The sequence below is a fragment of the Rutidosis leptorrhynchoides genome, unplaced genomic scaffold, assembly GCF_046630445.1.
Source record: "Rutidosis leptorrhynchoides isolate AG116_Rl617_1_P2 unplaced genomic scaffold, CSIRO_AGI_Rlap_v1 contig252, whole genome shotgun sequence".
NCBI lineage: Eukaryota > Viridiplantae > Streptophyta > Magnoliopsida > Asterales > Asteraceae > Rutidosis > Rutidosis leptorrhynchoides.
This window is the reverse complement of record NW_027266500.1, coordinates 30-72,118: the sequence shown is the minus strand read 5'-3', so window position 1 is coordinate 72,118 and position 72,089 is coordinate 30. Positions and strand designations below refer to the sequence as shown.

General features: G+C 33.3%; 7 protein-coding genes across 7 annotated transcripts; 3 read left to right on the top strand and 4 right to left on the bottom strand.

Annotated features, from left to right (window-relative positions):
- The first annotated feature begins 734 nt into the window (after positions 1-734).
- On the top strand, positions 735-1,241 carry LOC139882275 (uncharacterized mitochondrial protein AtMg00810-like). Its single transcript, XM_071866632.1, has one exon. It carries the CDS (start codon positions 735-737, stop codon positions 1,239-1,241), a length of 507 nt encoding a protein of 168 aa, XP_071722733.1.
- Positions 1,242-15,410: 14,169 nt separating this feature from the next.
- Positions 15,411-16,427, top strand: LOC139882279 (VQ motif-containing protein 9). The gene has a single exon (XM_071866637.1). The coding sequence runs from the start codon at positions 15,411-15,413 to the stop codon at positions 16,425-16,427; it is 1,017 nt and encodes a 338-aa protein (XP_071722738.1).
- Positions 16,428-19,632: 3,205 nt separating this feature from the next.
- Positions 19,633-21,958, top strand: LOC139882278 (serine--tRNA ligase, chloroplastic/mitochondrial-like). Its single transcript, XM_071866636.1, has 8 exons — positions 19,633-19,681; positions 19,767-19,915; positions 20,033-20,125; positions 20,540-20,719; positions 20,918-21,084; positions 21,274-21,408; positions 21,505-21,598; positions 21,677-21,958. The coding sequence occupies exons 1-8, from the start codon at positions 19,633-19,635 to the stop codon at positions 21,956-21,958; spliced, it is 1,149 nt and encodes a 382-aa protein (XP_071722737.1).
- Positions 21,959-22,358: 400 nt separating this feature from the next.
- LOC139882274 (thylakoid lumenal 29 kDa protein, chloroplastic-like) lies at positions 22,359-24,723 on the bottom strand. Its single transcript, XM_071866631.1, has 11 exons — positions 24,634-24,723; positions 24,408-24,518; positions 23,982-24,066; positions 23,873-23,907; positions 23,696-23,761; positions 23,568-23,608; positions 23,252-23,382; positions 23,013-23,119; positions 22,796-22,933; positions 22,570-22,704; positions 22,359-22,469 (listed from the first exon to the last, which is right to left on the bottom strand). The coding sequence occupies exons 1-11, from the start codon at positions 24,721-24,723 to the stop codon at positions 22,359-22,361; spliced, it is 1,050 nt and encodes a 349-aa protein (XP_071722732.1).
- Positions 24,724-36,653: 11,930 nt separating this feature from the next.
- LOC139882273 (uncharacterized mitochondrial protein AtMg00810-like) lies at positions 36,654-37,328 on the bottom strand. Its single transcript, XM_071866629.1, has one exon. The coding sequence runs from the start codon at positions 37,326-37,328 to the stop codon at positions 36,654-36,656; it is 675 nt and encodes a 224-aa protein (XP_071722730.1).
- A 6,456-nt stretch (positions 37,329-43,784) lies between these two features.
- LOC139882272 (uncharacterized) lies at positions 43,785-46,199 on the bottom strand. The gene is made up of 9 exons (XM_071866628.1): positions 46,045-46,199; positions 45,752-45,869; positions 45,542-45,619; positions 45,016-45,376; positions 44,783-44,898; positions 44,512-44,676; positions 44,253-44,398; positions 44,078-44,170; positions 43,785-43,944 (listed from the first exon to the last, which is right to left on the bottom strand). Exons 1-9 carry the CDS (start codon positions 46,197-46,199, stop codon positions 43,785-43,787), a joined length of 1,392 nt encoding a protein of 463 aa, XP_071722729.1.
- Positions 46,200-63,218: 17,019 nt separating this feature from the next.
- Positions 63,219-65,633, bottom strand: LOC139882277 (uncharacterized). The gene is made up of 9 exons (XM_071866635.1): positions 65,479-65,633; positions 65,186-65,303; positions 64,976-65,053; positions 64,450-64,810; positions 64,217-64,332; positions 63,946-64,110; positions 63,687-63,832; positions 63,512-63,604; positions 63,219-63,378 (listed from the first exon to the last, which is right to left on the bottom strand). Exons 1-9 carry the CDS (start codon positions 65,631-65,633, stop codon positions 63,219-63,221), a joined length of 1,392 nt encoding a protein of 463 aa, XP_071722736.1.
- Between the last annotated feature and the right edge of the window lie 6,456 nt (positions 65,634-72,089).

Below are 72,089 nucleotides of genomic sequence, written 5' to 3'. Positions count from 1 at the left end.
CAGACATTCATTACTAGATTGGATGTTATTCAAGAGCCTACTCATTATGAGGATGCTATTAAGGATCCTAGATGGATTGGGGCCATCAACACAGAATTACAAGCTTTGTAGAATAATAATACATGGTCTATTGTGGTCTGCCTAAATCAAAGAAGCCTATTGGTAATAAATGGGTTTTCAAGGTCAAGTATCATGCAAATGGTGAAATAGAGAGATTCAAATCCAGATTAGTGGCTAAAAGTTTTAAACAGAAGTATGGGGTGGATTACAAGGAGACTTGTTCTCTTGTGGTGAAGCATGTCACAGTCAGGACTGTGATTTCTCTTGTTGCAACACACTCCTGGCCACTATATCATCTGGATGTTTATAATGTATTTTTGCAAGGGGATTTGGAAGAAGAGGTTTATATGACCTTGCCACAAGGATTGCTCAATTTAGGAGGGGACAAGCAATTGGTTTGTAAATTGAGCAAATCCTTGTATGGCCTTAAACAAGCATCAAGGCAGTGGAATCATAAGATCACAGCAGCATTGACTAATTTAGGCTATAAACAAAGCAAGCATGATTACTCTCTGTTCACCAAGAATGAAGGAGAAAGCAAGGTAATTCTACTAATCTATGTAGATGACTTGGTAATCACAGGAAACAATGCAAGAATGATTGATGCGTTAAAATAAATTCCGCATAATCATTTCAAATTAAAAGACCTGGGTGACTTAAAGTGTTTCCTGGGAATGGAAATCAGCCGTTCTGATACAGGGATTATAATGAATCAGAAAAAATATGCATTGGAACTCATCAATGATACATGGTTAAGTGCAGCAAGACCAGTATCCACACTATTTGAGCAGAATATGAAACTCACAATCAAGGAATATGATGATTTGGTAGAAAGACAGTCAAATGGAAAAATTAGGGCAACATACAGATTGCTTGATGATCCTAGTAAGTACAAAAGACTAGTGGGAAGGCTCTTGTACTTAACTATCACTAGGCCAGATATAGCATATTCAGTGAATCGCATAAGCCAATTTATGCATCAACCAAAGGAATCACATTTTCAGGCAGCACTCAGAATTATTAAATATGTCAAGAAAGATCCAGGGAAAGGTCTGTTTATGCAAAAGCAGAACTCAGTTGAAATTCGAGCTTATTGTGATTCAGATTGGGCGTCTTGCATACACAGCAGGCGATCAACAACTGGATTCTGCATTAAAATGGGTGAATCAATCATTTCCTAGAAGTCGAGGAAACAAAAAACAATTTCAAGATCATCAGCTGAAGCTGAATACATGGCAATGGCAGAAACAGTTTGCGAACTAACCTGGATTCGAGGAATTGCTGAAGAATTGGGGGTAAAATTTAGTGAACTGATTGAACTATTTTGTGACAATCAAGTTGCAATTCATACTGCTGCAAATCCAATATATCATGAAAGAACAAAGCACATAGAGATAGACTGTCATTTGATCAGGGAACAGATTCAAATGAAATTAATCAAAACCAGTCATATACAAAGTGAAGAACAGCTTGCAGATATTTTTACAAAGGCATTGGGAACCAATCAATGCAACTATTTGACTTAGAAAATAGGAATGAAAGATATTTTCAAACCTACAATTTGAGGAGGGGTGTTGAGAAAAGCAAATTGCAGGTTACGTTAGAAGAAGAAGGAGCTGATGATGTGGTGCTTTTTTGATAAAAGGAAGACATGATGATCCGGTGCGTTTTGATCAAGAAGAAGGCAGAAAACTGAAATGGGCTGAGAAGAAGAAGTCAACCCAAATACATGTCAGTCCAATACACACGCAGCCCAACACTTTGTAATTAGTTGAAAAGGGCGGGAAAATTAGTTTTAGTTTGTTAGGTTAGTTAGCAATCAGTTAGAGCTAATCTATAAATAAGAGATGTGATCAAACATAATTAATAAATGAAATTAGTTGATTACCTATCAATTACGTCGTTTTACAAATGGCGGTCTCAGAAAGGATGTGAAGAGTTTATTCGGGAAGTATGGGAGAGAGGGGTTGGTTCCTCTACTTTGGGCGAGATCCGGAGGAAGCTTGAGGACTGTGCAGTGTCCCTGGTCCGATGGAATAAATCCACAAGGCCTAAATTTGCCTCAACTATAGAAGATAGGCTGAAAAGGATGGAAAGGATGCGTTTACTTGATCTTGGCCTGGCTAGAGGGGCAGAATTCAGAGCTCTTTATGAGGAAGCAAAAGAAGCTCTCTGCTTGGAGGAATCATATTGGAAGCAGAGGTCAAAAGTAACTTGGATGTCAGAAGGCGATCGGAACACTAAATTCTTCCATGAAGTCACGTCTAGTAGGTTCAAACGCAATATAATTGAGGGTTTGGTAGGCTCTGATGGTATATGGACCCATGACTCTCAAGCCATCTTTGATCATATTTCGGAGCATTTCAAAATCATGTTTTCCTCATCTCGCCCCTCTCGAATTAATGAAATTACCCGATGTCTGATGAAAGGTCTGTCGAAGGAGGATACCGACTTTCTGGATTCTCAGTATTCTCCGGATGAAGTAAAAAGCTCTCTTCCAGATGTATCCCCACAAATCGCCAGGTCTAGATGGATTTTCTCCTGTTTTTACCAGAGTTTCTAACATATCATTGGCGGAGAAGTTTATGCAGCGGTCATCAATTTCTTAAATCATGGTGGGGATGCTTCAATAATGAACCAAACTAATATAATCTTAATTCCCAAGACTCAGAATCCTTGTTCGATCTCGGATTTTTGCCTAATTAGCCTCTGCAATGTGCTTTATCGAATTGCGGCAAAAGTTCTTACAAATAGATTGAAATCAGTGATGGGCTCGGTCATTTTGGAATTCCAGTCGGCGTTTATTCCTGGAAGGCAAATTCATGATAATGTTCTTATTGCCTTTGAACTAGCTCACTAAATGAAGACATCTAGAGCCAAGAGAAATGAGAATCATATGGGGGTAAAGCTCGACATGTCAAAGGCCTTCAATAGAGTGGAGTGGAATTTCTTAGAATCTTTTATGCTGGCTTTGGGTAGTTCTAGATGGGTGGCCATTATTATGCGTTGTGTCAGAACTGTCACGTTTTCAGTAGTTATTAATAGAGAGCAAGGAAAATCTTTTAGTCATCAAGAGGGTTACTTTAGGGAGACCCTCTGTCCCCCTTCCTTTCCCTGATATGCGTCGAGGGACTCTAAGCTTTACTTCGCAAAGCTGAGATTGAAGGTAATTTGAAGGGACTAACAGCAGGGGTGGGAGGACCTTCTATATCCCATTTGTTTTTCGCCGATGACTCCTTGCTCTTTGCTGAAGCCTTTCTGAGTTCTATAGAGACAGTAAATCGTATCTTGGAGCTATATGAATCAGCCTCGAGTCAAAAACCAAACAAGGTGAAGTCAACAGCTTTGTTCAGTTCTACAGTAGCCCAGCCCCTTCAAAGTCAGATTTTGGCCTCGCTTCAAATTGAGGAAATCATAAAGAAGGGAAAATACCTAGGAATGCCTCTTCTCATTGGGAGATCCGGAATTAGTGCATTTAAAGGCATACAAGATAGTGTCTGGCACAAAGTCAACAGCTGGTCAAGTAAGCTCCTCTCCAAAGCAGGCAGAACGGTGCTAGTGAAATCAGTCACCCAGGTTGTGCCCTTGTATCTCATGAGATGCTTCAAGCTTCCTAAAGGCGTCTCTAATTCAATCGACTTGGAGACTAGGTGCTTCTGGTGGGGAGGTAGAAGCAAAACTAGATGGGTAAAGTGGCCGATAATGTGCAAGTTGAAACGAAATGGGGGTCTGGGCTTCCGAGATATGGAGGCATTTAATGTCTCCCTTCTGGCAAAGCAGGGATGGAGTGTTTTCCAGAACCCTGAAGCGTTACTCTCTCGTGTGCTTCAGGCCAAGTATTATCCGCATTCCACCTTTCTAAATGCTGATGTAGGCGCCTAACTTTCTTTTATTTGGAAGAGTCTATTGGAAGGAAGGGATGTATTGAAATCTGGTGGACGATGGGCGGTGGGCAATGGCTCCTCAATCAATGTTTGGCATTATTCTTGGATTCTCGGAATGAGTAGTGCATCCCATCGAAATCTTGAGAATCTAGGCATGGATTTAGTCTCGCAATTGATTGACCATGGCGAATGAAAGTGGAACACGGTCAAAACCAGAGCCTGCTTTTTTGATGAAACAACAAAGGAGGTTGAAAAAATTCGTATAAGCAGATTTTCGAGACGAGATCGATTTATTTGGCCGCATACGCATAATGGGTCTTATTCGGTGAAAAGTGGGTACTATATTGCCTGTGATTTGCTAAGGAAAGATACAAGCCTGGTGGGTGATAGCAAGTACTGGAATTTAATTTGGAAACTAAACTTGCCCCTTAAGTTTCAACTTTTCTTATGGCGCCTAGGGCACTTCTTCCTACCGACAAGAGTAAACCTATCAAAAAGAGGAATGTCGATAGCATCTCTATGTCCTGTTTGTTTAAATGAGGATGAATCGATGGTCCACTTGTTTCGCAATTGCGTGTGGGCTTGGCGCCTCTGGTGTATTGCTTTGAATGGAATTGTCCGTTCCTTTTCGGAAGCAGATGCTGATTTTGTTAATTGGTTCTTGGATGTTGCTAATCTCCTCTCTAGTATGGAAAAGGAGAACTTTTGTTGTATTTTGTGGCATATCTGGGATAATCGAAACAAAGTTGTATTTGATGGAAGCTGTAGGACTATTGCCTCTGCACTTGCTACCGCAGACTCTTTCATCTCCAGCTTTCGTCTGTTAGCTCGCAGTTTATTCCATCTATCCCAGCACGTCGAATCGCTCCCTGGTCTAAACAGAACCAAGGTTGCTTGAAGATTCACGTCAGTGGAGCTCTCTTTAACAATGGTATGATGGGAATTGGAGTGGTTCTGCGTGATTGTGAAGGACGAATCATGTTGGCCAAGTCAATCTTTAAGCAAGCTCAAGGTGATATTCGGCTTATAAAGGCTCTGGCCATTTTATCTGGTTCAGAACTTGCTGCTTTTTATGGACTGAGAAGCTTCTCCCTAGAATCAGATGCTGCAACCGTTGTGAAGGCGATTAAAGATCAAGGAATTTGTTTTCTTTCTTGTTGTAGTATTATAGATGACATCAAGTTGCTTAGTAGTACTTTTGAATTTGGTAACTTGCCATCAATTCAGAGAGATGAAAATCACCTTGTTCATGATCTTTCTAATGAAAAAAGCAACTTTTAAGGTGGCATCTGTTTGATGTAGCTATTCGAGATTTGTTGCAATGAAAATCCCGATTACTGTAAGAAAAAAAAAGACGAAAAAAATATCTGAAGAATATATAGATAATGTTCGCAAAAGGAATGGTTTGGAATTTGGGCACCGGATGTTGGAAGCCTTTTTTTGCAGCCTTTGGATTACACTCGATAAGAGAATTTAGCATCGCTAATTACTTTAGAATCAGTTTTCTTTTGCTTGCTTCAATTCATTGTGGACACAACACATATCTAATGGATCGAAGTTTGAGACGCAAGAAAATATAAAAGAGTAAATTTCATACACCCCGTTAAGAATACACTCTTAAGTGTGAAAGAAGAAGGTATGTATTTGGATACATTTAATACAAACAAGAATAACTGGGAATTGGGTCGTGATAAATTGCCGAAATGATTTGGTTTAGAAAAATTGTTAGTTTAAGCTTTTCTTCTTCTATATCTTCTAAATCTTTCATTTTTTTTCATATTTCTAATACGATATTCTATCCGTTCAAAATTCGTTCTTTTAAAAGTCGAATCCATGATCTTTCGAAAAATAAAACGTATTAATCATTGAATCACGTTTTGATTGACAATATTCCATTTATTTTGAGAAAAAAGAAGTCTTTCATTTTATAGCTCTCTTAAGTCAAAGTTCATTTCACATTATCATTTGCATTATACCAAACGTTTAGAGATATATGTTAATTAAAATCCTTTATATGGGATCGGATTTCTCCGTTTTAAGAAAATTATTACATATATTTTTTTCGTCTTAAAATATATATAAATTTTTACATCTAAATTATATTAAAAAAATTTTATTTTAAAACGGAGATAATATTGTTTATTAAATAAAGAGGTGGAATTAAAATTGAACTCCATAAAACATAATGAAATCCGCCCCCTCCGCGCGAGTAAACCGTACTCGAGCGTGTCCTTCTTTATTTTAGCTTCAATTTACATACAGGTCCTCCAATAAATTATCATTAATCATTTCGATTCCTGCCGGAAAACAAATCCCTTTCAGCGTCGATCCATCACATACAATATCATGGACACGTGAACATAAGGTCGAGTTTAGTCACAGCCACGTGTAACAAGGCTCACAGATTAAACATATGGCGTGCAATTCTGTACAAAAAAAATACACACAGGTCCCCATGCTTTTCGTAAGATACAGTACAAAAGTTTCATACCAATTACACATTAGTCCTTAATATTTAACTTACTTTTGAAGTCCACAGAATCCAATGTGAGTCATGCGTACGTGGAAGTTATCGGGCGAGCCTACTCATCATTTAGTAACACATGACTATAGCATTACGTAATGACAAGTGGATTGAAGACAATTTTTTTTCTAAAAAAAAATCGATGTACACTTCAAAATGTTTTTTCTTTTAAGAAATACACTTTAAAATGTTACGAACTTACTCATCACATTTTCATGCATGTAATTCTTTAAAACGACACGTGGTCATAAGAAGAATTAAGAAGCCAGTGACACAGACACACATATATACATGTACGGATTTAGAATCTAAACTGGAATTGCGGCTTCAAAATTTTAGAGAATTTTGAATTTGAAAATTTTCGTAGATAAAATATTCTACAAACCAATATTAAAAAATTAATATTTTTTTATCAGCAAACGATGAAAATTCTTATAAAAATGATTGGTTGTGTGTATATATAATTATATCTTTCTTATTTTTATGAAAATATAAATATATCAATGGCACAGGTTAAAAGTTGGGAATAAAAAAAAAAAATCAAAGAAGAGCGTTTCAATTGGGCCTCATGTAAATCCCACCCAAAAAAACAACCGACCTCCCATTTGATTAATTTGGTTTGTCAAGTGACTAAGCATTCATTTATAATCAATTAGAATTTGAGATTCATGCGTTTGCAATTAGTACTTAAAAAAATTTATTTGATACATCGAGTAAAATACTATTTCCGTCTCAAAATAAATACAAATTTTTACATGTAATTTATATTGAAAGATTTATATTTATTTTAGGACGGAAAAAATATAATAAAATATATTAAAAATTATGAATTTAAAACGTAAAAATATTAAATAAAGAACAATTTTGTTTTTTCTTTATTTTTAAAATCATCGAATATTCGGTGATGAACATTACAATTCAATAAAATTTATTTGTATTGATATATGGACATTTTATCATCGGTCGATATATATCAATTATATTTAGATGTAATTTTTTTATTTATAAGTTGGACAATTTGTATGAATAAATCGTTATAATTAAAAAAAGATTGAGAGAATTGTAACGCGTCAAATAAATATTATGATTTTTTTGCAAAAATATTAAATTAAGAGCTAAGTAAAAGTTTGGTTGGTCCAATCGATAAAGTAATTTTTTAAAATTTTCTTGTTCAAAGGAATGGGTAACCGAAATATCCGTTTCCAAATGTCGATCGCAATATTCATTCTTAATTTAGAGCGTTATTCATCCTGCGAGACACATAAATATTTTGGATTAATTAATTCGCAATATATATGAGATTTAATGAAATATCAAACATTTTTTTCGCTTATTCATCTTCCTTAAACACAAACAACTAAATTAAATTATGATTTCAGACTGCGAATAGTAATTCGTGTGTTATGTGCTAAAATTTTTAGGTTAACTACTTCTAGGAATATCATGGAAGGAGAGTGAGTATGTGGTATAAAATTATCAAAGTTGATCGTTAATAACCTTGTTATGTGCAAATAATACCGATTTACAATTTGGTTGTGTCAATTATTGTGACATTGCTCTAATGCTCTTACAACATATGATCATGGGGAAGGTATTTTATTTATTTATTAGTTTCATTTTATTTACACGTATGTTTTTACTACATAAAGGTTATTGAACTGGAACCAATTGTTTTCAAAGGGCAGTCGTTTAAATTGAATTTTCTGTTAGAATGATAAATCTCTACATGAGATTGTTTAAATATAGGTTAATGGAGGGTCAATTCTATAATTCTAACCGGAATACAGACTTAGCATTTAAGCAAAAGAAATACTATAAGTTTACTTAGAGTGATGGATAACTATTTGAAATTTGTTGATTGCGGGTGGAATTTTTGCATTTATTCACTACTTTGCAAAAATAAAAATGATGGAATTCTTTCTTTAAAGCCTACGGTTCAGACTCGAGGATTTTACACTCTTCACCGATCGGAAGATGCAATTTGTAGAGGAAAATATATACTTGTAGGCAGCTTGATCCTTAAGTTGTGTGTTTTAGAGGTACCTGGCATTAGCTAGTATCTACTACAATTCATTTGAGCTTCGAGTATTTATCCAATTATTTTGTATAATTAAGTATATTTAATTTTAAGAGTAAAAATAAAGCTTTATCACAGACTCTCTGAAAACACAGGCTGATGGAAACAGAAGTTTGAAATATGGAAGCATCAAGTTGTAAAGTGTGAAATTTTTATTAAATTGTGGAGGCCAAAAGGTTCCACTGTGTAGGACTTGTGTTTATTGTACAACTGAAATAAAATGTGTGGACAATAGCGTAAAAGTGAAGTTTGATTTGTTAGAAATGTGCCCTTAGAATCAATGTGATTGGCTCTAGATTCGTTAGTATCTGGGCATTTCTATAATCTTATTTTGAATAGTAATGTAAGTTAAATATTAGTATTTAATAAAAGCGCCTCTTATCAATTTACTTGTTGTAAATATATGTGATATATTAAGTAATTTGGATAAGGTCTTAAGACTAATGTGGCTCATGGAACATGGTTATGCATAGCGATGATAGTCGTGAAATATGTTCCTTACTAGCCTAGATCTTAAATATACCTAGTCATAGAATCATTGAGACGAGACATTAATGATTCGGATAGACTAGCACATATGATGCATTTTCAATTGGGAAGATATCTCATTCCATGGATATCAGTGTGGAGACACTAATGTGCATATGTGGGTGCTAGTTAGAGAACTAGTTCATTGTATTGACCCAACGAGAAATCTTATGTGAAACTATGTGTCGAAAATAGGATTCTCACGTTACAATTGTGTGTCATTAATCCTTAGACTTGAGACACCACGGTAATCTTATATATAACAAGTTATGTTTGTAACCACTACCCTGATCATAGCATCACTAAAGGGCATGACTTCGGCATGATTTGTTATATATGAAGATTTGTGTGTGTCAACAAAGGATTCGTCAATTATCGAAATGATGATGATGTCCTATGTTTTCATATTAGCCATGACTTTAAATCCTTGGCCAAGGTAATGTGGAAATTAGAAAAGGAGTTTTCTAATGACCTAAAGTCATGTGTTTGAATAGATACATAGTTATTGAACTTATAGAGTTTCGACTAATTATTCACGCTCTAAGTTCAATCGGGACATAGATTGATCGTATCACATGGAAATTGTAAGCGGAAAGGTTCATTTTAAACTCACCTATATCTAGGTCTTCATGGCTCGTTGCTAGACGATAACCATGACTTATAGAATACGATTCTATTACTAGCGTATCGGTGAACCTAAAAGGTCACACACTAAAAGAGAAACCTATACCTCGGACATGATATTTAATTTGGTTAATCGTAAGTATACGATTGAATCAAATTAAATTATTCTAAGTGTTAGAATCGAAATTGAAAATTTTCTATGATACGAAATAGATTCGATTTCATAATTTCAAGAGTTGAAATTAACTTGAAATTCCAATTATGTTCTAGGAAATTTTTTTGCATGTGTTATATTATCTTATAACTAATTAATATGATTAATTAGTAATATAATATATAATATTAATTAATGTGATTAATTAATTAATGCAAGTTGATTAGAGAGTATGGCGGCAAGAATTTTTGCCTCAATCCTTTAGTCAACAATTCAATCTTTCTCTTCTTTTCCTATTGGCTAAATTGTTGACCAAAATATCTTATGCATATATATTGATATGTTTTGACGGGAAGAAAAAAGAGATTGAGCAGAGAACACAAAAACCTTGAATAAGCTTTGGAAGCTAAAAGAAAAATTAGAGAATTTTTCTTTGTTCATCAAATTGAAGGCTTTAGGTGTTCTTGGTGACAAGGAGCATATATATAGAGTGAAGGAGATAAAACTTGAGTTCTTCAAGGGTAATTTCTTATCCTCCTTCTCTTTTGTTGAATTGATATGTTAAGTTGTTAGCGTATGATAATTGGTTAATCGTTGAAAGGAGTTTCGACGATTATATGGAGTTCTATGAATTTATCGTCTCAAAAGGAGTTTTGAGATATCATGTTTGTGAAATTGTGTATATGTGATCTAGCATAGCATATACATGAGTATGGATATTTTCTCTTGTATGGATACCGTTAGAGGAGTCACACGTGAGGCTCTTGAACCTTTTCCGTTTGAGAAACGAGAGTTAGGATTTGGAACCCTTCTTGTGCAGGTTGGAGACTCGGAGGCAAGAAGATTTTATTTTCTATTTGGATGTAATTTTCGAAGGATGTAAATCAATATCGGATTGTATAATTTGGACATTGGATATTCTTTCATGTGCATGGTTTTGTCATTTATATGCTTTATATGATGATATATTTGTTGTATGTGTAATGCTAGATTGAATTAGAGTAATTCAATTACATGCTTGATATGACAAATCATGGGTTTCCGCTGCGTGTTAATTGATCACGTAAGTGTTACGTGATAACATTTCAATCTGATCGAAGCAAAATTTAAAATTCTTCCGATTAACACGTTGCCACGTTTTGGCTAAATTCGATGTCCACGTAGATTCGATCCTCCAACATGATTATCATTAAATACATAAAAATTACAAATTTGATGACAACTCTGAAGATACCGACTCAACTTTTAATCTATTGAACAACAGGTTGGCGGCCTAGTATCAAAACCACATTCCATTCTCATCAAGATTCCAAAAAGATTCTTCAAGCCTCTTTAAAACACAAACTGATTACGACATACATGAATTATAAAAAAAAAAAGATGATTGGTTTATCTAGTTAGCTAAACTATATGACTAAGCTAACTTAGCAAGTACAAGAAAGAGAATAAAGCTTACATCATGGCCATAGAGACCTGTTAATTTAAGTCATTTATGATGTTTCCCGTGTTGATCAGTGGTTGTTTTCAATATTTCTTGGTCATTTTTGCTGACTAAACAGTCTCAATGCGTGTAGATTTGGCTAATTGGACAAAGTCTAGCAGCTTCTTCTTCCTCTTCATATGAACGGCTCGTGGATACCTCAAAATAAGGCTGTCAAAAATAAGGAACGCAAATTGCTTACTCAACCGCTGCAATATTTCTTGTCCTTTGTTCGATTTTGAATCTTTCTGAGGTAGTCTTTTAATAAGTCAGGATCCAATACAAGTACCTCCTACAAGCTTCAAAAAGAGAAAACAATTAACACCTGAAAAGTGACAGCAACAAAATAACTAATAAAAAAATAAAATATAATCAAGAAGCAACCTTGTTATCAATTACGCGAACGATGTCACGGCTACGGTCTGTCATTCGATTTTGAGGACCCTTTGAGATTGACAGGGTATGTTGCAGATGAATGATGATGACTCACCAGCTTAAGTTTACTATGAAAAATCAACCAATATCTTACCAATGCACCATAGATAAAAGTTAGATATCAGTATTTAGTGACTCCGAAAATACATAGTACCCATTACATTCACAATGATTGATAATGAATGTTCAGGATTCATACCTTCCAGTTGATCCATACACAAACACAGTTGCATTGAATCCTTGAACAACACCAGACTCTACAGAGCATATACTTTTTGTATAGACTTCTTGAAAAAAGAAGTAAAAACCCAATTAAAAATTTTATATTAAACCAGCTCATTGATCTATAAAATTGACTACACAAAGATGATAATGATCGATATTTGATATTTTATTGGACATGATAGATGTCAATGCAAACTCCATTACAACTAAAACCTAACATGCCAATCCTGCTAAATAAACCATAATATCGTTGTTGAGCTCATTTCAAGATGATGCTAGCCATATTAGTTTTAGATTCGAAGGACTATTACATATCGAGTTAGTACATTCGGAACCAAATGCTTAATCAAAGCAATATTTCTTGTCCTTTGTTCGATTTTGAATCTAATTGAGGTAGTCTTTTGAAAAGTCAAGATCCAATGCAAGTACATCCTGCAAGCTTCAAAAAGAGAAAAACAATTATCATCTGAAAGCTGACAACAACAAAATAATTCATGAAAAATAAAATATAATCAAGAAGAGACCTTGTTATCAATTACGCGAACGATGTCATGGCTGCAGTCTGTCATTCGATTTTGGGGACCCTTTGAGATTTACAGGGCACATAGCAGATGAATGATGATGACTCATTCCTAAATAAGATAATTGATACGTTAATACCTACAAGTGAATTACATTGTTCATACGAATTCTAAACAATTTTGTGATTTCTGCGCATGTTAGAACATATACAGCTTAACACTAACCTTCAACTCAATCAAATGCCAAGTAGCAAATGCGCAAACCGATTAAGTTCAACCTCCAATCAGGTGACAAATTCATATAGAAGAATATGCATTGTACAAAATGCCTACATAGGCAGAAAAAACATAGCTCTCAAGTTTATGGCATCAATAGGTAAAATTCAGGTTTTCACAAAATTGAAAGTGGAATCATAAATAGTGAATCTAAGTAAACTCTAAAAATAGCAGCTGCATCCTTTGACAAATCATTTTCTCATAGCTTGTAATCAATTTTTCAATGAAATTGAATATAATTCACGATAGAAAACCATTAAACCATTAAACCAGCAAAACACATTGACCAATTTCTTTAATTATCAGCTAAACACTATCCAAAAGCTCGTCAACCAAGTTATAGTCACATGTTAAGCTGATTTATAATCCAAAGAAGAAACAAAAAAGCTCCAATCTACTGCAAGCTCGTATTTAAGAAACCAACCTGATTATCGAGAAAATCGAGGATGTGAACGGTGCTGTCATGTGGTCCTTTCCGATTAAGCTTGAATGATACATAAACCCTTGAAATTCTCCCAGAAGATTAGAGCAGAGAACACAACCATCCGTGATTCATATCCAACGACAAATTTCCCACAAACAGCTTGAATAAAGAGAAACTAAAACGCTTGATTTTGGAATTGAAATCGGCCTTGATTCCGACGACCCTGCGGTTCCTCCAGTAAAAACCACCAGGAAAAACGCCTCTCGGATCCGCTACTACTTATCTCACACTTAAAGTTGCAACTCAATTCTGGATAAAAAATCTAATATTCCCTAAAAAAATAGTTATATATATACCTATTGCTATCTCATATTTTAATTTAATCAAAAGATAAAAAAAAAATTGCAGAAACCATTACAATAGACAGAAGAAAAAGAAAGGAATCAAACGTATACCTACTATTTCGAATTTTTCAATTTTCAGATTTATACATGAAAAAAAAAATCAAATCCATGAAAACCAAACAAACGAAATCGGTTTGGCTCGATTCCTCTTGAACAGAAAAGCAAAAATTCAATATACACATTAATTTTTTTTGTTGAATATGAAATTCAATATATACAATTAAAAAAATAATCAAATAATAAAATATATATACATTGAGTTTCAAAAAATATATATACACACATTGAACCTCATAATTTTCATTAAATACATTAAGTCCTACATTACTTACACCTCATTTTAGACAACCCAACTTCTTTATGAAAGAAAAAACGTCCCAATTAATCCTGAGCTATTGCGTAGGCGCTCCACTTGTTATAGTGAAACGCCCCCTTTTGACCAAGTACGGTTAATAGGACTAGGAGTAATAGAAGATTCGAAGGCAATGTTAATTACTTGGCTTAGGAGAAAACAGATTGAAAAAAACAGCCCCCATTCAATTTCAATAGCCAAAATTTAAATGAAAATTAGAGATTGAAATTTGGAATCAACTACATTATTGTTATTTTTGAATGTAGCAATCAATTACTAATATTATTGGTGGAAAATAGTTGCATTTGTATTAAAGCAAAGCATTGAAAATCACATATTATTTTTTTGATGGAAACACATTACTTTATTAGTGGTGTTATTTTTTAAATTCTCATTAACCACTCATCATTGCTTTGAACATAATTTTAAAAATCCCAACTTAAAATAAGGTTCAAATTATATTGATATAAAGTACTCTGCGTGTAAATAGATATTTTTAAATTATTGTAAATTTGATGTATTTAAATAATAATGATGACTAAATACATCAATTTTTCAATAAATTTAAAAAATAAAAACGTCTTCTATTTATATACGAAAAGAATAATATTTTTATCTTTAATTAGTTGACTTTTAATAATATTAATGGATTTTTTTATTTTTATTCTTCTGCGAAATTTAAATCACATATAAATAATAATTTAATGAAAAAATATATAATTTTAAAATAAAGATAATTATACATTAAAATTAATAATATTAATATATAGAAAAAGCATCTTTTCGAATTCAGAGGTTTATTATTTCAAAGGGAGTGTTAATATATGGACAAAAACTAAAGGGAGTGTTAATATATGGACAAAAACTAGTCAAGAGGGTGGACAAAAATGACATAAAGAAGTAGTTTTGCTATGAAAGGAAATGGTTTTGGTACCAATCAATCAATTGATGCAATGCAATTCATAGAGAGAGGGGTTTGAGTGTGAGTGACAATGGTTTGGGAATATAATTGGTCGTTTGACCAGGAAAAAATGAAAAAGTCCAACATTTGACTGATAGGATGGAATGGGAAGTAGTAAGTATTTAAAGAGATAAGAATTGAAAAATGTGAGATGTAGAAAGAAAGAGAGAGTATTTGCTTTGCTTTCTTTTTTACCGCTCTTGTCCCTTTCCTTCTAAAAAGAATATCATATCATAGAGCATAGCATAAAACCAAACAACAATATATAATTTTGAATTTCACTTCTCTCTCTCTCTAATGGCGTGTCCCTACTCGACGCCGACCCTTTAAAGAAAGAAAGACGATACACACACAAAATTAGCTACCCAGTATCTGAAACTTATAGCAATTATTAGATAGATAGATTAGAATGATACTAGTAATAATCATCATAGTTTGATAGATATAGATCGAATCGAGTGAGTGAGTGAGTTAGTGAAGAATGGAAAAAAGCTGTCAGTCAAGTGAGCAGCAGCAGCAGCAGCTTCAATCCAGTACTAGTAATGGTGGAAGCAGTAGCAACAACAACAACAACTCAGATCAGTATCTCAAACAGCTAAACAAGCTTTCTCATAAGATCTCTAAGCCATCCACCACCACGAACACTACTCTTCTTAAGAATGCAAACTTTGACCACAGTCAAAATCAAAATCAGAACATCCAACCACCACCACCACCACCATCCTCTCTGATTCAATCTCAGCCGTCCAATCTACACCAACCTCAGCACCATCAGCCTCCAGTCTACAACATCAACAAGAATGATTTCCGTGACGTCGTGCAGAAGCTCACTGGTTCGCCGGCTCACGACCGCTTCTCTAACCCGCCGCCGATTCAGCAGCCCAAGCAGCATAGCTCGAGGTTGCACAGAATCCGACCGCCTCCTCTTTCCCATGTCACCAACCGTCCGCCTCCTATGATGGGGTGTCCGCCGTTCCCTCAGCCTGCCAACAACGCTGACTCGGTCAATGGGATGTTGGGCGCCATGAACCCTAACCATTCCATGCCGAGTTTCATGACGAGGTCATCGGCGCCGCTATCCCCGCTTCCGCCATTCCCGGCGGTCCATGCGGCGGCGGAATCTCCAATCTCTGCTTACATGCGGTGTCTTCAGTCGTACGGGTTCGACCCAAACCCTAGACAGCAGTCGTTTTCTGGGTTCTCACCGTTGGCACCGTTGGTTTCTCCCCGCTGGAACGGCTTAGCTCCACCACCGCAGCAACACCAGCCACCACCGCGAACACCTCCGAACCAACAATTCGCAGCGGTTCCTCCTGGAGCATCGTTGTCCCAGCCGCCACCGTTCCAGTTTCAGCCGCCAACCTCACCGCTGCCTTTTGGTTGCTTAGGCTCCCCAAAGATGCCGTATCCTTGCCTATCTCCAGGTGCCGGTCAGTCAGGATTTCCCCTCTCGCCGACGGTGGCCGCCGTGCCAAGCCCGAAATATAGAGGGATTTGATTGTTCTAGGTAAGTTCCTTGGACAGAACGGTGACGTTTTAGGCTCTTAGAAATTTGTATATTGGGGTTGGGGTGATAATATTATTAAGTTAAAGTTACTGGTGGGTGCATGGAAAGATTGTACAACTCAGCTGGTTGGATTATAGTAGAAGTTTGCTTGGTTTCATTTGGTAGTGGGACTGAATATTGAACTCTGATGTGTAAAAAAAGAAACAAAGGGAAAACGATTAGACCTGGTTTTTTTCAATGGGAGGAGATTAGGAAAACTTTGTTATTGTTATACAGGATACTATTATCTTTGGTTCAAAATTTCTATATACTTTTGTCAATTTTGCATTATATTACCAAGTTGTACGAAAGTGAGCCTTTTTTTTTTTGTGTGTGTTTCTGTTTCCCTGAAAATGTATGGATCTCTAAAGTTGTTAGTCAGTGCTACTTTGGAAGGATTTGCTATTTAAGTTTATGATTATCCTTGTTACTTCCACCGGCCACTAATTATATTTTGTGGATAGAATCCTTGTATGTAGTGTGGTCCAATTTATGTTTGAAGTTGAAATGTGTCTCTAGCATTGAGTTGGTCTGGCAGGATTTGGCAAAAATATCCCAACTATACATTATAGGCTGTTGTCAGGACTGGTTAGGACTTTGGAGATGTGTCCATGATTTCATTCTTTGTGTTCAATTTTCAGGAAAAACAAATTAGCACGTATTTACACATGTATAACCAGGGACCATTTCCTTATTGAAAAGAAAACTTAATAATTAGGGACCATTTCTCTTTTGTGTTAACTTCTTTTTATATCTATAATTATTTGCTCTTGTCCTGTAGCCTGAGCTCTAGAGCTATGCTCAAAATGGAATGGTTTGTCTTTGTTGATGCACGTGCTAGTTTCCTGCCGGAAGCTTTTCCTTCAAGCTTTTAAATTTTGAAGGGATTTGTTTTAAGTTTTTAGTTTGGGGACATGTACTCTTCTACTGATGTCGTACTTCAATCATATTTGTATTCTTTGTTTTAGATTCTGTTTTTATACATGCAAACTGACATATCGAGTGGAGTGCTGGTCAAGAAGAACGAATTCATGTATGATTGCCATCAATTTAGTGTTATTTTGTAGTCCTTGTAGTTAAGTCGAAGAAATCTCGTTATCTCTGGGATTTTGCGAGTTTAGAATACTACCAAAAGTTTTTGCATGAGAGGAAAGTAAACAAACTATCATGTTCTGGTGATGGGATATGAGTTTGATCTTGAATATTCTTTCATGACTTTGTTCAGTGGGAAGTTTTACTGTAACAAGCAGAGAAAGGCAGATATCCAAAGCGGGTTGTTTGAACTTGTGTCTGAGTTTAACTAACATAACTTGATGCCTAATCATACATTTTATTTTTGCTTAGATATGAGAATCCATTAGGAATTTCATAGGTTGTGTACCTGGGACTGGCAAGTAAGGTACTCTGTTAATAGGGAACATTCTCTTTCGCATCGAATCTCTTTTACCAAGAAACTGCAACAATGTAGTACTATGTCTTATGTGATTTGTATTTGGTCCTTTTCAAAAAGGTTAAAACATAAATTGGATAGTTCCTTTCTTTGGGGTAGATTGCGTCTCATACTTCCGACTTGCAAATTACACACGAGTATCTTCGTTCTAATGCACTGATCCATTTTCCGAGTTTCTTAATCACGAGTTGGCGATGTGAGCTGAGACATTTTCAGATAGTCATATTTTTTAATTATGAAGGTTTTTTGCTGGATGTGAAATGCTTGAGGTCCATCCTATCTTTATTATCGAGACAAACCATTTATCGACGAAGACGAATCAACAGCTTTCTACTAAGTTTATGTAGATTGCAGACACAAGCCGAAAATGCATGGAAGTAAAACAAACAACTGGCATTACGAATCAAATGTACGATATATATATATCCACCATGAATAGGCTTTCCGGTTTGGAACAATCTCTAGATCCAAAATTGGAAGTTTAGTTGGTGATAACCGATAACAAAGGTTGCAAAATTCAGTAAACTCAAGTCCAATTACACACGTGGCTAAACAGATTCGCGCGTGAGCAACGATTTTAAGTTGGGGGAGAATGTTTGAAACTTCAGGGAGCCTGATAACAAAGTTTATAAAGTATAGGGTCTCTAGTAAAATTATCCATTTATCCCTTAATCGTTCTTCCGTTCTTCGCTCCCTAGTTCGCTCACTCACTTAACAGTGCACACGTTTGCGGCCGGCAACGATGTTACGAACTCTGAAATTTGCGGCGACTCCGACTGCAATTTCAACCTCTTCTTCACGATTTGCTTGTAATTTCAGACCAAAATCCAAATCCCTAACGCTGAATTTATCTTCCCGCCAAAATCACGCTTTCAGACCTCCTTTATCACTTCTTGTGAGAGCCTTTTCAGCCTCAGCTCTGCAAGAAACTTCTAAAATAGAGACAGACGACACTAAAACCCACGACAGTAATAAAGGTGACTGTATTCTCTTCTGGTGGTCAGTCTAACTAATTGTGTGGCTGATGATGTTTGGTCAATTATATTGATTGTTTTTTTGAATTGGATTGATATTACAGTGGTAAAGCCGCAATGGAAAGCGTCGATTGATTTCAAATGGATACGTGATAACAAGGAAGCTGTTGCAGTGAATATCAAGAATAGGAACTCGAATGCAAATTTAGAGCTTGTGCTTGAGATTTATGACAAAATGCTCAATCTTCAAAAGGTGCTGTATCCTTTTCGTTCCCTTTTTCGAGTGTTCTTCTGGTGTTTCTGATAAAACTAAATAAGAATGAAGAGGGTGTAGTTATCTTGCCTTCTGTTTGGATGCTTAAAAAAGAAGCAAAATCAGTGTTTTTCTGATAAGTTGAAGAAAATTACCCATTGTAAAAACTTCTAAATGCGTATTCTCCCATCATGAACTGATTACAGTATGAGTGTATGACTATATGAAGAAAATGATTATAAAACTATGTTTTGCAGCCTTTTCAGTTGACCGATACTGGAGATAATTCATCACTCTTTTCTCACCATCCTTTCTGTTCACTTTGAATTTTACATTGACGTAAATTCCTAATCTACAGCTTATATGAAACGGATAAAAACGCGTTAAAACTGTTGTACATCTCAATTTGAGCTAATTGTTTCTGACAGATATCAGGAGGTTGAGCGGCTTCGGGAGGAAAGAAATGCTGTCGCGAAAAAGATGAAAGGGAAACTGGAACCGTCAGAGCGGCAAAAACTTGTACAAGAAGGTAGAAAGAATATTAAGTAATCTCATTTATCATTACTCTGGTTTGTAATTATGCTGTTTTGCATCTAATAGTATTTTGGATTCAGGGAAGAACCTGAAGGAAGAAGTTGCAACATTGGAAGAAGACCTTCTGAAACTTAAAGATGAGCTTCAGGAGGAAGCACAATGTATACCGAACATGACGCATCCAGATGTCCCAATTGGTGCGGAGGATTGTGCAACAGTCCAAAAGATGGTATCAAATTTTTATTACCCATATCCAGTGTTTATTTTCATTTATTATATTAATTTGATTATTTTTCATGGGATGCTTGTGTTATAATATGTACTTTCCAAAAATTGGTATATATAGGTTGGCAACCCTCGTGAGTTTGGATTCCCTGTGAAGGATCACCTTCAACTTGGAAAAGACCTAGATCTTTTTGACTTTGATGCCGCTGCAGAGGTATTCTCTCTGTTTAGTCTAAGGTATTATGAGAATTATTAAAGGATCTTCTTTGTTTTTCTGGTTTTCTATTAATATTGCAATTTTCAGTTCGGTTTACATAGTAATAGCTGTTATTAGAATTAGTTGCCTGTCATTGTTTTTTATTTGGACATTCTTGAAAAGCAAGGGCGATGCTCCGATCCTAAATGTGTTTATGTTATGCATTAATTGGATAACTAACTAATTTACGTCCCTGATCAAACATTCTAGTTGCCCCTATCTAAGTTGTTACTCTTTAAATCAATTTTCATTATGCTGTGAGAGTGAGACTGTGTGGTGAACTGTGTTTTTGGTACACTTCGATTTATCATGGGACTGTTCATGTTTTTCGCTTGGTTCATCTGATTTTCTTAATACAATGTTTATTTACAGGTCAGTGGTTCAAAATTTTACTACCTAAAGAATGAAGCAGTTATGCTAGAGATGGGCCTTGTAAACTGGACACTATCAGAAGTTATGAAGAGGGGCTTTACACCCTTAACAACCCCGGAAATAGTAAGGTCATCCGTTGTTGAAAAATGTGGTTTTCAACCCCGTGGAGAGAACACCCAGGTCTGGTTTTGCACCCCTTTTCCTCTTTTACCTCGTTATCCAAGTTTGGAGCAGTTAATCTTGGGGTAGTAGAGTTGAGTTTAATTGCATTTATCATAAACCCTATGGAGTCGGCTCAGTTGGTTGCATGTCATTGAAGTATTGCTGTAGTAGTACAGCTTGTACTGTTGCTAATCTGCCCTTCCTCGTCTCTGTCAGGTTTATTCCATTGACGGTAGCGATCAATGCCTCATCGGCACTGCAGAGATTCCTGTAGGGGGAATTCACATGGAATCTATTCTTTCCGAGTCTTTACTGCCTCTCAAGTATGTGGCATATTCTCATTGCTTCCGAACTGAGGCCGGTGCTGCAGGCGCGGCAACAAGGTAATTAATTAACAGTTTGTTACTATAGCTTCTTTTGCTCTTTGCTGCAGTGAAAAGTAACAAGGTTCTAGCTTGCTCAAAAGAGTTGCAGTAGTTTGTTAGTCCTATTTTTGGAATTTTGACTTCAGATAAAAGAAGCATATAATCAATTATCCTAGTGTGAGATTATCTGGTTTCATGTTTGAACAGAGGCCTGTATCGAGTTCACCAATTCAGCAAGATGGAGATGTTCATTTTGTGCCGACCAGAGGAAAGCGATTCCTACCATGAGGAACTCATAAAAATCGAGGAAGACTTATTCGCTTCACTAGGACTACATTACAAGTAATAATATTATCCATCACTACCATTTATTAGTAATTGATTACATGGGCCTGTTTCACTGTAGTATTAGTTATATCTATCTATGTGTCTTGGCAGAACTTTGGATATGGCTTCAGAAGATCTAGGAGCGCCTGCTTATCGGAAGTTTGATATAGAGGCGTGGATGCCAGGCTTGAATCGATATGGAGAGGTAAGATTTCACTCTTTTCCCATTTCCAGTTAGTTAGAATGAAATAAGAATGTTCTCATTCAAGCTGTCGCTAAACAGATATCGAGTGCATCGAACTGCACGGACTATCAGAGCCGCCGACTAGGAATCCGATACCGTCCATTTTCAGAACCACCTTCATCCACCACCCCAAATAATCCTAAGAAGAGCAAATCTCCAACAAAGTTTGTTCATACCTTAAACGCAACAGCATGTGCAGTTCCAAGGATGATTATATGTTTGCTGGAGAATTACCAGCAAGAAGATGGCTCTGTTATTATCCCAGAACCACTCAGGCCTTACATGGGTGGTCGTCAGGTCATCTCCCCCAAACACCGTTAAGATTTATGGATTCCTAAATTTGTCATTCGGATTTTAGAATGCGCACCAAGATTGAGCTTTCCAAAATTTAATTTATATCATAATTGTTCAAGTTTTATTTAGCATGTACCGTAACTGAGTTTGTTTCATATTCAAACCATCAATAAATTTTTCTTTTCCTCCATTTTTATGTGCCAACATGCAAATGAATGGAAATTGAAGTTATTAGGATGCATATATGCTACCGGTTGAATTACTTGTCCCGAATTGGTATTGAAGTTTCTCATAGTGACCAAAATAGGATAACCTTTTTCCATTGGAGTATCTTCAACAAGATCTGTATACAGTTGTAGTTGAAGCATTCATTAACATGTTTACAAAATATTCAGAAGCTACCTCATCACAATTCAACTCAGTTCCCCTACAATTTTAGTTTGCTCAACTCAATCCTCTTAACTGGATATGTGTATGCCTCGTAGTCAATTCTTTGTCCCAACCCACTCAGCTTTGTCACAGTAGTTATGAGGTCAACCTGCAACGAAAAAATCCAATTCAGCATCACATTCAAGGGTGAAAATCTTTTCTCGACTTTCTTAAGCAATAATAAGAAAATGGTATTTGGATATATAAACCTCATAATCAGTCTGTGAAACAGTTTCTCTGCTGCGTTGGTATTTCTGGACCCATGGAGCAACATCCTTATCGGAAGCCAGTAGTGCCTCCGTTGCTGCCTGATCTGGCCCCAAAAATGCGGACATGACAGCAAGCTGGACAAACCAAAAAGGAATCGAAAACATAGATTTAAACATTATGGCTGACTTAACCTGCAAGTTTTTATGAACTGATTCATTGAATTACCTGACGAGGACCCAAGCCAACAGCTGAAAATTTATCCTTCATTTCCTGTACAGTTGCTTTCTCCCACAGAGGAACTCTTCCCTCTGGATCTGGCTCTTGTGCATCATCCCTACCGAATATCTTGTCAAACTGGCCCCACTGTGGAAAAACAAACTTGTATACATTAAAGGTTCATTGTCTGAGAAATGCACACAGCTTGACTTGAGCATAAAGGTACCTGCCCAGTTGAACCATATGCAGTGTATAACAAACGCCCTTTTTCTTCATTCCCTCCACATTTACGAACAGCAGCCGCTATAAATGTAGACTTAACTGCACTTTGAGCTGGGCAGAATCAAGGAAAATGGAATCAGGGGCAGCCTTTTGTTGTTTTAACATAAATACACAAGAATATATGCGTGAATATCTACAAGTGGATGCCTAAAGCAGAAGAAGTAGCTGAACTTTATGTGTAACCTCCAAATTGGATGAGATCGGCAAAGGAAATGGGTCCTCCTTTGGAATTTGCATCAATTTCCTTTTTGGCTTCCTCCAATAAGTTCAATGCAGCAGAAAGCGCCTTATTCTCCGGTCTGCTTATCTCTGAGCTTCAGACAAGAATCATGACAATCAAAGATGAAAATTCAATGTACTTGAAGAATGAAGTTTAAAACAAGCAATGTGTGATTGAATATGAAACAAATCTCGGAACAAAACAAATGACACTTGAAAGCTGTACTTTTTAAGTTATTGTGCATTAAATTGTATATGAATCTTGCTTAACACAAAATACCTGAGACGGATAGAACCATTGGGGCCGCCTGATTTAGTTGCCTGCAAAGAAAAACAAGAGGGCATCATCAGTATGCTAACAACTTTCCTGTATATGCTCAATGTGTTATTTAAAGATCCACATCTGACCTTGTCATAAGTTATAGCATCGTTGAGTGCTAAAGTTAATAGTGGTGGGATAAGCTCCGGTTTTTCCTGAAATGTACAGAGAAATAGTGGAAGGCGTGTTAAATGAGATTGCAATGCATTCAGTGTCACAATAAAAATAACAATTCATCTCATGAAATATGCTATGAGGAATTTTACCTGTATGGATTTTGAGAGAGTAGTCTTGATAAATGCTGTAAGACGTGAAGGAATTTGTCAACTACTACATTCTAGCAGAGATCGAGGAGTAGACATTTAGAAAACGTACTTTGGAACTCAGAACGCTGTCTGCGTTGTATAAGATCAGCAGCAGTTGCCGTTTGGACAAACGATCCAGAGCTCGATATCAATTCCTAAGGAGAGATGAAAACTGGCAGAAAATCACCACACCACACATCATTCTAATTGATGAAGATATACGTATGTAGTTACAACCATAAGGTCACTTAAAGGAACCTTGCAAACCTGAAAGCTGAAATGGACAGAACCCCAAAAATGGATCAAGCCAGACAATTCATCAATCCATTTCTAGTATGCCATTTTTTCTCTTTTCTTTTTTACTTTGCAACTCAAGGTTACACATAAACATTCCCATAACAAAATCATTCGTTGCATTCAAATAAAGTTTAATGCCATAACAATCAATCATTACACTAATGGAAGCAAAATTTTCAAACAGAAAGATTGCTCTTACCACGCCAATGGCAGCGCCTGCGAATTTTAGCACATCCCTTCGAGGAAAAGCACCTTCACGGGCATTACCATTACATTGAGTTGTTTTACAACAACGAATAGCAGCAGCAGCCTGCAAGAAGAGTTGTATATTTATAAAAGAAAACACCAACGATTTTTTCACATTTTTTATCATATATAGTCAAACACATTAATTAAGAAGAAAGAATTTGGAATTAAATTCTTACCGAGTATCTGAGTGAGGTGGTGTTTGGAGTAGTGCCATCGTTGAGAGATGAAACAAGAGATGGGAGTGATGAAATAAAAGAAACCGCCATTGTTGTCAACTCTATTTCTCTCCCCTGCAAGTAATAATAATGTTAAATCAGAGAGATATGATATGTGGAAGAAGATGATGGATTGGAAGACATGTGTGTATGTGGAAGAAAGGAAGTGTGCATGTTGATATGTAATGTTATCTGTAATCTTATTTCTTTGCTGACTAGGATTATATGTCTAGACAAGAATCTCCAACTATCTTACACATTTCTAAAATAAAAACATACACATGCATTTCTCTCTAACATGAACTTTACTACTATGTACCTCCGTCGCTAATTAACATTACCTTTTGCAAAACATACGTGACCGCGACGGAAGAAGTATATACATATGGATAAAAAGATTAATTTCATTTATTTATCAAACTGTATCGTTGTACATCATTATTTGAATTAAACAATTTAACCAAAGCATGCCAAATTATAAATCTATATTTTAGTTTTCAAGTATATAAATACAGTAATTAAGTAGATCGTTCTGCCTCCAAACATAATTTATATATATGTACGTTCGATTGTCAAAAGGAAAAAAAAATTGTATACGTTCGGCTCCCCACCACCAAAGACATACGTATATGGGAATGGGATTAATTGAATTTTCTCTTTTCGAGCAGTGTAGACAGCCGTATTTTTTCTTATTTTTTTTGGATATGTTTGGCTTCTTGTCGCGTTGTACTATGCTTAGTTCCAGGAAACTCTGGATCATCTAACATCATCATCAATGTAACTAAGTTTGCAATTTACATTAATTACTTCCAAATTAAAAAATCATTATCTATATATCAAGATGCATGATGTTTTCAATTTTTAAGTTCATTCATATATTTTTTTTTTAATAATTCAATATATTTATACAATTTATAATGAGTGGATATATAAATTGATGAATTAATCTAAAAATTAAAAACATCATGTATTTTAATATGAGGAGTACTTTTGGTATGAAAGTATCGGTTCGATCTATTTCATTTTATCTCTTCGATGAATCATATCTATTAGATTATATTTGGAAAATAAATATATTGATTTATTCTGTGAAATAATGTCCTTGATTTTCTCTCTAATTTATTTGGTTCATTGTACATACTGTATGTCAGTGCACTATATATTGTGTAGATGATATGCCGTAAAGATATAACAATATATATATATATAATACTTCTTATCTTCTTCATGGCATCAGAGCGGGTCGGTTCCCTCTATGTTTAATTTTGAACTCTATATGTGGTCAAATAGAATTGTGATCTAATCACACATTGCTGGTTTCATCGATCTAGTCCCGATCGCTAGTTTGTTCTTCGATCAATTATATTTCTGTTCAAAGGTAATCCTAAACCATGTCTATTGAGTCAAATATATCCTCTAGATCTATAACCACGCCTATTACCATGCCTTGTGCTTTCACCGGTAACCCTACAATAACCATTGAAAAATTGAATGGCAAAAACTATCTTGCCTAGTCTGCATCAGTAGAGTTGTGGTTTTTAGGTCAGAGTTTTTCTGACCATCTTGAAAAGTCTGCTAGAGATGTCACTGCAGAAACTCGAACCCAATGAGAAAGGTTTGATTATCAATTATGTGCTTTGTTATGGCAATCTGTTGAACCCTCTATTCTGGTCAATTTTAGGGCTTTCAAAATTTGTCATATTTTTTGGAAGAAAGCTCAGTGTGTTTTTGTTAATGATATTCAACAGCTCTATGATTCAGCTCAGAAATTAGCTGCGGTAAAACAGCTAGATCATGACATGACAAGTTTTGTATGTAACGCTCTAACAGCTGTTGAAGAACTGAAGATGTTTTTTGATACACTTCAAGGCATGCTGGACATATTAGAAAATCTCTACGTGGTACTGATCCTACGTGGGATGCATTCAAACTTTGAGCATGTGAGAGATCAAATCCTGACATGTGAAGATGTTCCAATAATAAAAATCTTACTACTCGTCTCCTCCGAGTTCCTTCACCTAAATCAAATCATGATTCATCTGAATCACATGAAGCTTTAGCAATGGCATTCAATTCTGGAAATGGAAATCGAGGTGGTCGAGGAGGACGTGGTGGTCGAGATCCTCCGCTCACATGTTCTTATTGTCAAAGAAGAGGACATACAATTGAAAAATGCTACTCGCTTCACGGGTTTTCGGATAAAACAGCAAATGTATCCCATTCGGACGAAGATTCCGATATGAAAATATCCAAACAAAATTTTCTAAAATATCAACAAATGAAAGCTGCCAAACAGGCACAACCTAATGTTGCCGCTGCTGCTCAAGCTGGTACCTCCTCAGTCAACGCATCTCATTCTCACTCTGGTAAAGGGCCTTGGATCATTGATTCAGGTGCCTCTGATCACATAGCTGGTAATAGATCCTTATTCTCCTCTATCTGTATTCCCAAGACTCCTCACTCTATTACTTTAGCAGATGGCTCAAAAACATTCACGAAAGGAATTGGTCATGCATCTCATATACCCTCCATGCCTTTAAATAATGTCCTGCTTATATTAGGATCTCCTTTTAATTTGATCTCTACAAGTAGACTCACCCGTACACTCAAATGCTCAGTACACTCAATGCTCAGTATATTTTTATGATAATTTCTTTGTTATTCAGGAAAGTGGTACGGGTCGGGCGATTGGCGTAGGACATGAATCAAATGGGCTATATTACCTCCAATCCTCTTCTTCTGTGATTTGTGCTGCTGTTGAGTCCCCTGATCTTGTTCACCAACGATCAGGGCATCCAAGTCTTTCTAAACTTCAGTTAATGGTCCCAAATCTGTCAAAAATAAAAACTTTAAATTGTGAGCCGTGTCAACTTGGGAAGCATGTTCGCACCAGCTTTCCAAGTGATAATAAAGTTGTCGAGTCTCCCTTTTCTATTATTCATTATGATATTTGGGGTCCTTGTCCTATCAATATTGTTTTAGGTTTTAAATATTTTGTTACCTTCATTGATCAATATTCTCGTTGTACTTGCATTTTTTTTATGAAAGCACGTTCTGAACTCCTTTCAATATTTACCACCTTTTATCATGAAATATAAAATCAATTTGGAAAGACAATTAAGGTTCTTCGGACTTATAATGCAAAAGAATATTTTGCTAATGCTCTTTCCTCATTTTTATCATCATCACGAGGCATTCTACACCAATCTTCTGTCCTCACACACCTCAACAAAATGGCATAGCTGAAAGGAAAAATAGACACTTGGTTGAAATTCTTCGTACACTTTTGTTAAATAAAAATGTGCCAAGTCGTCATTGGGGTGATGTTGTTTTAACAGCTTGCTATTTAATAAACAGAATGTCTTCTTCTGTTATTCAAAACCAGATTCCTTAGTCCATTTTGTTTCCTCAAGAACCATTGTATCATGTTCCTCCTCGTATTTTTGGAAGTACTTGTTTTGTTCATGATCTTTCTCCAGGTTTGGACAAATTAAAACCATGTGCCGTCAAATGAGTTTTTTAGATATTCCAGATTACATAAAGGATATTGATGATATTTTCCTACAAATAATCGATATTACATATATGCAAATGTCACATTCTTTGAGGATACTCAATATTTTTAACCTTCTAAGTTTGAGTCTAAAGTTGTCTCCGAAGCCTTTCCTGACCTATATTTTGGGTCTTTTATTTCTTCGCTGCAGGATGTCCTTCCACAGTCTTCCAGTCCTTCAGATGTCTCTTCGTCATCCCAAATTGATGGTGAACAACACCACCTCTTCTCACTTATCACAGGCGACCACAAACTCTAATGATAGACACAAATGACTCCCCTGAATCATGTCCTACTCTAACTTCGCCCACCACGAGCCTGGATAATGAAGAATTTCCAATTGCCATTCGTAAAGGTACAAGGTCTTCTCGAAATCCTCATCATATCTAAAATTTGTTGAGCTTTCATATATTGTCTCCATCATATTCTTCATTTGTTGCTTCTTTATCTTCTTTCTATTCCTAAAAATTCCATCGAGGCCCTTTCACTTCCAGAATGGAAACAGGCAATGCTTGATGAGATGTTGGCTCTTGAGCAGAGCGACACTTGGGAGCTGGTCTCTTTACCTCCATGAAAAACGGTCGTTGGATGTTGTGGGTGTTCACTGTTAAATTTGGACTTGATGGGCATATTGAACGACATAAAGCAGGATTAGTTGTCAAGGGATATACCCATAAATATGGCTTGGATTATGGGGATACCTTTTCTCTTGTAGCTAAAATTGCTTATGTCCGTCTTCTCCTTATTATGGCAGCTATTGGTCATTGGCCTTTGCATCAATTGGACATTAAGAATGCATTTCTTCATGGTGATCTAGAGGAAGAGATTTATATGGAGCAACTACCTAGTTTTGTTGCTCAAGGGGAGTATAGCATCGTTTGTTAGCTTCGTCGTTCTCTATATAGTCTAAAACAGTCTCCCCGAGCGTGGTTTGGCAAGTTTAGCACCGTTGTTCAGAAATTTGGTGTGAAACGAAGTGAGGCTGATCACTTGGTCTTCTACTATCATTCTTCTTCCGGTCGATGTATTTATTTAGTGATATATGTTGATGATATAGTCATTACAGGGAATGATCATGAAAATATTCTTCAATTAAAGAAACACTTATACAATCATTTTCAGACCAAGGATTTAGGGAAGCTCAAGTACTTTCTTGACATTGAAGTTGCTCAATTTAAGAATGGTATTATGGTTTCATAGAGAAAATATGTACTGGACATACTTAAAGAAACTGGTTTGTTAGATTGCAAACCAATCAATTGTCAATGGATCTTAATTCCAAGCTGCTACCAGATGAGGGGGAGACGTATGCAAATCCTGGGAGATATAGAAGATTAGTTGGGAAGTTGCACAATTTAACAATCACTAGACCTAACATTTTTTTTGTTGTAGGTGTAGTGAGTCAATTTCTACGAGATCCTCGCCTAAGTCATTAGAATACTATTATACGAATTCTGAAATACATCAAAAAAACTCCAGGACAAGAGTTAATTTATGACGATCCACTACAGGATATTGTATTTTTGTTGGAAGAAATCTGGTTTCTTGGAAGAATAAAAAGCAGAATGTTGTTGTCTGAGTATAGAGTTATGGCTAAGACAACCTATGAGCTTATTTGGAGTCAAGCAATTACTTCTGCAGTTGAAGTTTGGGGATACTCAACAAATGAGGTTGTATTGTGATAACAAATGAAGCAGCTATGCATATAGCTTTCAATCCAATTTTTCATAAAAGAACAAAATACATTGAAGTAGATTGTCATTTTGTTCGAGAAAAGGTTATGTCTAAAGAGATCATCACCATACCAGTTTGCTCTAATGATCAACTGGCAGACATATTCACAAAGACTATTAGAAGTCCTCGAAATAATTATGTCTGCAACAAGCTTGGCATATATAATATATATGCTCCAACTTGAAGAAAAATATTAGATTATATTAGGAAAGTAAATATATTGATTTATTCTGTGAAATAGTGTTTTTGATTTTCTCTTTAATTTATTTGGTTCATTGTACATACTGTATGTCAGTACACTATATAATATGCAAATGATATGTTTTAAAGATATAACAATATATATATAAAAATACTTCTTATCTTCTTCAGTATCGAATCATTCTTATTGGACTCGGAGTATTAATGTTCTCCAATTTAGATTATGTTAAATATTTCGAATTATATATATACATACAAGTCAATAGTCCGTCCAACGGACGGGAAGTCCATGTATTTAAAAATTAATAATTTAAATACATATATCATATAAAAAATTATATAATAATTATTCGTATTAAAAATTATTAAATTTATGCCAAATATTATATAAAAGGTAATTATTTTAACTCTATATCAATTATAATTATTTAGATTTTATTTCAAAATCTACAGTTTTAAAATTTAAAAAAATAAAAAATAATAAACATAGTAAAATGTAAAAGTTGCATATCAAGATTTGATTTCATAATAAAATTTATAATTGCATCTAATTAATTTAGTTGTTCCTATTGCTTGAATATAAGATGCATCAATTTTAATTAAGAACAGGTAAAAAAATATAGCGGATTTTTATTAAGAATAATAATTTCATAAAACAAAATTATAAAAAAAATAATATATATCATATTTTGATTAAGAATTTTTTTTTTAATATGTCCGTTTGAATAGGAAAAAAAATATGTATTTTTTTATTTAGGAATAGGAAAAAAATATAATAAATTTTAATTAAAAAAAATATTAATTATTTGAAAAATAAGATATACATCTTTTAATAAAAAATAAGAAAAAAATATAATATATTTTTATTAGAAATAATAATTTAATAAAAAATTAAAAAAATATATATTATAATTTGATTAGAAATATTTGTTTTAATAATATGTCCGTTTGAATAGGAAAAGAGAAGACGTGCCCGTTTTAGTTAGGAATAAAAAAAAGAATGTAATGAATTTTAATTAAAAAATTATTTAATAAAAGAATTAGTAAAGAAAATTATAGTGTATTATTTTTTTATCAAGAATAAATTTTTAAATAATAGATAGGAAATTGATTAGAAATAAAATTATTATATTAGAAAAAATAATTGGTAGAATTTTATTAAGAATTATTATGTTTTTATTTGGTTTTTGATTTCTTAGTTAGAATAAGAAAAATTATAATATCATTCACTTAAAATCATAATTTGAAACCTAATTAAACTCAAAATTTTAAAATATATATGTCAAATTATTATTCGTTAATAAAACATCATGTGTCAAATATTGATTTGACAATAAAATTTGCAATTGAATTCGCTATTGTATATAAGATTTAAAATTGAAAGATCTCGCTATTATATATAAGATACTACAACCTTCGATTTGAGTAATTTATAATTAATTCATATTTTAATAATAATTATTTTTATAATATTAAAAATTATAATCAATAAACTTATTAAATCTTCTTAATTTTATATTTAACTTAAATTTAGAATTATGATAAAATTGGAAAGAAATAGTTTGATTGAATTAAGAAACTTTTTGAGTTTTCAAATTAAGACAGAGTCTAAAATAAGTACTCACTTTTGACTCGTCTTGTGATTAAGTAACACGAGACACGTCGTCGCTTTTTTACTTTGTCATGCACAAGCTTTTGAAGTTTGAATAGGGGGAAATTGCCCTGAAATTGCATATATGGGATTTTCATTTGCCAACTTCAATTTGTGTTTTGCCAGCTTTAATTACTTTCAACTTTTCTGACAATACATTTAATGAAACCCGGAATTAATAAACTCAATCCGGAATTTAATACACTTAATTAATGGGGTTTACCAGCTGTCACCTAAGAAATTATACTACTACCATATTTTAAACATAAAATACTTACGGTTGCGTTCAAGAAAATTCTTGGTGCCAGCATGTCGCTTTGCTGTTTACATATGGAATTTTTGTCTTCTCATTCCACAAGAAACAAACCTAAAATATACCTAATTAAATAGAGGGCTGATGAATGGAAAAAATATATTGTGAACAAACGAAGGAAGGCTCCAATAGAACTGCGGTAAAATAAATTAATAATTTATTTAGAGCTTTTGTTTATTTGTCTACAATATCTTTTGTTCAGTTATGAGTGGCGATTAAATAAATACACATTAAGATTTTATTTTGCTAGCTAGGCTGGGAATTGATCGATGTACGCATAAATAATATGTAATTAAGGTACAATACTGGTACGTACGTATAAATTGCCAGCGCAAAAGTACATGTATGAGCTATATATATATATAACTAAAGCTTTCTATTATGATACTTCCAAGTTCCAACAGGAGAATCATTACATCAACTTATAATCAACGCATAGTTAACTTTTGTATATCTTTTTCATATCAACAACTATTCCTCTTCAATGCAAACTTACGCTAATTTCCAAATTCTAACAGTAAATATATCAAACAAGAGATGGAGAAAATAAATAAAAGAATTAAAAAATTATGCATTGAAATAGGGGATTAATTTGTAGTACAAAGAGACGAATTTAAATTTAATAAAATTTTCAAAAAATATTTGTATTAAATAAATAAATGAATAAATTAAGTGAACAATATCATATTAAAATATAATGATGGAACTAACTAAGATTAGTTTGCCACGGCCGTAGAATGGTGTTGCCCTAATTGGTCTTCATCGATTCCCGTTCTTCTTCTAGAATGAATATTAAACTTGGACAAAAACCAATTTTTCTTCTTCATCACCTTCTTCATGTTTTTATCATCATCACAAGTTTTCGATTCTTTATTTCTGAACTTATGAGCCATCGATCTGCTCTTCGTAAGCACACTTGACAAAGAGAACGCAGATCCCTTTTGATTATATCCTTCTCTTGTGCTAAATCGAAAACGATGCATCGGAGAATTGGCATAAGATGAAGATTCCGAACCGGATTCTGAATAATAAGTCGATAATGAAGAAGTAGTTGAGCAACAAGATTCCTCTGCTAATGATGAACTATTAGATTTAGACGATGATTGTATTTGTGCAAGCTTTTCTCTTAAACAAATAGCACATACGCCTGGAGATTGTATGTGTTTTGGGTGCCTTTTACAAAGAACATGATGGATGATCATCTTGCTTTTAGCTTGGCTAATTGGTTTTGTTCTAGCTCTGAGTTTTTCGATTTCTGTGAACATGTTTTTTTGGTCTTCGGCGTGCGTGAAGGATTACTTTGGACTATATATATATAGAGTTGTGTGTGAGTGTAAAATATATATATGTGGCTTGGGAGTGTGTTTCCATGATACTTCATGGGAGCCTTCATCGGCTTTCCTTTTTATAAAATAATAAATAGCCTTTTGACGGTTTGTGGGTCTGACTTTTAATCTGATCGAACTTTGAATACATGAGTAAATTAACTAGCGAACCTTTTTTGTTTTTAGAGTTCCAACCAGTTAATGTTTAACTACTATTTTATTGAAAAATTATTCTGTCTTAAAATATATAATATTTTATTAATGAAATATGATCTAATTGTATAGATATATTGAAGATATTTATTTTAAAAAATATTTTTTAGATTATGTTTAGTTTAAATTGATGTTTAAATAAATAATTTATATAATTTAAGAAAATTTAAGTAATATTTTTTTAAAAAACATCTTATCACAATTTATTAATCATATTATATCATATTAATTAAACATTATGTATTTTAAGATGAAAATAATATAATTTTTTTATATATTTTTATAGATAGTAAAATTTCACACATAAAAAATTAAATAAGTTATTTTAAAATAAAAATAAAACTAATTATAATAAAATAAATTCAAAAATAATTTTAGTGTAACTATACTAATTAACCATCATTATATAAAAACTCCTCTTCCCTCTTAAAAAATTTAAAATTTATTTATTTTTCCTTTAATAATTTCTTGTTACGTGAAAACATACTCCCTCCACATTTTTTTTTCTCACAACTCCTCTAAAGATCTCGGTATTTTGTATATGTTTTCCATGATTTTTTCTTTTTGGTTTATTATGTCTTCTCCTCCTCCTCGGTACAACCAACACCTCTTTCCTATGTGCGGTTTATGAGAAAGAAAGTAAGTATCAATTATTTGATTTATGTATATGAAGATTATATGATTACAATTTTTATCTTTCATTTTGGAAAGAAATTTGACTAGCTCAACTATTTTATCTTGTATGTTTAGATGGATTTTGATTTAAATATGATTTCGAATGACGATACGGCACATGAAATTATCAATCAAAATATTATGGAGGATATATTCAAACTATTTGAAGGTCGATATTTTCTTAATATTGAAGATGTTTTTATTTAAGCATAAAAAGAGAGATTTTTATCTTTTGAAGTTATATAAAATCGTATGGATCGTTAAACACATTTATAGATCGAGAGAGAAATGATATCGCTGACAAATTGGCTAATTCCTCCTACAATCAAAATATTTCATTTATATGACATGATCAATCACCACATAACATTTATCTTATAATCTTTAGAGATTCAATCGGCACTACCTAGATCTTTTATTGTTTAATTTTATTGTTATTTGTCATTGTCAAAGAAAATGCAATTGTAGGAAGTTTTCTTATTTAAAACGAGGCAACAGCTAACAACAATCTTCATAATTAACTCTAACAATCTTAATTATTCTTCAAGTACCATTCCCATCTCAAAATATGTTTAGTTTATATTCTCTTCATTTTAAAATAGTTGATGTTTTAAATTTTGATGGTATATATAATAATTAGATGTAATAGGAATATCTTTTATAATAAAAATGTTTTTTAAATTTATACATGATATTTTATTTAATTTAAAAAAATTTAAGAAATTTTTTTTTTATAAAAATATTTTTCATATACTTAATTAATTAGACATACCATTCAAATTCAAAATATTAATTATTATAAAATAGAGATAGCATGTAATTTACATGTAATATGAAAGTAAAATCATACTACATTAATATAGAGACGGGAGTAGTATATAAATCAATAGATCATAATGATATATTCTATACTTTTGTTATGCAGATTTTAATTGAGTTTATGATTAACCACTCCTCCGTACTTTTAAATTACGTTTTCTGATCACATATATGAAAGTTGTTTGAGATGGACAGTTCAAAGGAGTAGGAAGTTCGTTACTTCGTGTACGTAGGTCCACGCATGCACTGGATAGTTTAGTTGAGTCGGTGGCCTGAGATGCTGCCAAGTGTCCAGAAAATTAAACTGTGTTGCACTAGCCACTAGTTGTAAGTTTACGATTTAATATTTCTACCCTCCACTAATACATATATTTTTTTAAAAATTTCATATATATTTTAAAAATAAATAAATTTAATTAATAATAATGAATATATATATTATTTTTTCAAATATATTTAAAAAAATTTAAAAATATGTATTAGTATAAACTATAAGTTCAAAGCTTTATATTTATCATCTAGTATATGGTTATTAAAATTAATATATTCTAGTTTATAATTTTTAGATATCAAAGATGTATTTTGTTAGTTTATTTATATTTATTGTTCCTTCTAACTTATAATATATTTTTTAAAAACTTAATATATGGAATCGCATGACTTTTTTATCTGTATAAAAAAATAATTTTCATCGTCAAAATAATTTTTGAACGTTAGATCTGAGCCAGATATTAATTAATTAATTATTAGGACACAAAATAATAATTTCATCATTTTATCCTATACAAGATTCACAACACACATAAACACTTTTTTTATTAAATATAGTAATATAATTAAATTTATTATAATTCCCTATTATTTGTACAATCTTTTATCAACTTTCAAACCCATCTATCCTTAGCATCTAAAATTTAAAAATGAATGTTTTCTCCATACGGTCAACTGGTCAAGGCAAGTTTTCCCTTACTGTAACATGAAAAAAAAAAAAATTAAGTTAACGATAAAACTGGAAGACGAAACCTAATACTCAATTAAGGAAGTTTCTTTCTCTTATAGGGGCGGCGTGCAAATTCTTCCAGTGACGTAAAGTAAGAATTTTAAAATAAATAAACAGACACCCAGACCCAATAATATTTATATCAACGCCCCATAATACGTCGTAGTAGTATTGTTAGTGTAAAGATTGGAATTATGATTTTAGTGATTGATTCTATATACAATGTTATCGGTATATAAATTAAAAATAATTTGATTTTTTTTTACTATATTTTAATATTTTATATCTGTGAATTTCAATTGTCATTGTCAATTGGGCCCAAATTGCTTCTCAACACCCCTCCTCAATTTGAGGCCCAAAAATATTCTTCATTCCTAATATTCCAACGAAAAAATCATGTTGAGGCAAGTTCGGAGACTTTGTAAAAAGGTCAGCGGGCTGATCTTTGGTCGGTATGTCATTTTTCTTTACTAATCCTTCTTGAATTTGTTCCCTAATCAGTCAATTTCAATGTGTTTTGTTCTTTCACGATACACAGGATTGGTTGCGATATGAAGTGCTGCTTGGCTGTCGCAAAACAATTCGACCGAAAGTGGGATTGTAACGCCGAGCTTAGCAATCATTCCTCGAATCCAAGTAAGTTCCGAAACTGTGTCTGCCATAGACCTGTATTCAGCTTCTGCCGACGATCTCGATACAATTCGTTGCTTCCTTGATTTCCATGATACAATTGATTCTCCTAATTTTATGCAGAATCCCGTCACAGAGCGTCGATTGAGGATGCAAGATGCCCAATCGGAGTCGCATAATGCTCTAAGAACAAGTGAGTTGTCTTTTCCCGTGAACAAGCCTTTTTCGGGCTCTGCTTTTATATACCTGACAATGCGAATTGCAGCCTGGTAATGTGACTCTTTCGGTTTGTGCATAAACTCACTAATATGGTTGACAACATAACTGATGTCGGGTCGGGTTAGTGTCAAATACAGTAATCTGCCGATTATCCTCTTGTATTTCTTTGGATCAACAAGTAGTTTGTCGTTTGACTTAATCTTTCTTTCAGATTGTGTTTCGATATAGTCATCATATTCCTTAGTAGTTAGCTTTAGATTTTGTTCGAACGGAGTACTCATAGGTTTAGCACCACTTAAACCCATATCATCAATCAATTCCATAACATATTTCCTCTGATTTACAGCTTATTTCCATCCCTAAGAAATATTTGAGAACTCCAAGGTCTTTGAGTTTGAAGTGAGTATCTAAAGTTTTCTTCAATTATGTGATCATTGTTGCATCATTTCCAATAATAAGTAGGTCATCTACATAAATCATCATTATAACTCGTTTACCTCCGACTTCCTTTGTAAATAATGAGTAATCATGCTTGGATTGAATGTAACCTGATTGAGTGAGAGCTGCTGTAAGTTTAAAATTTCATTGTCTCGATGCTTGTTTCAAACCATACGGGGACTTGACCAATTTACACACTAAACGTGAGTCCCCTCCTGAATTGGAAAGTCCCTGTAAAATTTTCATGTAGAAATCCTCCTCTAAATCACCCTGTAAAAATGCATTGTCAACGTCCATATGGTATAATTGCCAATCATATCGAGCAGCCAGGGAAACAACGCTTCTAACTGTCACATGTTCAACCACGGGTGAGAAAGTTTCATTGTGGTCAATTCCATGCTTTTGTTTGAACCCCTTCGCCACCAACCTGGATTTGAATCTTTCCACCTCACCATTCGCCTGATATTTAATTCGATATACCCATTTGTTGCCAATAACCTTTTTGTGCGGAGGAAGAGGAACTAACTGCCAAGTGTTATTATTATGTAATGCATCCAGTTCTTTTTTCATAGCATCCACCCAACAAGTGTCGTTGACTGCATGTTCACAACATGTAGGCTCTGTAATCAAGTCCAATTTGGACAAATATGCACGAAATTGAGGTTGTAATGCCTCATAAGATAGGCTGGCAGAAATCGGATAAGACATGTAGAAGCTGTATTTGTTTTATAGTCTTTCATCCATGTTGGTGATTTAACATTTCGACATGATTTTCTAACTAGAACAATTTCTTGAGCAAGTTCAAGTAGTGTGGCAATATCAGGCTGTAAATCTGCAACAACAACTTGTGCAACAGTAGTATGGTTATCATGCATTGCAGCAATCTCAAGAGGGAGTGATGAATTAGGCGAAGGATTTTATAGTGATGGAAGTGCAGCAGAGGGAACATCATGATCATATGATGCGGAGGAAGGAGATGTAGATGAGGGTGTGGCAGATTGAGCAGCAAAGGGAAAGATCGATTCATGGAAGATCAAATCCCGGTTGACCATGAATTTTTGTGAGGTAATATCGTACAATATATACCCTTTTTGCAGTTTAGGATATCCCATAAAAATACATAGATTAAACCTAGATTCAAATTTGTTTGTGACATTTGGCTTCTTTGCATATGCTAAAGAACCAAAGGTTTTCAGTGTTTGCAAATTTGGTATTTTATTGAATAATCTCTCAAAGGGTGTTTGATTGTTTATGGTTGGTGTTGGAAATCTGTTGATAAGATAAACTGCAGTAATTACACAGTGATTCCATAATCTAATTGGCATGGTTGATTGAAACCTAAGTGCTCTAGCAACTTCCAAAATATGTCTATGTTTTCTTTCCACTAAGCCATTTTGTTGAGGTTTATATGGACATGTATGCTGATGTAAAATACCTAAAGAAGTAAGAAATTCGGAACACTGTCGAATGAAAAACTCAGTACCATTATCAGATCGAATTTTCTTAATTTTTGTGTCAAACTGAGTTTTTGTATATTGAACGAACTCTTTTAGGTATTTGAATGTGTCAAGTTTAGAATGCATCATATAAACCTAATTATAACGACTAAAATCGTCAACAAGTGTTAAAAAAATACTTCTGTCCTTGATGTGTTGGAATATGATATGACCCCCATACATTTATATGAACTAACTCAAAAACTTTATGAGTAGTAAAATTGCTATGTGGAAATGCTAACTTGGACTGTTTTGCTTGAGAACAAATATAGCAGGAAGACACATCTGTTTTATTACTGGCAATCTTATTTGATACAAGCAACTTGGAAAGTGCAATTTAGATGACCTAAACTATGATGCCAAGTGGAGAAATCCGAGCAGTTGTTCATAGCCGTAGTCGTGAATATTTTTCTCGTATTAGGATTTGTTTGTGTCTTTAGATAGTAAAGGCCATGGTGTTCCCTGCCAATCCCTTTGACCATTCCAGTGTGGATATCTTGTAATAGACAGAAATCAGGGTAGAAAGAGAGAAAATACTGGGATTCTTTGGCTAATTTGTGGACTGAAAGCAAATTGTAATGAAAAGAAGGGACAAACAAAACATTTTTGAGTTGAATGTAGGATAATATGTCAATTGTTCCTGAATGAGATATATTTGCATGATTTCCATTAGGTAAATGCACAGCCTATGATGTCATTATGTGATTTATATTATGCAGATCAATTAAATTATGCACCATATGATTCGTTGCACCACTATCTATGATCCAGTTTCATGAATTACCTTTTGGTGGCGCAGATGAGGTCGATGCTGCATTCATGGAGACAGAATTGGATGATGGAGGTGATGTAGAAGATTCAAGCAAGCTGAGAAGTTTTGAGTACTGAGCAGGGGTGAACACAGGTGGCGGTGCAAAGGAAAATTGATCAGTATCAGAGGTGGGCGAATTGGTTATCGCAGCCACTAGAGCAGGTGAATTGTGATGACATTGTGAGCTCTAGGTTTAGTTTTTGTGAACTTAAAATTCGGTGGAAACCCCACAAGTTTGTAGCATTCAGATTTCTTGTGTCCCTTTATGCCACAATGATCACAATTGCCATTGAACTTTGTTTTTGGTGCAGAAGAGGAGGAGCCAGCAGAAGAATACATAGCAGTAGGATCGTTGGACATGTTCGACAATGTGTGGACTTGAGGTGAGTAGGATCTCTGAGACTCTTCTTGAATTAGCATATTGTAAACGCTGCTGAGAGTTGGAACTGGATTCATCAGGATAATCTGACCTCGAATTGCTATATAAGACTCGTTAAGTCCCATAAGAAACTGATGAAGATTGATCTCATCATAATGAGCATGGAGGATTGCAGCTTGGGCAGCGTCAGTAATGGGAAGTGGTTTGATGCTTTCAAGTTCAGCCCAAAGGGCTCGGAGCTGATTGAAATAAGTGGTGATGGATGAGCTAGCTTGAGTATGAGTAGAGATTTGGTGACAAAGAAAGAATACGCGAGTACCATTGATCGTACTGAACATGTCTTTGAAATCCTGCCATATATTAGCAGAATTGGTAAAGTAGCGAAGGGTTGAGGCAATTTCACGATTGACAGATTGTAAAAGCCACGACAGAACAAGGGCATTTGATCCGTCCCAAAGTTCCTTTTGTGCATCAGAACAAGCATCTCGTTTGCAACTACCAGAGAGAAAATCTTGTTTGTTTTTTGTGAGTACCAGGTTGGTGATTTGGCGGCTCCAACTTCTATAATTGTCGGAACCAGTCAGCAACTCATCAACTATCAGATGGGTGGAGGTACAAGGGATGACCGAAATCAACAACACCAGAGGATGATGATATGATTGTGAGATGAAAAAATTTAAAAGTTTTTGAAAAATTTCAGATCCTAAAAGTAGGCTCTGGATACCATGTAAAGATTGAAATTATGATTTTAATTAATTGATTTTGTATACAATGCTATCAGTATATAAATTAAAATTATATAATCAGATAATTTGATTTTCTCCTAATTATACTCTAATATTTTGTATTTGTATCCTGATTTTATATTTACGAATGGGCTTCAATTGTCATTGTCAATTGGACCCAAATTGCTTCTCAAACAGTTAGGTTCTTAATTATTCATATCATATACTTGTATTTTTCTTTTCCTTTATACATACCCTCTCCGTCTAAAAAATATACATGAATACATACATAAAATTCTCAAGATATATAGATGGATACACCTAAGAGAGGTGAAGAAAATTAATTAATTAGCCCAATCGAAACCATATTGTAATTGTGAATGAAATTCTTGACGAGTCCGATCAGAGAGTTTGACACTCAGTTGTTGTTTGTGGCTAAAAAAAGTGTGTTAATTATTTCAAGATGAGAATAATTAAAAGATAGACGGAGAAATTTTGTTTTTGTGCTCAAACTTAAAGTTGTTGAAGCTAAAGGTAATTTACTTGAGTACTTCCACCCTCACTTTTCTTCTTCTAGGGTTTGTGACTTGAAGAGTAATTAATTTCTTTTCAAGGAAGCTTTTCACTCTTATCTTCTTTCTCTCTGGCTCTCTCTGCCTATACATATGTAAGCCAACAAATGCCTCAGTGCGGTGAGAAAATTAATTTTTAATGGTAATTAATTACCATCATCACTTTCGCCTGCATGCCAAAGTGTGAAAAAGAATTTACCATGAGTACGTAATTGAAAACTCTTGTAGAAATCAAGTTATCATTAACAAAATCTGTAAATGCAACAAATCTCATGAGAAGAGATGCCAATGTAAATCATAAAACTGGTCGAGAACAATTCCCCATAAAAGTTTATTTAAGTATAGACCATGTGACTTGTAAGATAAATATACCTGCCCCGAAGGGTTAATGATATGGCGATACCATGAAAATGAGGTCACCACAAATGTCATTATAAAATCCAACCCAATCATAGCCATCAAAAGCATTTCCAATATTCTGCATCTCTAAGTTCAATCAAATTACCAAAATCTCTCTATTGACTTTTGAAAATGGCGAAACCTCCTCACATTCTCCTAGCCTTATTCCCTATACAAGGCCATATAAACCCCTGCCCTTCAATTAGCAAAGCGTTTGGTTCGCCAAGGCGTGAGAGTTACTTTTGCCACAAGCAATTACGCCAAACCTCTCCAGGGTGTATCTTACACAACATTCCGACGACGAACCCTTCAAACCTGACGATGATATTGACCCCAACCGCTTCATGGATGAGGTGGTTAAATACGGTTCTAAGAATCTCCGGAAACTACTTAAAGAAATCCTAGAACAAAAGTTGTCGTTTTACTTGTGTAGTTTACGGTGTCCTCTTTCCTTGGGTAGCAAGGATTGCTCTTGAGCTGAATTGAAATCCCTTCAATGCTCTTTTGGGATCAACCTGCCACTCTAATTGACATATATTATTACTATTGTAAAGGATATAGTGAAGCAATTTTAGATTCATGTGTCGATAAGGAATATCTTATGTTTGCCGCCATTTTTTAGAGCCGGGATCTTCCTTCATTTTTCACTCCTGGAAATCCATTTTCCTTCGCGTTGAAGTCTTTACAAGAGCATTTCAAGATTCTTGATGAAGAGAAAGATCAAAATGTAATAGTAGTGAATCCATTTGATGCATTAATATAGTCTTCTAAGTTTTATATATTTTCACATTTGTCCCTATAAATTTTCAATATTCTTTTTAGTCCTAAGGAGAAACTTGGTTCCTAAGTAATTGGCCCATGGAATGCTTTATTAAGGCCCGAAAATAATAGTAGAAATAAGTAATTGTGATAGGAAATAGTGGAAATTTTCTCGATTTCGCTTGGTTGATTTTTTATTTTTCTTTTTTTTTTTTTTAATTTTTATTCAACGAGTGAAAGGTATTACTCAATTCATCCATGAAATTTTAAAAATTACGTTTTGAAAAGTCAATCCCTTAACCTTCAAAATAAGAGTTCATTCGAATAATCACTAGACTAATGGATCCTGTTTGTTTGGTTGAATTGAATATTCACTTTTTAATTAATGTCATTAATTTAAATTTTATTACAAAATGAAATGAGTAAGTTATTAAATTAAACTGTGTATTTTTCTTCACAAGAAAACGTCCATCTTTTTCGCAATTGCATGAGGAAGGGTGTGGAAAACATGTTTTGGTGGACAAGTAACGCAAGGGTCACGTGCTTGAAATCCCATGCCAGTTAAGTAACACGCATCGTTCTCACGACAAGAACGTGTGTTTTTTCTCTTCTAATATTTCCTTCGTTTTGGAAATTGGAATCAACCTGCTGACTAAACTCAAAATCAATCCAATTCATTCATTTTAACCATTCGATCTATTTTGCGGAGTAATTTTGGGATGGGAGCGTCCTATACATCATCACTGCATATCATTAATTGATATGTATACACTTTTTTTTCCTATTTTGCGTTTAAAAAGCACACATTAACTTGAGCAATAAGTAACTATAGCTTGTTCCAATCTTAGAACTCACACTAACTCGCAGCCAGCAATTACTTTTCATGTAAATGTGCTTATTCTCTCTCTAATTTTGGAAATATGTAAAATAATGTATTTATATCGTACAGCAATACTCGACGTGACTTGATACGCAAGCTTCTTGGCTGCAATCCTCATATTTTGGCTATTCGGAACTCGTAAGAAAAATGAAGAAAACAACAGATATACTACAACTTCTTGAGCATATAATTGCATAAAATGGGCCAGGTGTATGTTGTCACAATATCAAGTCTAACTTCTTGTATAGTATAACAACAACAGTACTGCTTTTATCAATGTAAAATTACAATGGAGAAGGAGAGAGTGATGATCTTTTAACTCAAGGAACCGCCATTGGACTTGCATGTCCAAAAGACTTCCAAGATGATTCAAGACGCATCAGATGAAGTTTCTCAACAAAGGGTTCCAAAACCTCAGCCTCTTCTTCCGGTGCAAACGCCATGCAAATGCTAAGCTCCTGTACTGCCTTTCCATACTCCCTGCCATTTTTAGTAATCAAATTGTAATTCTAGTCGCTCACTTATTTGTAATATCAGATCATACAAATATTACAGTATATAAATGCTCTTCAATTCATTTCATTTCATTCGACATAATATAACTATAACATACCTACTGTAATACAGCATCATGCCATGATCTCTCCTCAACGCCCAATTATGTGGCTGCAGAATCAACAACCTTTCTGAAGCCATGATAGCCAGCCTGGCAATAATATAAAAATTATTAGCACATTTGTTAAATGATAAATAATTAGAGCTTAGCACTTCTTTTCAGAGAATATTACCTAAGCTCTTGAGGTCGTAGCAGAGGAACATTTGCATTGCCGATTTCATCCAGTGTGCTATTATTATTACTTCTATGAACATGTCTAAGAGGAGAAGTCAGCATCAAACCGTGGTTTGATCTAGATGCACGCTTCCAATGAACCCTCTGCATTAATAATTGAAACAAAGGAACTACTTAGAGTTTATTAATAACAGCACAAACATAAAACCCAGTGAGTTAAACTGTTTAGTATAGTTTTTCAGAGATAGGGAACTAACAATCAAATTAGCCAGAGCAATGCCAATAATGTCTCGTTTTGAGGCTATCTCAAGTCCTAAGAGTGAATTTCCAGTTAGGTCCGACGCCATTGATCTAGGGTCCTCCACACACCCTCCATTTACAATTGCAAATAAGCTGTGCCCGGAAGTTACCTTGAAAAGCTCCTATAGCATAGACAAACAAATGGAAAATTGAGTTTGCCATATATGATGCACTAATAAAAGGAAAACTCAATCAAAATTAACAAGCTTGCAAGATTATTTAAAGCACCTCTGGGTACCCCGTTTGGGGCCATATCAAAAAATCTTCCCCAACTCGAGATCCCACGATGGTCAGCCCAAGTCGTTGACAAACTTCAATGTAAATTACACTAAGCAAGATTGCTGCTCAATGAAAACAATATTAGTTAGGTGGTACAATACAAACTTGCATATAATTTTTAAAACTTGCACAACATAACATGAAGAGAAAAGAATACGAAATATGTGATGAAATTTTACCACTGCCACACCCAGAGCTGAGAGCCGAGTGCAAGTAGGAATGCTTTGAATCTACTAGAACAGGGGACCTTTTCAAGCCTCTCAACTCAAAAAGAACCACATTCACAGCCTCCAAAACTTCAACCAAATGACAGCCTATATCTCTTGAAACTAGTTCAACTTCAACTTCTTTGGCAATTGTGTCCAACTCATGCAGCCACTCAGATATTGTCTTTCCATCTAAAGGCATTTGCTCCACACAGTTCCATTCTTGGGTATCAGCTTTGGTTGTGGTATTCCTCATTTCGTTATGTAGAGAAAAAGCATCCTTTTCTCTATTAAAACCCAAGAAAGCCACATCTTCAGCTGCTATATGTAGCAAAGCCTGCACCACAAATGATAAGAATTAGAAACTTAAAAACGAGATTGCAGTGAATCAGAGAGTATGATGAATTAAATTGTGATTCGTGACTTAAGTTAACATCATTTATGATCCTTATGAATGAAAACAAAATGAATATGAATATGAACAAACTGAAAAATTATATACCCTAGCTAGAGAGATGTCTTTGTCCTTGGATTGAAAGGAAATCTCTTGAGTGAATTTCTTCCTTGCAGCATTTAGGACCTGGAAAATTTGACCAGAAGAAATCATGAGAAAGATGGAATGGAAGATAAAAAAGTGATCAAGAGCAAGAAAAGGGATAAATTTTCGGATCCCCAAATTGCCATTAATTATTATCTTTACAAATCAATCAACCTCCTGGTAAATTTTGAGAGGAGACGAATCTTTGGTAAGCTGATTGGATATAGTTGTCCTAGTCCGAAGGCTCCTAGTCGAGCTGTGCTTCTTCTTCTGCTTCTCATTCCAATCATACCTGAATGATAATCGTAAAGAACAAATGGGTATTCCTGGGTTTTCCCACTACACAAATCCTTGGTTTTTTCACCTATCTAATACTAAGACAACACAGCTAATAGTGGCAGATTAAGCTAAAAGACTGTATTTTGAACACAACCCAGGATAGGAAGCAGCACGCATAAATTAGTTACCTGATAGAAGTAATGGGTGGCTGATGAAGATGATGATCAGAGAAAGTGGTGGTGAAGATTGCCATGGAAGATGCAGTCGTCGTCGTCGTCGTCGTCGCTATTGGGGAGGTTGTTGTCGTTGAGCTAAGCATGGATAATGATTGAGTCAACAACATTTCTTCTAGCCGAGGAAAGAATAGTCAAAGAGTAGTCAGAGAGAAGGAATTGGATTTCAACAAGAAGAAGAAGGAAGATTTGAGGTTCGGGTGTGAATCATCAGTTCCAAGTTGTGAAAAATAATTGGGTTTTGTAAAATAAGGAAAGAAAGTTCCCAAATCCATTTAATTGGGAACTCAGAAGTGAAAAAGAAGATTGCTGCCTGCTTTAGTGCAGCAACTACAACTATAACTCAACAAGTCAAATTCATGGATTAGAAGAAGAAGAAGAAGATGAAGAAGGTGGGGTTCTCTTATTCAGCTCCTTTTTTATCCTATCCTTTCCTAAATGTGAGTGATCGTTACTATTACATAATTAATTAATTAATGTTAGTGGAAGGGTTGGTTTTGTTTTTTTGTCGTTGTCACAGTGGGGTTGGGATTGGTTAACTTAAGCAGAATATTAGGATATTCTCACCCAAGATTGGTTAACCTAAACTAAACCTGTATGTATCCATAATTCCATATCAACTAGTAGTACCAAGGATTGAGCAATAATGTAGTTCCCAAAACAAAGCTAGCTAAGCTAACTATGAGTATATGGTGGCGCCGCCGTTTCCCTCCACTGACGACGGTGGTTTTGCGTCCGTGGAGTCACAGTTTAAATTTAGCCTCGCAATTTCCATGGATTATTATGCTTTTCAGTGCAATAATGGATTTCTTCTATGGGTTCAATTAAAAGTAGGCTGATCTTTATTTTTACATTCATCCACTATCAAATCCACATATTATAGAAAGATATTTAGCTGGCATATTCAATATTCGAATATAATTGAAGTAGGATCGCACCGCGAAATTTTTGATCAAATACATTATTCGAATTTATCAAATTCTTAATCTCATAAATTAATATAAGTACTAGATTGTGTTGACGGTATAATTTATTAAAGTGATCAGTTTTAAAATTAAATAAAATGCTAAAAAGAATTATTTATATAGTTAAGCAATAGAGTTTTGAAGCCAATGTCAAAATACGTAGATAACTAATTTTCTAGTTAAAATATTTTTATTTAAAACAAGAATGGGAATAGGGAAAAAAGTTGAAGTAAAACTGTAAAAGGTTAGTAGCTTTACCATTCATAAGATTGGAACTCTTGACATAATGAATGAAAAAGAGAGATCAGTGCTGAGCTTAACATAATGAAAATATATGGACATACTAAATCTTCTTTTAAAAGCCATCGGGGATATGCCCCCACCAAATCCTTAATAAATCTGTCCCTGATATGAGCACTACATAAATTACCAACATATATCAATATTTTATTAAAATTATTATGGTCAAATTGTTATTTTTATTTTTAATTCTTTAATTTATATGAAAATCGATATCTTGGGATGAAAAGAGTATTGGTTAATAACGACCATATTATACATGATGAATATAGATATGACGTACACATTTTTAAAAGTTTTACCCTCAAATTTTTCGGAATACTTGTAAAGTATAATCGGCTAATACTATCTTTTCATCGTCCATTTGTCTAAGGATGATTGCAGCTCAAATAATACCGTCGGACAACGTCAACCGAATCTTTCAATTAAATTTCGGTTAATGCTACATCCATTAAAAGATATACCGAAAGAGGTATAATTTACTTTTCTAATTCTCTTTCTGAAAAATTGTTATAGATACACAATTTGTAACACCGCACTTCTTAAAAATATAAATCATACTTTGCCATTTGTCAATTAAGAGGTCACATATGACATGGATTAACTGCACTTTTTATACCTGAAAAATGACATCGCTAACAACTTGATATGCGATGAATTGTTTCTAATAACCTCATATGAAATCATCAAATATTTAACCACTTATATCTACCGTTATTAAATATTGATGTGTCACTATTGGACCGTTAAATCACTCAAATGATATGAATTAAATTGGGTTGGATGTTAGTTTGTAATTCCAACTTATGCCCCTAATCTATGATGGGCTCTACCTTCAACCTGGTATAGCCCGATTTAAATCGTAAACAAAGAATCCCATGAGCTTAAATACATGTTTAGACAAATAGACTAGGTTAAAAAATCTTCGACCCAACCTAATCTGAAGCAAAGCCTGACATTTGATTTATGATTTCATAAATTAATATTATATCCGTCTCAAATTAGATGTAAATATAAACATATGAATCAATTATATATAAATATATTTTTTTTCAAAATACATATAAAATTGACAAATTTAAGGTAATAAAAGCATATTATTTTCATTTTATCCATTACCCTAATCTATCCATATTTTGCCTAAGCTATGCATATTTTGCAATTTAGATATACATTAAACAACTTATTTTAACACGTAGCTTAATTTTAATTCATTTTATACTCAACTTCTATGAGTAATTATACCACATTTATCTACAATATAAGTAGAACACATTTGAGTATTTTTTAGACAAAACAACCAGCGGATTCAAAAAAAAATCCAATTAAAGTTATGTTGACCACCAATCTTTTCAATATATTCTTGCATTGTATATACATCAAACATGTGTTAATACTTAATAAAATTATGTTGGTAAAATAACTACTTTTATTTTTATTTTTTTGATTAATATAAAATCTAAAAATTTTACATGTAATTTGAGACGAAAGAAGTAAATAGTATCTCTCACAAAAACATAAAAGCATTCTGAAAATGTAGGTTAAACACTATGCAATAATGGGGATCGAAGAATATCTTATAGACAATTCTCTGAAATGCCAAGAGTGTTAACTCATCATTTGTTGTTTTATGAGTTATTAGTGATGATGAATTTATATATTTTTTCAATTTGTTTCAATTATAATTTAATTACAAATTTTATTATCAAATCAAAATTCGACACATGACGTTTTATTGATAAATAGAATTTTGACATATATATTTTAGATATTTGAGTTTAATTAAGAATCATTTTATAATTTTAGGAAACGTTTTTCTTTTTTTTTAATTCAACTGTTTTTGGAGTACATAAAGAGGGGTAATCCTTCCTCATCCCAAGAAATTCTAAGAATTGCGTCCTTAGAGAGTCGACCCCATGACCTCCAGTGTAAGAGCCCACCCGGATAACCACTAGGCCAACAAACCTGGTTGAATTTTTTTTTTCTTTTCTAATTAGGAACCAAAAACATAATAATTCCTAATAAAATTCTACCAATTACCTTTTACTAATATAATAATTTTATTCCTAATTAGGAACCAATTCCCTACAAAACATATATAAAAAAGTCTCATATTATTTGAAAATAAAAGAAATTTATTATAACTCATTCTTCATAAATAAACACACATAAATATTCAAGTACAACAAATACTCCATATGTTTGTTGATACATGTTCTATTAGTTTTTCTAAATAGAAGAGCTGTATATATTCATCAATATTGACTAAATACATCTCTTTTTGAATGTATGAAGAAAAACTAAAAAAAATGTATTAGCAGACGGAGGCTTGTTGTTTTTGTTATAGCAGACGGAGGGATATAACATAATAACAATAATTAATATCTTCGTCGAATAAAATTTCTCTAATTTTGTTTTTTCAAGTGAGAGCTCCAGGAATTCCAAATATCCAGCATCCTCCTAGAAATCGAATGCATCACTTATATTTTTTTTCATATTCTTCGATGCTCCTTGATAAAAGACGGTAGTTGTTGTGGGTAAAAAGATAAAAGTTGTCGTGAGGAGAGGCATTGGGGAGAGAAAAGACGTCTTAGAAGAGGGAGTAGTCAGGACAGAGGAGAGGCGGAGAAGATGTTACGTTTATCAATTTTAGACTTTATGTTCGATGAATTTGAATAGTGTTTAATTTTAATCAAATGTAGTGTCAATTGAACCGAAATTATTAGGTTGAATCATAATTGAATTGAATTAATTTAGATATATATTTTTTTAATATGTGGTATGCTTTCAAAATATTTCGGACATATATCGATTTAGAAAACATTTATGGAACAGGTTCGCCACGTCAATAAACGTTTCCGTGTTTCCGTGTATCATAGGTTTATTATAAAAAAAAGGTTCAAACTTTAATTTGCGAACCCCTTAACGTCTTCCCTGTTAGAAAAGTATGGCGTGCCCGTTAAACGGTCGTCATCTTATAGACACTAGCGAGACTTTTATTTTAAATCTATTCCATTTACAAATTTTTATTGTCAAATCAATATCTGACACACATGACGTTTTATTAATGAATAATAATTTAACACATGTATTTTAGAACTTTGAATTTAATTAGATTTCAAGTTACAATTTTAAGTCAATGATATTATTTTTTTCCTATTCTAATTAGAAAATCAAAATACAATAATAACATAATGATTCGTAATAAAATTCTACCAATTATTTTTTTCTAATTTAATAATTTTATTCCTAATCAATTTTCTATCTATTATTTAAAAAATTGTTCATAATAAAACTATAATACACTATAGATAGCAACTTGTAGTCGTGATCCGATTTTTTACCGAACTTAGATTTGCATGCATTTGATTTGGCATATAGATAATGTACGAAATAAGCATTACTATTCGAGTTGTCGCGTAATCTACGTGCTGTATTTTATCAAGTCGAAAAAAAGCATTATTAAATCAAGATAGATATCAATTAGTATCGCGTAGCAGTTTCGAGACTTTAAGTCTCTAAACGATTTATTTCAATCAGCCGTGTATCATGATAAAAGAAAAAGAAGTATCATAATTTATTACCTACATCAAATATCGAATATTGTATCTGAAATATCAAATATTAATACATGTGTTCGGGACGGAAAGAGTGATTAATTAATTTTCTTTTCCGTTACCGACAGTACACTACCCTAATCCTACACTACACTCCAATCACTCACGATACAATTATTTGCAGCACTCAACATCCACACAATTATTTGCAGCACTAAGCTACTCTTTTCACCATTATAATACATCCTCCGTCTTCCATTCTCAGCACAGAAATAAATCATTCTCATTCTAAAAATCAATATCCATTCTCAGTCAAAATTCAAGAAAAAAATTTTCTCTGTCCAATTCCGTTCATTTCAGTTCAAAATTACAGTATTGGGTAAGCTATTCTAATTTCATTACATGATTTTCGAGATTACATGATTAATCAATCGAAATCTTATCAATTATTATCTGTCAAAAATAGAAATTCTCAGAATTACCCTAAATTACAGTATGTTATAGATGACGTCACGAGAATCTCGGAACCGAAAGTCGTTTGACGATAAGCCGCCGCTAAGATACTGAGTCACAACCGAGTTCATATCGAGCTGTGATTGAGTCGACCAAGTTTTGACCGATTTCGATCACCATAGGATTCCTTGGACGCCGACAAGTCCATCCGAGCTAACGTCTCCGCGAAAACCTGCCGAATAAACATATGGAGGTAAACTTCGACCATCTAAAGTACATTAAACTCGGTAATTTTTACATAAAAATAATCCCCATAACATGTACAAGAACATACTAGAAACTCATGTCGTAATTTGAAGTTTTTTAAAATTAAACCGATTCCTAAATTCGCGATTCAGAGCAAGATAAGACGAGTTAGAGAAATCTAACCTCATATTCGTGCTCACGGCTTCAAAAAGAGTCCATCGGTAGCTGTTTCGAGGCTTGAAGTCGCCGGAAACGGTGGAGACCGTCGCGAGCAGAGTGTCGGAGACGAGAGAGAAATCGCGTATTCTGAGGAAGAAGACGACTGATAAACCGATTCGGTTCAGTTTCGTTTTATAACTCTTTTTTTGTAAAACACCATTATACCCTCAATTTTCAAACAATATACAGAAATACCAGCGCAAGAGAATTAGTCAAAGGCTATTTTTGTATTTTTATCTGTTCAAATCAAATTAATTCGGTTCAATACAAAATCAGTCTTCCAAACCTAAATGGCAAACCTAAACTTGATTTTTAAAGCTTCGAACCTAATATAATCTTATTTAATTGTTCGAAACCTGTCAAAATTTTAGAGTAATTATTATTAATTATTTTGAAACAGATTATGTAAAAATGTGAGTAAAACGATTCTAGGATTTTAAAAATCAACTATTAGGTTCAATTGATTTTTAACTATGTTTATATTTGGTTTAAATCAATTAATGCATTATAAATGGGAAATTTTATTAATTGATAAAATATGATTTCATGTGTTGATAATTTTTAAAATATTTATTTGTCAAAATAAGTATTTCTCGTTAGTGAGTAATTAATTAAATTAATCGTATAGAAATCTAACAAGTAAGAAGTACGAAAATGTAAATCTAGATCACCTCTCCTATTTTGTCTTTATTTTCCGTTCCATTCAAAATACCCTATTGAAGTCCCCATAATATCAATATCTAATTGTGGATAGGAAAAAAATTAATTTTTGGTAATGAAAGATTCAATTATTTTTACAAATAAATTTCTGAACATTCTTATATATTTCTAGGAATCACGCCATTTCTTGATGTCAAAATAGGATATATGGTATTATGATATGTGGTATAAAAATAGATTCTCTATTTTGTTTTTTCCAAAATTAAAAAAAAAATGATCTTAGAGATTGTATAATGTTTACTCTTAAACTTTTTATTTACATAGAAGTGATTATTTTTGTTTCTCTCTTATCTTGATTCCTATCCAATGATCTAGGAATCGTGGTCATGAAGAATAAAATAAAGTTTTTTTGTTTGATTTTTAACTATTTTTAGTATTTTATATATTCCGGATCTTTTATTAGTAAAAAAGAAATAAAAAATCAAAATCTACTAAAAAGGGATTTGATAAATTCGAAATATAAATCAATTCATCGACAACGAATTACTCGTACAACGGATTAGCAATCCGACGCTTTAGTCCACTTAGCCATCTCTCTTAGATGAAAAGATAATTACTATGTTCCACTACACAAAAAATAAGGTTTGAAAAAAAGGTTTGTTTTTCTTTTTTTATTATATATTTTATTTCGTTTTTTTTCTATTTTTTTTCAAACCTTTTTCAATCATTTCATTTAAATATTATGTTGTATAGATTTTATTTCGACGTTATTAGTTTAGAATTTATGTTAATTAATTATCGATATAATTAGGTAGATAATTCACGTGGATCGAGACAAGGACGATTCTACGAGTATACAGTGAGTTTATTATATTTTCATTACAGTATGTTACATATATATATTTTTTTTTTTGAAAGAAAGACATGTATATCTTTGATGAATGTTTTAGACTACTATGTCATACATATCATTTATGCATGATTTATGATTTTATTATTTTCATAATAGGACATAATTACTTTAAAAATTATTATAGCCTTTAAAGACCTGGAAACCTTCAAATTAAAATAAATTAAATTAATGAATTTAGATATAGTTTTATATAAACTATATAATTAAATTATATATATGCATATATAAAATATAGTTCATAAAAACTATACTTTTTTTGTTGAAGTTATAAAAATTATACATTTAATATTTAGATATTATGTATAGTTCACAAACCTATACATTTAATATTCGGTTATTATATATATAATTTCAGTTATATATAAAAATGATATAAGAATCCTTAAGGGGCTGTTCAGTAGTAGCCAGTTTTCGAAAAATTTTCGAAAATTTCTCATTTTTCATAAAATTCTTATTTTCCTTTGAAAATGTGTTTAGTAGACGATTTTCGTTTTCGTTTTCGTTTTTCACAAAATTCTCAAAAAAATGAGATAGTCAAATTTGAAATTTTCAAAATTCTCAAAGGACTAAAATGAAAACAAAAGGAAACATTAGGGGTCAAAGTATATTAATACAAAATTGTCATCATCACCCATTCATCTCTGCTTCTCCCTCCGCCGTAGCTACCACCACGCCAGCCACCACATCTCCTTCCTCTAATCGTCAATCCCGACCACGATAGCACCTGTATTTTCGCAGTCGACCACGACAACGTCGCCGCCTATTCCTCCAAAGCTCGATGAGCGAGAGAGAGAAGTGAGATCGAGAGAGATTTGTGGACGTCGTAGTCGAAGAACCAGAGCCGACCACCACGACGATGAAGTTTCTAAGGAATCCCAGTAGCTTCAAGTTTAGCACATAGTTGAAACTTGGGACCCAATTGCATATCTATATAAATAGAGATCTCAATTAAGTCAAGGAAACCTTTTTTCATTCCAAGAAAGAATCTTTCTTTCTTTTTTCCAGAAAACCATGAGTTCATTGTTAAGTTGTTTTGATGCTTTATATGCCGATTTCTTCATGGGTCAGAAAGTCAACACGAGATCTCCCGTTTCAACGTCTTCTACTAATGATAATAACAAGACCTCTCAAAATAACTCTTCTGTTTCGTCGTCGTCCGACAAGGAAACCGCTTCTTCATCGTCATCATCCGGCAAGGGAATCACGGTTGAGGTTAAATAGAGGAAACAGGAAAGGAAACAGAGGTTCGCACCAGAGTTCGATGGGCTTAATTGGTTCGAGACGATTGTCGGTTTCGATCTCCGATCAATTGTGAAAAGAAATGAAATGAAATGGAAAACAAGAAAGAAAGAGAGAAAAAACAGCTGAACAAATTTTTTCTTTTTTTAGTAAGATGAAAACTGACAAATGAATAGTAATTTTTAGTAGTTTTTTAAAAACGAAAATAAAATGAAAAAAGAACCAACTGAACAGGCCCTAACTATACATGTTCTGAACTGGTCATCCTACCGGTCAGTTCTCATTAGTACCTAGTTTAATCAAGAGATTCGTTGTTTAGGTCTCCACAAATGATACGATTGGCATTAAATGTTAACTTCCAGTCTAGTATGACGGTATGTGTTTGAGTACCACATGATAGACATGGACATTATAGTAATTTGGCCACTATAATAGTGTTTTTTCAAATCTATGAGTATTGGTTCGTAAATATAATCATAAAATATATTCATAAATATATTCATAAACATAATTCGTAAATATTCATTATTATATAATTCGTAAAATATATATTCATAAAATATATATATTTCTATTAGCTAATCATCATAAATTACTTTATGATTTATTCATAAACATGTTTAAATATATATTTCATAATCCATGATGTCAATTTAATTTACAGACATCAATTCATATTTTACATTTTAGATTTTATTTTACGGAATACATTTCATTTCAAAAATAAATTCATATTTATTTCACATTTTATTCAGTATATAAAAATTTAATGTTTTTATAATAATTCACATTATGCGAAAGCATACAGTTTTTCAAAAATATATTTATTATTTTCTCCACGTTAGGAAAACAAGATAAGATCGGACTACGAGGCATAAGTAATGGTCCACTTCCGCATATCAAATCAGGTCCACGTCATGCACAGGTACCATTCGGACACCGATCTCCATTTTCGCAAGTGGGGTCGGGAGCGGGCGTCTCAATATTTTTTTCTAATTTTCTCATTAAATAATATTTTCTAATTAAAATTTATTGTATTATTTTTTCTATTCCTAATTAAAACGGGCACGTCTTCTTTTTTCTTATTCAAATGGGTATATTATTAATAAAAATGTTCCTAATAAGATTATAATATATATTATTTTTTCTAATTTTTTACTAAACTATTATTCCTAATAAAAATCCGCTATATTTTTTTCGAATTCTTAATTAAAACGAGCATATTTTATTTTTCAAATAATTAATAATTTTCCTAATTAAAATTCATTTTATTCATTTTTCTATTCCTAATTAAAAAATATATATCTTCATTTTTCCTATTCAAACGGGGATATTATTAAAAATATTATTCATAATCAAAATATAATATATATTATTTATTATTATTATTAAACTATTATTTCTAATAAAAATCCGCTATATTTTTTTTCCATTCTTAATTTAAATGTCCATATCTTATTTTTTTTCCATTATTTTTCAGGTAATTATATATTTTATTTTGAAATCAAATTTTGATAAATGTCTTCTACTTTTTGTTATGTTTACTATTTTTGGAAATAAAATATATTTTTAATTGTAGAATTTTATGTTTGGAATAAAATCAAAATAATTATATTTATATAAATTTATAATAATTATCTTTTATATAATACTCCCTCCGTCCCAAATTAAAATAATAATATAAATATACTTTTTTTTCAAATTAGATGTAAATTTTGACAAATTTAAGTAATATTAATTATGTTTTTTCATTACACCCTCACCACCTTCACCATCTTCATCTTCATGTCTCCCACTCTCTTTCACCAACTTCACTATCTTCACTCATATATTCTCATGAAGATTTTTTAATCTATATAATTATAATTATATTAAAAAATAAACTAAATTTTTTATTAATTTATGTAAAATTCTCTATATTAATATTTAATTTAGAACAAAAAATAATATTTTATATAATTTTAATAATATTTAATACGAATAATAATTGTATAATTTTTTATATAATATATTTAAATTATTAATTTTTAAATGTTCCTTAGTAGTTAGCTTTAGATTTTGTTCGAACGGAGTACTCATAGGTTTAGCACCACTTAAACCCATATCATCAATCAATTCCATAACATATTTCCTCTGATTTACAGCTTATTTCCATCCCTAAGAAATATTTGAGAACTCCAAGGTCTTTGAGTTTGAAGTGAGTATCTAAAGTTTTCTTCAATTATGTGATCATTGTTGCATCATTTCCAATAATAAGTAGGTCATCTACATAAATCATCATTATAACTCGTTTACCTCCGACTTCCTTTGTAAATAATGAGTAATCATGCTTGGATTGAATGTAACCTGATTGAGTGAGAGCTGCTGTAAGTTTAAAATTTCATTGTCTCGATGCTTGTTTCAAACCATACGGGGACTTGACCAATTTACACACTAAACGTGAGTCCCCTCCTGAATTGGAAAGTCCCTGTAAAATTTTCATGTAGAAATCCTCCTCTAAATCACCCTGTAAAAATGCATTGTCAACGTCCATATGGTATAATTGCCAATCATATCGAGCAGCCAGGGAAACAACGCTTCTAACTGTCACATGTTCAACCACGGGTGAGAAAGTTTCATTGTGGTCAATTCCATGCTTTTGTTTGAACCCCTTCGCCACCAACCTGGATTTGAATCTTTCCACCTCACCATTCGCCTGATATTTAATTCGATATACCCATTTGTTGCCAATAACCTTTTTGTGCGGAGGAAGAGGAACTAACTGCCAAGTGTTATTATTATGTAATGCATCCAGTTCTTTTTTCATAGCATCCACCCAACAAGTGTCGTTGACTGCATGTTCACAACATGTAGGCTCTGTAATCAAGTCCAATTTGGACAAATATGCACGAAATTGAGGTTGTAATGCCTCATAAGATAGGCTGGCAGAAATCGGATAAGACATGTAGAAGCTGTATTTGTTTTATAGTCTTTCATCCATGTTGGTGATTTAACATTTCGACATGATTTTCTAACTAGAACAATTTCTTGAGCAAGTTCAAGTAGTGTGGCAATATCAGGCTGTAAATCTGCAACAACAACTTGTGCAACAGTAGTATGGTTATCATGCATTGCAGCAATCTCAAGAGGGAGTGATGAATTAGGCGAAGGATTTTATAGTGATGGAAGTGCAGCAGAGGGAACATCATGATCATATGATGCGGAGGAAGGAGATGTAGATGAGGGTGTGGCAGATTGAGCAGCAAAGGGAAAGATCGATTCATGGAAGATCAAATCCCGGTTGACCATGAATTTTTGTGAGGTAATATCGTACAATATATACCCTTTTTGCAGTTTAGGATATCCCATAAAAATACATAGATTAAACCTAGATTCAAATTTGTTTGTGACATTTGGCTTCTTTGCATATGCTAAAGAACCAAAGGTTTTCAGTGTTTGCAAATTTGGTATTTTATTGAATAATCTCTCAAAGGGTGTTTGATTGTTTATGGTTGGTGTTGGAAATCTGTTGATAAGATAAACTGCAGTAATTACACAGTGATTCCATAATCTAATTGGCATGGTTGATTGAAACCTAAGTGCTCTAGCAACTTCCAAAATATGTCTATGTTTTCTTTCCACTAAGCCATTTTGTTGAGGTTTATATGGACATGTATGCTGATGTAAAATACCTAAAGAAGTAAGAAATTCGGAACACTGTCGAATGAAAAACTCAGTACCATTATCAGATCGAATTTTCTTAATTTTTGTGTCAAACTGAGTTTTTGTATATTGAACGAACTCTTTTAGGTATTTGAATGTGTCAAGTTTAGAATGCATCATATAAACCTAATTATAACGACTAAAATCGTCAACAAGTGTTAAAAAAATACTTCTGTCCTTGATGTGTTGGAATATGATATGACCCCCATACATTTATATGAACTAACTCAAAAACTTTATGAGTAGTAAAATTGCTATGTGGAAATGCTAACTTGGACTGTTTTGCTTGAGAACAAATATAGCAGGAAGACACATCTGTTTTATTACTGGCAATCTTATTTGATACAAGCAACTTGGAAAGTGCAATTTAGATGACCTAAACTATGATGCCAAGTGGAGAAATCCGAGCAGTTGTTCATAGCCGTAGTCGTGAATATTTTTCTCGTATTAGGATTTGTTTGTGTCTTTAGATAGTAAAGGCCATGGTGTTCCCTGCCAATCCCTTTGACCATTCCAGTGTGGATATCTTGTAATAGACAGAAATCAGGGTAGAAAGAGAGAAAATACTGGGATTCTTTGGCTAATTTGTGGACTGAAAGCAAATTGTAATGAAAAGAAGGGACAAACAAAACATTTTTGAGTTGAATGTAGGATAATATGTCAATTGTTCCTGAATGAGATATATTTGCATGATTTCCATTAGGTAAATGCACAGCCTATGATGTCATTATGTGATTTATATTATGCAGATCAATTAAATTATGCACCATATGATTCGTTGCACCACTATCTATGATCCAGTTTCATGAATTACCTTTTGGTGGCGCAGATGAGGTCGATGCTGCATTCATGGAGACAGAATTGGATGATGGAGGTGATGTAGAAGATTCAAGCAAGCTGAGAAGTTTTGAGTACTGAGCAGGGGTGAACACAGGTGGCGGTGCAAAGGAAAATTGATCAGTATCAGAGGTGGGCGAATTGGTTATCGCAGCCACTAGAGCAGGTGAATTGTGATGACATTGTGAGCTCTAGGTTTAGTTTTTGTGAACTTAAAATTCGGTGGAAACCCCACAAGTTTGTAGCATTCAGATTTCTTGTGTCCCTTTATGCCACAATGATCACAATTGCCATTGAACTTTGTTTTTGGTGCAGAAGAGGAGGAGCCAGCAGAAGAATACATAGCAGTAGGATCGTTGGACATGTTCGACAATGTGTGGACTTGAGGTGAGTAGGATCTCTGAGACTCTTCTTGAATTAGCATATTGTAAACGCTGCTGAGAGTTGGAACTGGATTCATCAGGATAATCTGACCTCGAATTGCTATATAAGACTCGTTAAGTCCCATAAGAAACTGATGAAGATTGATCTCATCATAATGAGCATGGAGGATTGCAGCTTGGGCAGCGTCAGTAATGGGAAGTGGTTTGATGCTTTCAAGTTCAGCCCAAAGGGCTCGGAGCTGATTGAAATAAGTGGTGATGGATGAGCTAGCTTGAGTATGAGTAGAGATTTGGTGACAAAGAAAGAATACGCGAGTACCATTGATCGTACTGAACATGTCTTTGAAATCCTGCCATATATTAGCAGAATTGGTAAAGTAGCGAAGGGTTGAGGCAATTTCACGATTGACAGATTGTAAAAGCCACGACAGAACAAGGGCATTTGATCCGTCCCAAAGTTCCTTTTGTGCATCAGAACAAGCATCTCGTTTGCAACTACCAGAGAGAAAATCTTGTTTGTTTTTTGTGAGTACCAGGTTGGTGATTTGGCGGCTCCAACTTCTATAATTGTCGGAACCAGTCAGCAACTCATCAACTATCAGATGGGTGGAGGTACAAGGGATGACCGAAATCAACAACACCAGAGGATGATGATATGATTGTGAGATGAAAAAATTTAAAAGTTTTTGAAAAATTTCAGATCCTAAAAGTAGGCTCTGGATACCATGTAAAGATTGAAATTATGATTTTAATTAATTGATTTTGTATACAATGCTATCAGTATATAAATTAAAATTATATAATCAGATAATTTGATTTTCTCCTAATTATACTCTAATATTTTGTATTTGTATCCTGATTTTATATTTACGAATGGGCTTCAATTGTCATTGTCAATTGGACCCAAATTGCTTCTCAAACAGTTAGGTTCTTAATTATTCATATCATATACTTGTATTTTTCTTTTCCTTTATACATACCCTCTCCGTCTAAAAAATATACATGAATACATACATAAAATTCTCAAGATATATAGATGGATACACCTAAGAGAGGTGAAGAAAATTAATTAATTAGCCCAATCGAAACCATATTGTAATTGTGAATGAAATTCTTGACGAGTCCGATCAGAGAGTTTGACACTCAGTTGTTGTTTGTGGCTAAAAAAAGTGTGTTAATTATTTCAAGATGAGAATAATTAAAAGATAGACGGAGAAATTTTGTTTTTGTGCTCAAACTTAAAGTTGTTGAAGCTAAAGGTAATTTACTTGAGTACTTCCACCCTCACTTTTCTTCTTCTAGGGTTTGTGACTTGAAGAGTAATTAATTTCTTTTCAAGGAAGCTTTTCACTCTTATCTTCTTTCTCTCTGGCTCTCTCTGCCTATACATATGTAAGCCAACAAATGCCTCAGTGCGGTGAGAAAATTAATTTTTAATGGTAATTAATTACCATCATCACTTTCGCCTGCATGCCAAAGTGTGAAAAAGAATTTACCATGAGTACGTAATTGAAAACTCTTGTAGAAATCAAGTTATCATTAACAAAATCTGTAAATGCAACAAATCTCATGAGAAGAGATGCCAATGTAAATCATAAAACTGGTCGAGAACAATTCCCCATAAAAGTTTATTTAAGTATAGACCATGTGACTTGTAAGATAAATATACCTGCCCCGAAGGGTTAATGATATGGCGATACCATGAAAATGAGGTCACCACAAATGTCATTATAAAATCCAACCCAATCATAGCCATCAAAAGCATTTCCAATATTCTGCATCTCTAAGTTCAATCAAATTACCAAAATCTCTCTATTGACTTTTGAAAATGGCGAAACCTCCTCACATTCTCCTAGCCTTATTCCCTATACAAGGCCATATAAACCCCTGCCCTTCAATTAGCAAAGCGTTTGGTTCGCCAAGGCGTGAGAGTTACTTTTGCCACAAGCAATTACGCCAAACCTCTCCAGGGTGTATCTTACACAACATTCCGACGACGAACCCTTCAAACCTGACGATGATATTGACCCCAACCGCTTCATGGATGAGGTGGTTAAATACGGTTCTAAGAATCTCCGGAAACTACTTAAAGAAATCCTAGAACAAAAGTTGTCGTTTTACTTGTGTAGTTTACGGTGTCCTCTTTCCTTGGGTAGCAAGGATTGCTCTTGAGCTGAATTGAAATCCCTTCAATGCTCTTTTGGGATCAACCTGCCACTCTAATTGACATATATTATTACTATTGTAAAGGATATAGTGAAGCAATTTTAGATTCATGTGTCGATAAGGAATATCTTATGTTTGCCGCCATTTTTTAGAGCCGGGATCTTCCTTCATTTTTCACTCCTGGAAATCCATTTTCCTTCGCGTTGAAGTCTTTACAAGAGCATTTCAAGATTCTTGATGAAGAGAAAGATCAAAATGTAATAGTAGTGAATCCATTTGATGCATTAATATAGTCTTCTAAGTTTTATATATTTTCACATTTGTCCCTATAAATTTTCAATATTCTTTTTAGTCCTAAGGAGAAACTTGGTTCCTAAGTAATTGGCCCATGGAATGCTTTATTAAGGCCCGAAAATAATAGTAGAAATAAGTAATTGTGATAGGAAATAGTGGAAATTTTCTCGATTTCGCTTGGTTGATTTTTTATTTTTCTTTTTTTTTTTTTTAATTTTTATTCAACGAGTGAAAGGTATTACTCAATTCATCCATGAAATTTTAAAAATTACGTTTTGAAAAGTCAATCCCTTAACCTTCAAAATAAGAGTTCATTCGAATAATCACTAGACTAATGGATCCTGTTTGTTTGGTTGAATTGAATATTCACTTTTTAATTAATGTCATTAATTTAAATTTTATTACAAAATGAAATGAGTAAGTTATTAAATTAAACTGTGTATTTTTCTTCACAAGAAAACGTCCATCTTTTTCGCAATTGCATGAGGAAGGGTGTGGAAAACATGTTTTGGTGGACAAGTAACGCAAGGGTCACGTGCTTGAAATCCCATGCCAGTTAAGTAACACGCATCGTTCTCACGACAAGAACGTGTGTTTTTTCTCTTCTAATATTTCCTTCGTTTTGGAAATTGGAATCAACCTGCTGACTAAACTCAAAATCAATCCAATTCATTCATTTTAACCATTCGATCTATTTTGCGGAGTAATTTTGGGATGGGAGCGTCCTATACATCATCACTGCATATCATTAATTGATATGTATACACTTTTTTTTCCTATTTTGCGTTTAAAAAGCACACATTAACTTGAGCAATAAGTAACTATAGCTTGTTCCAATCTTAGAACTCACACTAACTCGCAGCCAGCAATTACTTTTCATGTAAATGTGCTTATTCTCTCTCTAATTTTGGAAATATGTAAAATAATGTATTTATATCGTACAGCAATACTCGACGTGACTTGATACGCAAGCTTCTTGGCTGCAATCCTCATATTTTGGCTATTCGGAACTCGTAAGAAAAATGAAGAAAACAACAGATATACTACAACTTCTTGAGCATATAATTGCATAAAATGGGCCAGGTGTATGTTGTCACAATATCAAGTCTAACTTCTTGTATAGTATAACAACAACAGTACTGCTTTTATCAATGTAAAATTACAATGGAGAAGGAGAGAGTGATGATCTTTTAACTCAAGGAACCGCCATTGGACTTGCATGTCCAAAAGACTTCCAAGATGATTCAAGACGCATCAGATGAAGTTTCTCAACAAAGGGTTCCAAAACCTCAGCCTCTTCTTCCGGTGCAAACGCCATGCAAATGCTAAGCTCCTGTACTGCCTTTCCATACTCCCTGCCATTTTTAGTAATCAAATTGTAATTCTAGTCGCTCACTTATTTGTAATATCAGATCATACAAATATTACAGTATATAAATGCTCTTCAATTCATTTCATTTCATTCGACATAATATAACTATAACATACCTACTGTAATACAGCATCATGCCATGATCTCTCCTCAACGCCCAATTATGTGGCTGCAGAATCAACAACCTTTCTGAAGCCATGATAGCCAGCCTGGCAATAATATAAAAATTATTAGCACATTTGTTAAATGATAAATAATTAGAGCTTAGCACTTCTTTTCAGAGAATATTACCTAAGCTCTTGAGGTCGTAGCAGAGGAACATTTGCATTGCCGATTTCATCCAGTGTGCTATTATTATTACTTCTATGAACATGTCTAAGAGGAGAAGTCAGCATCAAACCGTGGTTTGATCTAGATGCACGCTTCCAATGAACCCTCTGCATTAATAATTGAAACAAAGGAACTACTTAGAGTTTATTAATAACAGCACAAACATAAAACCCAGTGAGTTAAACTGTTTAGTATAGTTTTTCAGAGATAGGGAACTAACAATCAAATTAGCCAGAGCAATGCCAATAATGTCTCGTTTTGAGGCTATCTCAAGTCCTAAGAGTGAATTTCCAGTTAGGTCCGACGCCATTGATCTAGGGTCCTCCACACACCCTCCATTTACAATTGCAAATAAGCTGTGCCCGGAAGTTACCTTGAAAAGCTCCTATAGCATAGACAAACAAATGGAAAATTGAGTTTGCCATATATGATGCACTAATAAAAGGAAAACTCAATCAAAATTAACAAGCTTGCAAGATTATTTAAAGCACCTCTGGGTACCCCGTTTGGGGCCATATCAAAAAATCTTCCCCAACTCGAGATCCCACGATGGTCAGCCCAAGTCGTTGACAAACTTCAATGTAAATTACACTAAGCAAGATTGCTGCTCAATGAAAACAATATTAGTTAGGTGGTACAATACAAACTTGCATATAATTTTTAAAACTTGCACAACATAACATGAAGAGAAAAGAATACGAAATATGTGATGAAATTTTACCACTGCCACACCCAGAGCTGAGAGCCGAGTGCAAGTAGGAATGCTTTGAATCTACTAGAACAGGGGACCTTTTCAAGCCTCTCAACTCAAAAAGAACCACATTCACAGCCTCCAAAACTTCAACCAAATGACAGCCTATATCTCTTGAAACTAGTTCAACTTCAACTTCTTTGGCAATTGTGTCCAACTCATGCAGCCACTCAGATATTGTCTTTCCATCTAAAGGCATTTGCTCCACACAGTTCCATTCTTGGGTATCAGCTTTGGTTGTGGTATTCCTCATTTCGTTATGTAGAGAAAAAGCATCCTTTTCTCTATTAAAACCCAAGAAAGCCACATCTTCAGCTGCTATATGTAGCAAAGCCTGCACCACAAATGATAAGAATTAGAAACTTAAAAACGAGATTGCAGTGAATCAGAGAGTATGATGAATTAAATTGTGATTCGTGACTTAAGTTAACATCATTTATGATCCTTATGAATGAAAACAAAATGAATATGAATATGAACAAACTGAAAAATTATATACCCTAGCTAGAGAGATGTCTTTGTCCTTGGATTGAAAGGAAATCTCTTGAGTGAATTTCTTCCTTGCAGCATTTAGGACCTGGAAAATTTGACCAGAAGAAATCATGAGAAAGATGGAATGGAAGATAAAAAAGTGATCAAGAGCAAGAAAAGGGATAAATTTTCGGATCCCCAAATTGCCATTAATTATTATCTTTACAAATCAATCAACCTCCTGGTAAATTTTGAGAGGAGACGAATCTTTGGTAAGCTGATTGGATATAGTTGTCCTAGTCCGAAGGCTCCTAGTCGAGCTGTGCTTCTTCTTCTGCTTCTCATTCCAATCATACCTGAATGATAATCGTAAAGAACAAATGGGTATTCCTGGGTTTTCCCACTACACAAATCCTTGGTTTTTTCACCTATCTAATACTAAGACAACACAGCTAATAGTGGCAGATTAAGCTAAAAGACTGTATTTTGAACACAACCCAGGATAGGAAGCAGCACGCATAAATTAGTTACCTGATAGAAGTAATGGGTGGCTGATGAAGATGATGATCAGAGAAAGTGGTGGTGAAGATTGCCATGGAAGATGCAGTCGTCGTCGTCGTCGTCGTCGCTATTGGGGAGGTTGTTGTCGTTGAGCTAAGCATGGATAATGATTGAGTCAACAACATTTCTTCTAGCCGAGGAAAGAATAGTCAAAGAGTAGTCAGAGAGAAGGAATTGGATTTCAACAAGAAGAAGAAGGAAGATTTGAGGTTCGGGTGTGAATCATCAGTTCCAAGTTGTGAAAAATAATTGGGTTTTGTAAAATAAGGAAAGAAAGTTCCCAAATCCATTTAATTGGGAACTCAGAAGTGAAAAAGAAGATTGCTGCCTGCTTTAGTGCAGCAACTACAACTATAACTCAACAAGTCAAATTCATGGATTAGAAGAAGAAGAAGAAGATGAAGAAGGTGGGGTTCTCTTATTCAGCTCCTTTTTTATCCTATCCTTTCCTAAATGTGAGTGATCGTTACTATTACATAATTAATTAATTAATGTTAGTGGAAGGGTTGGTTTTGTTTTTTTGTCGTTGTCACAGTGGGGTTGGGATTGGTTAACTTAAGCAGAATATTAGGATATTCTCACCCAAGATTGGTTAACCTAAACTAAACCTGTATGTATCCATAATTCCATATCAACTAGTAGTACCAAGGATTGAGCAATAATGTAGTTCCCAAAACAAAGCTAGCTAAGCTAACTATGAGTATATGGTGGCGCCGCCGTTTCCCTCCACTGACGACGGTGGTTTTGCGTCCGTGGAGTCACAGTTTAAATTTAGCCTCGCAATTTCCATGGATTATTATGCTTTTCAGTGCAATAATGGATTTCTTCTATGGGTTCAATTAAAAGTAGGCTGATCTTTATTTTTACATTCATCCACTATCAAATCCACATATTATAGAAAGATATTTAGCTGGCATATTCAATATTCGAATATAATTGAAGTAGGATCGCACCGCGAAATTTTTGATCAAATACATTATTCGAATTTATCAAATTCTTAATCTCATAAATTAATATAAGTACTAGATTGTGTTGACGGTATAATTTATTAAAGTGATCAGTTTTAAAATTAAATAAAATGCTAAAAAGAATTATTTATATAGTTAAGCAATAGAGTTTTGAAGCCAATGTCAAAATACGTAGATAACTAATTTTCTAGTTAAAATATTTTTATTTAAAACAAGAATGGGAATAGGGAAAAAAGTTGAAGTAAAACTGTAAAAGGTTAGTAGCTTTACCATTCATAAGATTGGAACTCTTGACATAATGAATGAAAAAGAGAGATCAGTGCTGAGCTTAACATAATGAAAATATATGGACATACTAAATCTTCTTTTAAAAGCCATCGGGGATATGCCCCCACCAAATCCTTAATAAATCTGTCCCTGATATGAGCACTACATAAATTACCAACATATATCAATATTTTATTAAAATTATTATGGTCAAATTGTTATTTTTATTTTTAATTCTTTAATTTATATGAAAATCGATATCTTGGGATGAAAAGAGTATTGGTTAATAACGACCATATTATACATGATGAATATAGATATGACGTACACATTTTTAAAAGTTTTACCCTCAAATTTTTCGGAATACTTGTAAAGTATAATCGGCTAATACTATCTTTTCATCGTCCATTTGTCTAAGGATGATTGCAGCTCAAATAATACCGTCGGACAACGTCAACCGAATCTTTCAATTAAATTTCGGTTAATGCTACATCCATTAAAAGATATACCGAAAGAGGTATAATTTACTTTTCTAATTCTCTTTCTGAAAAATTGTTATAGATACACAATTTGTAACACCGCACTTCTTAAAAATATAAATCATACTTTGCCATTTGTCAATTAAGAGGTCACATATGACATGGATTAACTGCACTTTTTATACCTGAAAAATGACATCGCTAACAACTTGATATGCGATGAATTGTTTCTAATAACCTCATATGAAATCATCAAATATTTAACCACTTATATCTACCGTTATTAAATATTGATGTGTCACTATTGGACCGTTAAATCACTCAAATGATATGAATTAAATTGGGTTGGATGTTAGTTTGTAATTCCAACTTATGCCCCTAATCTATGATGGGCTCTACCTTCAACCTGGTATAGCCCGATTTAAATCGTAAACAAAGAATCCCATGAGCTTAAATACATGTTTAGACAAATAGACTAGGTTAAAAAATCTTCGACCCAACCTAATCTGAAGCAAAGCCTGACATTTGATTTATGATTTCATAAATTAATATTATATCCGTCTCAAATTAGATGTAAATATAAACATATGAATCAATTATATATAAATATATTTTTTTTCAAAATACATATAAAATTGACAAATTTAAGGTAATAAAAGCATATTATTTTCATTTTATCCATTACCCTAATCTATCCATATTTTGCCTAAGCTATGCATATTTTGCAATTTAGATATACATTAAACAACTTATTTTAACACGTAGCTTAATTTTAATTCATTTTATACTCAACTTCTATGAGTAATTATACCACATTTATCTACAATATAAGTAGAACACATTTGAGTATTTTTTAGACAAAACAACCAGCGGATTCAAAAAAAAATCCAATTAAAGTTATGTTGACCACCAATCTTTTCAATATATTCTTGCATTGTATATACATCAAACATGTGTTAATACTTAATAAAATTATGTTGGTAAAATAACTACTTTTATTTTTATTTTTTTGATTAATATAAAATCTAAAAATTTTACATGTAATTTGAGACGAAAGAAGTAAATAGTATCTCTCACAAAAACATAAAAGCATTCTGAAAATGTAGGTTAAACACTATGCAATAATGGGGATCGAAGAATATCTTATAGACAATTCTCTGAAATGCCAAGAGTGTTAACTCATCATTTGTTGTTTTATGAGTTATTAGTGATGATGAATTTATATATTTTTTCAATTTGTTTCAATTATAATTTAATTACAAATTTTATTATCAAATCAAAATTCGACACATGACGTTTTATTGATAAATAGAATTTTGACATATATATTTTAGATATTTGAGTTTAATTAAGAATCATTTTATAATTTTAGGAAACGTTTTTCTTTTTTTTTAATTCAACTGTTTTTGGAGTACATAAAGAGGGGTAATCCTTCCTCATCCCAAGAAATTCTAAGAATTGCGTCCTTAGAGAGTCGACCCCATGACCTCCAGTGTAAGAGCCCACCCGGATAACCACTAGGCCAACAAACCTGGTTGAATTTTTTTTTTCTTTTCTAATTAGGAACCAAAAACATAATAATTCCTAATAAAATTCTACCAATTACCTTTTACTAATATAATAATTTTATTCCTAATTAGGAACCAATTCCCTACAAAACATATATAAAAAAGTCTCATATTATTTGAAAATAAAAGAAATTTATTATAACTCATTCTTCATAAATAAACACACATAAATATTCAAGTACAACAAATACTCCATATGTTTGTTGATACATGTTCTATTAGTTTTTCTAAATAGAAGAGCTGTATATATTCATCAATATTGACTAAATACATCTCTTTTTGAATGTATGAAGAAAAACTAAAAAAAATGTATTAGCAGACGGAGGCTTGTTGTTTTTGTTATAGCAGACGGAGGGATATAACATAATAACAATAATTAATATCTTCGTCGAATAAAATTTCTCTAATTTTGTTTTTTCAAGTGAGAGCTCCAGGAATTCCAAATATCCAGCATCCTCCTAGAAATCGAATGCATCACTTATATTTTTTTTCATATTCTTCGATGCTCCTTGATAAAAGACGGTAGTTGTTGTGGGTAAAAAGATAAAAGTTGTCGTGAGGAGAGGCATTGGGGAGAGAAAAGACGTCTTAGAAGAGGGAGTAGTCAGGACAGAGGAGAGGCGGAGAAGATGTTACGTTTATCAATTTTAGACTTTATGTTCGATGAATTTGAATAGTGTTTAATTTTAATCAAATGTAGTGTCAATTGAACCGAAATTATTAGGTTGAATCATAATTGAATTGAATTAATTTAGATATATATTTTTTTAATATGTGGTATGCTTTCAAAATATTTCGGACATATATCGATTTAGAAAACATTTATGGAACAGGTTCGCCACGTCAATAAACGTTTCCGTGTTTCCGTGTATCATAGGTTTATTATAAAAAAAAGGTTCAAACTTTAATTTGCGAACCCCTTAACGTCTTCCCTGTTAGAAAAGTATGGCGTGCCCGTTAAACGGTCGTCATCTTATAGACACTAGCGAGACTTTTATTTTAAATCTATTCCATTTACAAATTTTTATTGTCAAATCAATATCTGACACACATGACGTTTTATTAATGAATAATAATTTAACACATGTATTTTAGAACTTTGAATTTAATTAGATTTCAAGTTACAATTTTAAGTCAATGATATTATTTTTTTCCTATTCTAATTAGAAAATCAAAATACAATAATAACATAATGATTCGTAATAAAATTCTACCAATTATTTTTTTCTAATTTAATAATTTTATTCCTAATCAATTTTCTATCTATTATTTAAAAAATTGTTCATAATAAAACTATAATACACTATAGATAGCAACTTGTAGTCGTGATCCGATTTTTTACCGAACTTAGATTTGCATGCATTTGATTTGGCATATAGATAATGTACGAAATAAGCATTACTATTCGAGTTGTCGCGTAATCTACGTGCTGTATTTTATCAAGTCGAAAAAAAGCATTATTAAATCAAGATAGATATCAATTAGTATCGCGTAGCAGTTTCGAGACTTTAAGTCTCTAAACGATTTATTTCAATCAGCCGTGTATCATGATAAAAGAAAAAGAAGTATCATAATTTATTACCTACATCAAATATCGAATATTGTATCTGAAATATCAAATATTAATACATGTGTTCGGGACGGAAAGAGTGATTAATTAATTTTCTTTTCCGTTACCGACAGTACACTACCCTAATCCTACACTACACTCCAATCACTCACGATACAATTATTTGCAGCACTCAACATCCACACAATTATTTGCAGCACTAAGCTACTCTTTTCACCATTATAATACATCCTCCGTCTTCCATTCTCAGCACAGAAATAAATCATTCTCATTCTAAAAATCAATATCCATTCTCAGTCAAAATTCAAGAAAAAAATTTTCTCTGTCCAATTCCGTTCATTTCAGTTCAAAATTACAGTATTGGGTAAGCTATTCTAATTTCATTACATGATTTTCGAGATTACATGATTAATCAATCGAAATCTTATCAATTATTATCTGTCAAAAATAGAAATTCTCAGAATTACCCTAAATTACAGTATGTTATAGATGACGTCACGAGAATCTCGGAACCGAAAGTCGTTTGACGATAAGCCGCCGCTAAGATACTGAGTCACAACCGAGTTCATATCGAGCTGTGATTGAGTCGACCAAGTTTTGACCGATTTCGATCACCATAGGATTCCTTGGACGCCGACAAGTCCATCCGAGCTAACGTCTCCGCGAAAACCTGCCGAATAAACATATGGAGGTAAACTTCGACCATCTAAAGTACATTAAACTCGGTAATTTTTACATAAAAATAATCCCCATAACATGTACAAGAACATACTAGAAACTCATGTCGTAATTTGAAGTTTTTTAAAATTAAACCGATTCCTAAATTCGCGATTCAGAGCAAGATAAGACGAGTTAGAGAAATCTAACCTCATATTCGTGCTCACGGCTTCAAAAAGAGTCCATCGGTAGCTGTTTCGAGGCTTGAAGTCGCCGGAAACGGTGGAGACCGTCGCGAGCAGAGTGTCGGAGACGAGAGAGAAATCGCGTATTCTGAGGAAGAAGACGACTGATAAACCGATTCGGTTCAGTTTCGTTTTATAACTCTTTTTTTGTAAAACACCATTATACCCTCAATTTTCAAACAATATACAGAAATACCAGCGCAAGAGAATTAGTCAAAGGCTATTTTTGTATTTTTATCTGTTCAAATCAAATTAATTCGGTTCAATACAAAATCAGTCTTCCAAACCTAAATGGCAAACCTAAACTTGATTTTTAAAGCTTCGAACCTAATATAATCTTATTTAATTGTTCGAAACCTGTCAAAATTTTAGAGTAATTATTATTAATTATTTTGAAACAGATTATGTAAAAATGTGAGTAAAACGATTCTAGGATTTTAAAAATCAACTATTAGGTTCAATTGATTTTTAACTATGTTTATATTTGGTTTAAATCAATTAATGCATTATAAATGGGAAATTTTATTAATTGATAAAATATGATTTCATGTGTTGATAATTTTTAAAATATTTATTTGTCAAAATAAGTATTTCTCGTTAGTGAGTAATTAATTAAATTAATCGTATAGAAATCTAACAAGTAAGAAGTACGAAAATGTAAATCTAGATCACCTCTCCTATTTTGTCTTTATTTTCCGTTCCATTCAAAATACCCTATTGAAGTCCCCATAATATCAATATCTAATTGTGGATAGGAAAAAAATTAATTTTTGGTAATGAAAGATTCAATTATTTTTACAAATAAATTTCTGAACATTCTTATATAT

Excerpts from the sequence above, each read along its gene's own strand:
- LOC139882272 (XM_071866628.1), bottom strand. The coding sequence starts at position 46,199 with ATGTTGTTGACTCAATCATTATCCATGCTTAGCTCAACGACAACAACC. Across the intron at positions 45,377-45,541 it reads AAGACATCTCTCTAGCTAGG|GCTTTGCTACATATAGCAGC; the intron begins GTATATAATTTT and ends TTTGTGGTGCAG. Across the intron at positions 44,399-44,511 it reads TTGCTCTGGCTAATTTGATT|AGGGTTCATTGGAAGCGTGC; the intron begins GTTAGTTCCCTA and ends TTATTAATGCAG.
- LOC139882274 (XM_071866631.1), bottom strand. The coding sequence starts at position 24,723 with ATGGCGGTTTCTTTTATTTCATCACTCCCATCTCTTGTTTCATCTCTC. Across the intron at positions 23,908-23,981 it reads ACAGCGTTCTGAGTTCCAAA|CATTTATCAAGACTACTCTC; the intron begins GTACGTTTTCTA and ends CACGTCTTACAG. Across the intron at positions 23,609-23,695 it reads ATGCTATAACTTATGACAAG|GCAACTAAATCAGGCGGCCC; the intron begins GTCAGATGTGGA and ends TTTTCTTTGCAG.
- LOC139882277 (XM_071866635.1), bottom strand. The coding sequence starts at position 65,633 with ATGTTGTTGACTCAATCATTATCCATGCTTAGCTCAACGACAACAACC. Across the intron at positions 64,111-64,216 it reads CCCAAACGGGGTACCCAGAG|GAGCTTTTCAAGGTAACTTC; the intron begins GTGCTTTAAATA and ends TCTATGCTATAG. Across the intron at positions 63,833-63,945 it reads TTGCTCTGGCTAATTTGATT|AGGGTTCATTGGAAGCGTGC; the intron begins GTTAGTTCCCTA and ends TTATTAATGCAG.
- LOC139882279 (XM_071866637.1), top strand. The coding sequence starts at position 15,411 with ATGGAAAAAAGCTGTCAGTCAAGTGAGCAGCAGCAGCAGCAGCTTCAA.
- LOC139882278 (XM_071866636.1), top strand. The coding sequence starts at position 19,633 with ATGAAAGGGAAACTGGAACCGTCAGAGCGGCAAAAACTTGTACAAGAA. Across the intron at positions 21,085-21,273 it reads GCTGCAGGCGCGGCAACAAG|AGGCCTGTATCGAGTTCACC; the intron begins GTAATTAATTAA and ends ATGTTTGAACAG. Across the intron at positions 21,409-21,504 it reads TCACTAGGACTACATTACAA|AACTTTGGATATGGCTTCAG; the intron begins GTAATAATATTA and ends GTGTCTTGGCAG.
- LOC139882273 (XM_071866629.1), bottom strand. The coding sequence starts at position 37,328 with ATGGAATTGATTGATGATATGGGTTTAAGTGGTGCTAAACCTATGAGT.
- LOC139882275 (XM_071866632.1), top strand. The coding sequence starts at position 735 with ATGGAAATCAGCCGTTCTGATACAGGGATTATAATGAATCAGAAAAAA.